General features: G+C 40.2%; 6 protein-coding genes and 1 long non-coding RNA gene across 7 annotated transcripts; 1 reads left to right on the forward strand and 6 right to left on the reverse strand.

Annotated features, from left to right (window-relative positions):
- Positions 1-4,939: 4,939 nt before the first annotated feature.
- cdc73 (cell division cycle 73, Paf1/RNA polymerase II complex component, homolog (S. cerevisiae)) lies at positions 4,940-26,863 on the reverse strand. Its single transcript, XM_069719494.1, has 17 exons — positions 26,695-26,863; positions 25,976-26,081; positions 25,803-25,872; positions 25,578-25,640; positions 25,258-25,310; positions 24,497-24,585; positions 24,117-24,330; positions 21,986-22,084; positions 21,650-21,728; positions 20,788-20,852; positions 12,793-12,850; positions 9,817-9,852; positions 9,533-9,620; positions 8,483-8,644; positions 7,573-7,673; positions 5,915-6,056; positions 4,940-5,786 (listed from the first exon to the last, which is right to left on the reverse strand). The coding sequence occupies exons 1-17, from the start codon at positions 26,823-26,825 to the stop codon at positions 5,750-5,752; spliced, it is 1,593 nt and encodes a 530-aa protein (XP_069575595.1). The 5' UTR covers positions 26,826-26,863; the 3' UTR covers positions 4,940-5,749.
- Positions 17,459-20,871, forward strand: LOC138633328 (beta-1,3-galactosyltransferase 2-like). Its single transcript, XM_069719495.1, has 2 exons — positions 17,459-17,672; positions 18,546-20,871. Exon 2 carries the CDS (start codon positions 18,719-18,721, stop codon positions 19,979-19,981), a length of 1,263 nt encoding a protein of 420 aa, XP_069575596.1. The 5' UTR covers positions 17,459-17,672; positions 18,546-18,718; the 3' UTR covers positions 19,982-20,871.
- An 869-nt stretch (positions 26,864-27,732) lies between the features above and the next one.
- Positions 27,733-35,014, reverse strand: ro60 (Ro60, Y RNA binding protein). The gene is made up of 9 exons (XM_069719473.1): positions 34,917-35,014; positions 32,860-33,446; positions 32,038-32,258; positions 31,281-31,427; positions 31,042-31,179; positions 30,832-30,948; positions 30,365-30,481; positions 29,533-29,679; positions 27,733-28,991 (listed from the first exon to the last, which is right to left on the reverse strand). The coding sequence occupies exons 2-9, from the start codon at positions 33,431-33,433 to the stop codon at positions 28,839-28,841; spliced, it is 1,614 nt and encodes a 537-aa protein (XP_069575574.1). The 5' UTR covers positions 33,434-33,446; positions 34,917-35,014; the 3' UTR covers positions 27,733-28,838.
- Positions 35,015-36,041: 1,027 nt separating this feature from the next.
- On the reverse strand, positions 36,042-37,465 carry LOC138633313 (uncharacterized). The gene is made up of 4 exons (XR_011311873.1): positions 37,378-37,465; positions 37,214-37,275; positions 36,957-37,121; positions 36,042-36,720 (listed from the first exon to the last, which is right to left on the reverse strand). It is a non-coding gene; the product is annotated as an uncharacterized lncRNA (long non-coding RNA).
- A 5,229-nt stretch (positions 37,466-42,694) lies between these two features.
- On the reverse strand, positions 42,695-45,161 carry LOC138633324 (regulator of G-protein signaling 13-like). Its single transcript, XM_069719491.1, has 5 exons — positions 44,991-45,161; positions 44,817-44,876; positions 44,661-44,722; positions 44,399-44,565; positions 42,695-44,303 (listed from the first exon to the last, which is right to left on the reverse strand). Exons 1-5 carry the CDS (start codon positions 45,071-45,073, stop codon positions 44,118-44,120), a joined length of 558 nt encoding a protein of 185 aa, XP_069575592.1. The 5' UTR covers positions 45,074-45,161; the 3' UTR covers positions 42,695-44,117.
- A 5,411-nt stretch (positions 45,162-50,572) lies between these two features.
- LOC138633312 (regulator of G-protein signaling 21-like) lies at positions 50,573-51,526 on the reverse strand. Its single transcript, XM_069719475.1, has 4 exons — positions 51,494-51,526; positions 51,205-51,289; positions 50,958-51,124; positions 50,573-50,749 (listed from the first exon to the last, which is right to left on the reverse strand). The coding sequence occupies exons 1-4, from the start codon at positions 51,524-51,526 to the stop codon at positions 50,573-50,575; spliced, it is 462 nt and encodes a 153-aa protein (XP_069575576.1).
- A 4,544-nt stretch (positions 51,527-56,070) lies between these two features.
- rgs18 (regulator of G protein signaling 18) lies at positions 56,071-61,252 on the reverse strand. Its single transcript, XM_069719496.1, has 5 exons — positions 60,942-61,252; positions 60,364-60,468; positions 60,127-60,188; positions 59,389-59,555; positions 56,071-57,983 (listed from the first exon to the last, which is right to left on the reverse strand). Exons 1-5 carry the CDS (start codon positions 61,061-61,063, stop codon positions 57,723-57,725), a joined length of 717 nt encoding a protein of 238 aa, XP_069575597.1. The 5' UTR covers positions 61,064-61,252; the 3' UTR covers positions 56,071-57,722.
- Positions 61,253-70,237: the final 8,985 nt, after the last annotated feature.

Here is a 70,237-nt window from a genome sequence, read left to right on the forward strand (position 1 = left end):
GTTAACCGAGACGTTTTGGGATTCTTTTAAGGCTTTAAATGTGTTTCCTTCACTGGCTTTGAGCAGCAGAGTGGGAAAATCTGGGTTCGTGAGATTAATATTTATTCTAATAAGTAAGTATTACACTCTCCTCAGGCCCCTCTCTCGCACAGAGAGACGGTGACGGAGTCTTTCAGAAGTGTGTTGATGCCTCTGGTCGCGTAGCGTGGACTGTGGAAATCTGGGACCACCAGCTGATGTGGCAGAGTCAGGAGGGGTGGAGTGGGCGGAGCCGGTCGATGCGCCCCCTCTGGGACAGACGCAGTGCATCCTCACGCCTCTGCTCGGAGCCTGAGAAGCTGAGGAGCCACGGGAAGTGCTTTCCTGCCTGGAGAGAATAATTAATGAGCAGAGCCCACAACGAAGGCTGCCTGGCAAAGAACTGATACAACTTGGGTCCAAAATACATTCTGTGAAACTCACACAGCTGCGTGATAAACACCTGAGAGTTTGACTATTTACTATTATACTATTTGTGTATTCATTTATAATCATGGGAAATAGCTGGTCAAATTAAGTAAGGAAATTGTTGGCTTTTCCGAGCAAACAGATGTTAGATGTAATATTCTCTGTTGGAAAAAGTATCTACAGCTGTGGCCTCAGAAGCTAGTGTGCAAACCTTCCTGCTGCGAGGCAACAGTGCTGACCACTGCATCACCGTTACGCCGCAGAAAAGACACGTTCTTCATAACAGTTCACCGGTTTCTGACATCACCTTGCAGAAATCTTTTACCATTCTGCCATTTTACTAGAATTCACATCTGGGCTTTGAGTTGGACATGCCATCGCCCTGCATTTCTTCTTTATGAGTCAGTCCTTAGGTTTGCCAATGGCATCCTATGTATATTCTATTCTCTTTATTTTATTTATTGTAGTTTTTATGGCTTTAACCCTTCAAGACCAACGACAGACCAGTCTGTCTTTTAAAGGGGGAGGGGGGGTGAAGGGTCTTTCATAGGAGACAGCAGGCCAACAGAATATGCCACACGGAGGTGAAAACAACATCTGAAAGCTGGAACCTTGAGATTATTTTTAAATGCAGCTCCGCACTGTGTCAAGTTATTTTGCCTCCTTCCTGACAAGCTGCCATGACCTGGTTGAAACCAGTGGATGCCTCTAGTTTCATATGATACCAGCATCTCCATTCTAGCTTTAACACTGAGCCACTACAGCCTCTAAAAGACAGTGATGTCGACCACGGCTCTAATGGTTAAATGTCCCACGTTGCCTTCTGTACAGAACCTCGCATCGCTGTTGCGAACGAAATGTGCGACACAAATAAACTTACTTTGCCTTGTTAGTGATAGCTTCATCCTCTCCTTGTTGCACTCGGATGCCGTTGACTTCGGATAACCGTTAGTTTCCTCTCTGCTCTCTTACTGCCGTTGATGTACTTGTCTATCGTGGTGTCTGCTACGGATGCTGTTGTCCAGTGCCAATTCTGATCCCCTATGTTTCGCTCTTGTTGATGGCTTCATGAAGGAATCAGACATTTGCTGTTGTTTTGCAACTTTTTTATTTTTTTATTTTCAATTTTAATTTTGAAATTAAAGTTGTGCGGATGCGCACCATCTGCCACCTTTACTTCACAAACAGCCTTGGTCTTTGCCGTCATTTGCAAACTGTAGTTTTGCTCGAGTGAATTCCTTTTGAACAGCAAAGGCTTTGAAAAGCAAACGCTCCTAAAGAGGTCAAATTTGTCTAACCTCTTTCTGATTGTATAACGTGGACTTTGACAACCACAGCTGCAAGAGTTACCTGCCGATCCTGTGATGAAATTGTTTATTTTTTGGAGACTTCTGTTTGCATCAAACGGTCTGCTCATTGGCTGAATCTTGCTGGGTGGGCCTGTCCTGGACAATTAGGCAATCATTTGAAAGTGACACCACCTGTAGAAAGTCAACACCAAACCGTATGTCACGAGGTTTAAACAAGAGAGAATAAGCATGTCACTCTATAAGGAGATTTTTATAAATTGCCACCTGATCTGGAATATGGATTTAAGGACGTGAAAAAAAAAAATGCTGTGTTTACTTACTTTTTACATGTGCATTTTTAAAATGTATCATATTTATCTTTAACCACTGTTTCAAAAAGGATCAAGTGTTTGTTTGTTCAGTTATGATTATTGCTTCTTCACATGGCTGGAAGTTTATCCATCTAGGAAGCTGGTTTTAGAACATTTTCACACTTTGGCACTTTGTTGTTACTTCGAGCACAATCCTAAACTGTAAATTGCTGAATGTTTTCAGTATCTCTGGAGCACATCAGCACATACACACCTCTGGAGGTTTGTTATCTGTTGGTGAGGCTGAAAGTCAGCGCAGATGAATTTCTGCTCTTTCGTTACTGCCAGGAAACAAGCAGCTTTCAGAATCAATAAAGACTTTCAGATGTTTCAGGCAACATGCTGTGAGTTTATAGATTTTCTTTCTTTCACCGATCATCAAAGCTTAGAATACGGTTTGTTTATGAGTGGTGATGCTATTAATTAATCATTGATAGGATCCTTATTGATTATGTGTGGCATTTTTAAAGAGCCAAAATCATTCGTCAGAAAATAAATTAAACCTGCATTGACTGATTTACGGGCCATTTTGTGGCAACAAGAACAAGCAGTACTAACTAAATGGATGTACTGAAGTTGGGTAAAGTGCAGCTACAGGACATCCTGTGAGTCCCTTCCACCATTCACATAGTGTCACATTAAAGCAATTGGAAGGCAGAGAAAAACAGAAAACTAAGGTTCGTGACCAGAGAAAGAAAACTGGAAGGCAAAGAGAGGCGGAGCCACAAACTAAAGAGTTGAAGCTTCTGTTTTTCATTAGCAGGATTTTCTTTTTCATATTTAAACTAAGCAAAGTCACATTTGCGGAACTATTTTCTTATTAACAGAAGTCGCAACTTTTACCACACTATATTGTGCTTATGACACCTCTAATATCACTCACAGTACTACAGTGTCAAGCAAATGCCCGAGAAGAGGAAGTAAGATGTTTTTCTCTTTTTTTTTTTTGAACTGATGGGAACCCATTTTTCATCTTGAGATTCGCAGCTTTGTTTTATGCTGAACAGAATAACAAACACCTATGTCTGCTCTTTATATAAATGTGGTGGTTTCAGGGATGACTATCACACTGGGAAATTATTATGCAAATGTGTTTTTTTGCCGATTGCTTTTACAGAGCTCCTGTTGCAGAACTAAACCATCTCTGAAGAAGTGACTGTGCAGTTATTCTGCTCCTCATCTATAAAACCTCCCATCTCACCATGTGAACTTGTGCTGGCGAACATCTGCTCGAAAAGCCATTGAGGGAGGACTTCAGGCATGGAAGCATCAACATCTCGGTTTCTCTGCTGATTATTTCCGTCTGCATCAGTCCTAATGCTCTCCTGTCTATTTTCCAGAGGTGTGTTTTTTTTTTTTGTGTGAGTGAAGTCTTGAAGCTGTAAAGAGGTCGAAAAGCTGGAAAAGTAAATGCAGTAAGTCCACACAGGACGTCCAACATTTCGAGCCTCATCCTGTGACGCAGCAGTGCACCCATGAGTGCACCATCGAGCCGTGTAACGGCACTAACGGTGCACACACAGTTCCTTCAGTCATGACTGGATCAAACTTCATGTTACATTTTCCCTAAATTACACGCAGAACACAATAAACAGCAGCTTTATAAAGTTTTGCACGGGCACCTCAACGGTTCTCTTTTAGTGGAATATCTAGCACCAGATTATTTGTTTTCGATATTTGGCCAACTTCCTATTTTTACATGAAGTTGCGAGCAGATTTTACAAACCAGGTGTTAGAATTGGATTTTGACAGAAGACAGGTCGTCAACATTATGCAATAATGATGGAGACATTTAGTGATGCAAATGAATCCACACATTTGTTACTTCCAGGTTAAGACTAGTGGGACTCGGTTGTTAAGATGTCCCAGCGGCTCTCTGCAAAGCCTTCAACTGATTCTGAATGCTGCTGCCGGAGCGCTGATGGGATTTGGCAAGAGAGAGCATATTTCTCCCGTTTCAACTTCCCTACAAAGGCTTCCTGTTAAATTAAAAACTTAAAATTCTGCTCCTGACACACAAAGCTCTCCATAACCAGGCCCCATGTTATATTCAAGACCTCTCGGCCCCTTATCGTCCCGACAGAACGCTTCGCTCTCCGAGTGCAGGCTCAGTTACGGTTCTGAGAGTTTCCAGCAGACTGACGGGCAGATCCTTTAGATATCGGGCTCCTCTCCGGGGGAAGCAGCTGCTAGTTTGGCTTCGGGAGGCAGATGCGCTCTCTGCTTTCAAGATAAAAGCTTAAAACTTGCCTTTTTGATTAAAGCTCACAGTGAGTGCAGGTTACAGTGACCTTAAACCATCCTCTTGCTATGTTCTTCCTTGTATATTGTACAAATATTTGATATTTTAGCATTGCTAATTTAGGGCGGTTGTGCTTTGAGACCACCAAGGAGACCATTTCCCATTATCCTATATTGACTGCAAGTGTAAAGTACATAAGTAGGTCTCCTAGCTGTACAATTTTTTTTGTTTTGTTCTCATATTTCCTTGACAGTCATATTTTAATGCGTTTGATTTTTGTTTTAACACGTCTTTGATATTTTAATGTGGTTGTTCTTTTTAAGTGTATCAGAGCCATGTTCAAAAGAGATTTTGCAGTGTAAATAAAATGCATTTAAATTTAAAAGTAGCCAAATGGCTCAAGAGCACTTGACACAGTAAAGCCGAGACTTTTTGGTGCCCTTGTGGCCCTGTTGGTAATCCAGACTTGTTTCCTGTCACTTAAATGAGGGAAAGCGCTGTCCTGGTGAAAACACTTACACCGAGCTACGGAGAGGAAAACGTTAATAAACAAGAACACCAACCTCCAACAACAGGCAGCACAAAGGTGATCGTTTCTCACAGGCTTTATTGTTTATTTTCAGGTGACTTAAAAGCAACACTTTCCATCATTTCTCTCGTCTAGCACAATACCAACAAAGAAGAAAAAGAAGACCTTAACGAGGTCATTGCATGACCGAGAGTTGTGCTGATCCGTCGAACTGAACTAGGAACTGGCTGCTTGACTGAGACCGTTTTACTGAACCGGAGCAGAGAAGGTTTCTAACGTATTAACAAAACACTTACCTGCATCTTCCTCTCTGCTCTAAGAGCTTTGTCTCTCACAGGCTTTTATCATATATGTACATTCAGACCACAAACACCCCGAAATAAACAAAGTGTAGAGACGTCTCTTCCCTCGAACTCAGTGGCCGCTTTGTTTGAGTGAATTTCACGTTTCCCTCAAATCGAAACGGCTCCGAGCTGAAACCACAACTTTCCTCTTTACCACTGACAAACTCTTTATGGTGCTGAATATCTTATTTAAATTGTTTCCACAGTATGTTGCCTTTTCATATAAAACATATTTTGGTTTTTCTGTTTAACTACATGAAAACATTAGAAAACAATTACAACAAGAACACAAAAAAAAAAAAAAGAAAATCCCCTAAATCTCCGCTCTGATGTCCAGAGAAACAAATCCAGCACATTGCGTTAGGAGGAAGTCCACTGGGTGATCTGCTCCTCCTTTCCCCTCTTCCTCCTCCAGCCAAAAAGGCGATCAGGTTGGAGGGCGGGATGACAAAAGGCGGACCGAGCAGAGCTGGGAGGCTGAAGAATTCATTTGTGGGAATTTCGGAGATGGACGCTGCGATTGGTGCTCAGAACCTGAGGTGAGATTTGTGTTTCACCATGTATCTGATGAAGGAGAAGAGAGGAAAGGTGAGTTGGGCCCAAAAACGGTGGGATCACTTGTGTACATCTAAAGAAGAATAATGTGCACAGAGGACAAACAAACAAAAGATGGGTATATTCACAAGAAATACCTGTCAAGGGTTTCCCAGAAGCGCAGAAAGACGGGCCGGTCGAGGTGGCGTCTGTGGCGGCTCAGCTCCAGGACGGTCACATCCCACTTCTGCACGTTGGGGTCCGTCTTTGCCTCATCGTACTTCAAATGAAAGGCTCGAACTGGAGGTGGAAACGTGCACAGGGTTCAATGCAACATTTTTCCTCACTTGGCCAGAAGGTCAGAGTATTACTGGCCCCTTGTATATTTTCACCAGAGACAAAAAAACAAAAACAAAAAAAACGTTCTCCCTAATTTTTGCCGATTTATCATTTATAACACAATAGTGACGTTCCCTTTAGATTTGGTTGTTTAGTGCAGATGACTAGATGTTCCCTGAATTCCTCAAGTTCTCGGTAGATTCTAACTAAGCATCCTGTTACCACTCTGCTACTGCTGTAGGATATATATATATATATATATATATATATATATATATATATATATATACAGTGAACCCTCGCTATAACGCGGTTCACCTTTCACGGTCTCGCTGCTTCACGGATTTGCATCGTGCATTGTGTTCTGCATTCTGATTGGCTGAACAGTCTCTCCGCTTCTTCTCTACCTGTTTGTCAATAACGTTGCGGTTTAATATGTACACGTACGTAAAACAGCTTGCCAAATTATAAATAATCGATGGTGGCGTGTCGGTTTATAAGAATCTTTTTGCCCAGAAGAAAAAAGAGCGACAACAACTACCGATAACTATGTTCTTCTCTCGAAAAACCACACCTGCACCGCCGGCTTTAGAAGAAAGAACCGCTGCAGAGCGGAGTCAGGATGCAGCGGCTCAGTCAGAAGAGCAGTGAAATACACGAGTCACTATTTGTCCTACTGTACTTTGTATTTGTTTTCATAATCATTTTTCATTTCCTCCCGTTCTAATCCAATGACTCGGGTCGCAGTGGGGCGGTGCCGATCTCAGCAATTTGAAGCCTTCAGTTCGTATTGATGATTAAAATTATTATTTTACAGTACAGTAGTTATTTGTAAAAAAAAACATTTATACAGTACTTTTATTTGTTAAACAAATGCTTGGGCCTGTAAAAAGGTTTTGTTCTTTGGTTTCAATGTATTATGGAGTATTTCATTGTATAATAATTGTAAAAAAAATAAAGGTTACTACTTCACGGATTTCACCTATCACGGTCTCTATTTGGAACGTAACCCCCGCGATAAACGAGGGTTCACTGTATATGATATTCAGTTTGATATAAATTGGCGGTTTGAGAACATTTGTTTTCAAGTTTGCTTAAAAAAACCACAAAAAAAACCCCCACACCAACTCAGTTTCAGCTCTGCTTTCATCAGTCAGAGAGCGACTAACCACGAGCAACCAAAACGTCCGTCTTCACTGTCGGTAAACATGTTTGATTCAGCCTCCTTTATGTTCACGAAAGGCACCGAGTTTTTAAAATCCTGTTCAAGCGCTTCCTTCTAATCTCAATGCGACTTTAAACGAGTGGAAGACAAGACATTCGCGCAGTTATTACAGGGCGTAACTACATCAGGTCGACCTTTACAAACCATTCAAATACGCTTGCATTTGGTGAACATTAGCGACCACGATCTGGCGACTTGCTATAAGGGCGCTCATACTGATCCATAATTTACTTCACCGTCCGGATCACTCACTTTTGGCGAAAATGTCGACAGGAGATCCGTCAGGCAGCAGCCACGGCCAGCCTTTGAACTGCCAGGCAGGACCCTGCACGAACACGGCCACGACTCGATCCCTGCGGGGGACAAACAGTTTACTAACAATTTACTAACGGAGCTGCTTTGATGCGCTGCCAATGTCGCATAATCAAATGTGAAATCATGCGCTTTTCTTTGCGCTGTGCTTCTGTAAACTTATAGAATTGTGTAAAGTGTAGTTCGTGCATCGAGTGTTAACAGATCACTTTTCTAATACTGTGAGGTGAAAATGAAGCGTTGGACACGAGGAGGATGTAAAGACTTGTCCCTTGTAGCCGATGTGGAAACGTAATTGGAAAAACAACCAAGAGAAAATAAAAAAAAAGAGAAAAGAAACTGCTCAGAAAACATCTTCAAATTCTGAACTGAATAAAACGACTACAAAGAGGCCAGTATTTTGTACCAGTGAGATTATAACTCGTATTGGGAAATGTACTCGGAGACGGCAGCTGTGCTTCGAGCACAGGCTGCATGCATCATTCTGAATCATATCTGTCCAATGACTCAGATGTTGGCGTGAACATTTGAACCGCCCGAGGAGCGGTCTGACTGGTGGCCGTTTCATGGTGTGACTCAGCAGCCAACGTGTACTGTTCAAACTGTTCAAACTGTTCAAACTGTTCGTCCTCGGAGATGCAGTTTTAGGTTGAAACGGTTTCTGTTGAGGATCAAACCTTTTCTGACCAGACTACAGAGAATATTTCATCCGACAGTAAAAATTCATTTTCACATGAACCCGACTGAGAAACGTTTGCTTGCTGCTCCACAGAAGGTTTCGTGTGTGTGTGTGTGTGTGTGGTGGGGAAATGTCAATCAAACTCGAAGCAAATAGTAAAGAGATGCTCACCAGTCCTGTGGAGCCAGTTTGAGCGGCTGATCGATGACACGGTACGGCACGGTGACGCTCAGCGTTGCGCCGCCGGGCTGGATCTGGTCCTTGCGCCTCTGAAGCAGAACCTCATTGTCGCGTGGGATGCCCTGCTTCTTCTTATCTTCTGATGTCAAAAACCTGGTACGGTCCAAACAAACCTTAGTCCCTTTCATTTCCATTTATTTTGAGTTTCTACTTTTCACTCACTCACATTTTTTTGTTGTTGTTGTCACACATTTTTACATAAGTGCAAACACTAGTCTTAATGGACCATTAAACCCCCTCGACCCGAAAAGTCATTGTCCAATCGTACTCTAGCAACTGGAGAGGCACAGCTGGTCTGTCCAGCTTTGGGTTTCTCCACATGATGAAGTGTGTATCGGACTGTAGAAAGACTGAATCTCTCTGCTGTAAAAAAAAATAATTTGTGAATTCTTTTTTTTTTTTTTTTTACACTGTCCAAAGCTGAAAGAGCAAAATTACAGGGACTGGATGTTCGACTGCTCTTCTGGAAGCTGCATGTCGAGCTAACTGGATGACTATCGACAGTAGTAAAACAGCATTAAATACAAGGCCAGTGGCGTTTCATACTACAAGATTTTGTGTTTCTACAGATAATGCAAACAAAAACAAAAAAACCATCCCATCCATGATTACCACATCCACGGTGTATTATTGTGTATTACTGTGTGGAAGGCCAAGGTTAGCAGCTCTGTCCTTCTCTATTAGAATTGGCTGAGTTTCCGGTCCCGCAGCCTCAGCAGCCACTAAAGACAGCCTTGCTTCAGCCTGCCTTGCTTTTTTATTCCTCTTCTCCTGGCTGCTGTATATTTCCACAGCTTCTCATGGAGCACTACTAAATCAATATATGAATAAAAGAAGCGAATTGCAAATTTAATGATAATAAAAAAAAAAAAAAAAAGGCCTTCGGTTCATGAAAGAGTAACAGTGACCACATTTCAAAAAGAAAAAAGAAAAGAAGGTGACTCATTGCTTTCTAGAAGGGCAGTAAGGATGTATATGTACTTCAGATCCTGCAGGAGATCCTTCGCATTGAGCATTGTGATGAGCGATGTGGTGGCGGCAGGAATGATGATGATGGGTGTCCTGGATCCTGCAGACGAAGTCACAATAAAAGGTCTTAGAAACAGATTAAGAGTCAGATAGACAGTCAAGTAAAGGCCCTAATCACAGAACAGGAAGTCAGGACTAAGACATACGTAGGTTCTTTAAATTCACATGACATAACATTGTGTACGGTATGTTGTATTTCATATCAACGCCAAAAACACTGACTAAAAGTGATGTACCTTTCTTCTGATTCGGTGGTGGTCTGGCTTGTGAAACTAGAAAAAAAAAAAAAAAAAAAAGACAAGAAAAATACATTTATGGATTAATACAAAGAGGATTACAATATTAAATGCTCCCTAAGAGACAAAAAACAAAACACTTATCCTCAGTGAAATTAAAGAAATGTATTTTCCCAACATCTATTCACGTTAATATTAATAGGATTGTACAGCTGCAATTAATGATTATTTTCTTGATTTATTGATTAGTTGTGTAGTCTTTAAAATGTTGGAAAATAATGACAAATGTCAACCAGTGTTTCCTAAAGTCCAAAGCGCAGCTTAACACGTCTCTCTGGCCCGACCAGCAGCCTTCAACCAAATATTCAGTTTATTATCACGGATAAACTAAAGTAATCAGAAAATATGCACAATAAGAAGTTGGAATCAAAGGATTTTTGTATTTTTACATAACAGAAATGATCCAAAATGACTATTAAAATGATTGGCAATTAGTTTTCTTTTAATTAAGTATTCAATCAATCGATTATTTGTTGCAGCTCTACAATGTTGGACTGAATTGTTCTGTTGAACACTAAGTTTCTGAAGCAACTGGACGTAAAACTGAATGATTGCTCAAAAATCATTTAAAGCAAAAGTCTCATTAGGAACACTTAAATAAATAATTTAAAAAAATTAAATAAATAAAAGTATTTACTTCACATGTGAAATAGTGATGTGGGGCCTCTGGCTGCGTTGGAGGCTGCAAATAGTTTGTTTGATGTGCAAAACATGAACCTGTGCATTCTTCTCTTTAGCCTATTATCCTCTTTGTCTATGAAGTTGAGCTCCTCTACAAGTCGATATTGCTGCTGAAGGACAAATGTGTCACACACTGATGCTGCTTTGATGTTCTGTCACATTAAAAAAAAAAAAAAAAGAAGGAGGAAAAAGCTGTGGGAGCATCTTGGGTCGGGTGTTGTTCGGAGACTGAAACAGACGTGTGATTCTTCTGTCCAGACAGACGTCCATTCACTGATGCGGCCTCGTCCATAAATCATGTGCATATTTCCTTGGTTTAGTCACGTGTCAATATGCCATGACAGTAAGTATCACAGAAACTGCGGCCTGGTCATTACTTGTACATTCCTTGTAATATTTTTCTGTGGATGAGTGAAAGTGAAAGTAGTATTGCTGGGTCAAGGAGCCAAAAGTAACAGACAGGACGAGCTTTGTAAGTTCCCCCCCCCCCACCCCCACCCCTTCCTCTTGAACAGTTACACCGCCAGTTAATTACACCACCCGCACCGTATCTAATTCTACGTGGACATTTTATAGCCGCTACCAATGTGCGGACATGCCGTCGTACGACACAAAGCTGGGATGTTGTCGATGCGGAGCGTGACTGACTGGTCGGTAGGTAATGCAGTGTTTTCGCCTTTCATTGTCTCCGTAGAAACTGCGAGTGGGAGGGATGGCGATGGTGTCCAAATGACTGACACAAGCCGAGAGCCGCGCACGATTTGCCGACAGGAAGCGTTCAGAGGGAACAAAAAAAACAACAACAAAAAAAAGACCCAAAAAGCCGCAACACATCGGGCCGAGACACTTGGAGAAGCAGCCTCATGTCAGTCAGGTCAGAGTTACAGAGGACGAGGACAGGTAGGGAGTGTAAACAGAGATGTATTATGAGCCCAGAGAAATGTAGGGGGAAAAAAAAAGAACAGCTCCAGCTGCTTTGCTGCAGTTTTTTTTTTTTTTTTTTTAAACTTTAAATGGAGTGGAGGGATTTTCCCTGCTCATCAAATCTGATTTGGAAAGCATGAAAAAGATAACGGCGTAGGAGTGAACAATGCAAGAAAATTAGCACATAAAAAAAATAAAATAAAAAAAAAGTTGTGTTACGTGCTGTACAGTAATCCGATTTTTGAGTCATGTCAACACAAAACCCCGTCTTCTTAAGACTAATCCAGGTAAAGATGGGTATCTGGAGAAAGCTGCATATTACAGTGCCGTGAATGTTCTTGGTTTTCATTCCCGTCGTTGAATGTTCTCACACGTTTAACATTAAAAGCGACAGCGCAGGACTATTACATAGATATGAATGTCTGTTACAATCAATCCCTTGTCAAACGAGTTGAAACACTTGACAGATTCATGAATGAGGATAAAATAATTCAATCATTCAGCTCTTCAAGACTTTCTAAATGTTAACAGATCAAATTCTGATTGTGAGACGAGGCATTTTATGGCGCATCACAAATGCTCAAAACGGTTTGACCACCATTTTACTGCAGCAACAGTGGCGATGGAGCGGCCTCTGGCGAAGCCTGCAACATTAGCGCGGCGAGTGTTTTTTACCGTCACTGGTAGAAGATGGTAGGTAGGTAGGTAGGTAGGTATATACTTTATTAATCCCCGAGGGGACATTTTTTGGAGATGGAGACAAAGGCTAAAGTTTAGCACTGCAGGTTTAAGATTTATTCTGATGACATTAGCTGTAATTCTGTCAGAAGAGTTTGTTAGATTTGTGCATCTTTTGTTGCATTTAAGCAAAACTACAGTCTGCCTGTACTATCCAGTAATATCGACCAATGAAAACCGAATCAGAAATACAAGTGTTCATTTCTAAACGTCTTTCACTATCTTGGTCTTTTCAAAGACTCCTAAACGCCAACTTTCAGACTCGCCTGTTGTTCCAAAAAGTCTCATCTGAACTGCGATTTATTTTTTCTGGCTTTTCTTAAGTTTATCCTTGGTTCAGTGTTCGGACTCTCGTCGGCACTCAGTAGTTACTGAAGATACCTTATAGGATGCTATCAATACATTTTTATAAAAAAAACAAAAAACAAAACAATTTTGCACAAAAATTCTTCCCATTGACTCTTTCTTTTACAAAATAAAAGCATGTCCACTCAATGCAGGACATGAAAAACTGTTAAACAACTGAACATGGTTAGCATGGTTAGACATGAATATTTTGCCTTCAACACTAACCTGGACGAGGGACAGGCTGCAGCGCTGGGGTCTGGGCCTTCCGAGCAGATGCTCCTTCCTGGAAAATAACAGAAACACCCCAAGGTCACATCCATGAACCGAAAACATAATCGAAGAAAAAAAAAAAAAAGAAGTTAAATGAAACGGTTGCAACAACATCGGAAAAGCTATTTTTTTTTTGTTTTGTTGTTAATTTCCGCTATTTGTATTGGTGTGAATGCGAATCCAAAATCCTAACACACTACTCATAAGAGTCGAGTACAGTCGGAGAAGAAAATGAAGACTACAAGTTATGGGAAAACAGCAAGAGCTCTATTTTCCTTTATCAGCTCTGCTGATTGCTGGTTGATAGCTCGCTACTGAGTCCCTTAGAGAAAAAAGAATGTGTGTGTGTGTGTGTGTGTGTGTGTGTGTGTGTGTGTGTGTGTGTGTGTGTGTGTTAGAGGAGGCGGGTGCTTTACAGGGGGCCACACTAGGGGGTCACAGTCGAGCAGTAATCCATCATGCAGTGACATTCCCACAGGCTGGAGCTCCAAACCGTCTGATTTCTCAGATGGTTTAAACAGGATTGAAAAACAGTTTGGGGCAAAACAAATTCTTTCATCAAAACGACACAAGAGTAGCTCCTCCGATTAACGTACAGTGAGAACTGTGTCCTGAAGACATCGCAAATGTTACAAGAATACAGACATTTGTTTATGAAACTGGCTCGACAGGAAAAAAATATGTGCTCTGTTTTGATGGAGATCGAATTTAAAACTGTACTCATGGTGTTTATGTGCAAGGGGCAAAATTCACGTCTGCTAGCGACATCATCTCTCTTAGGTTCTCTAGAATCAAACAATAGACTCAGGATAGTCTTGAACCAAACGTGGAGTATATCATTTATTGGTACAGGATTTCTCCAGATGAATCCAGCAGATCTGTCTGAGCGGCAGAAACATCAAATCCTTCAGAAAATGCCGGTTGTTAAAACATGAAACTATTTCTCCAACATGTTGAATTGGAATATTGAATTTAAATTGAATTGGCTCACTTTAGGTAAGAATTTCAACAGTTTGCGTGTTGATTTTCAGGAAGCAATTAACATTAAATATATTTTTTTAAATCCACTAATCTGCAACATTTTGTATGTATTCATTTATTGTTTGGTCCATAACTTGTCAGAAGTTAATAAAAACTGACCATAAAAATTGACTGTAGTTGTAAGAATCTTTTGTATTTCTATTGTTGTCCGACCCTAAAGACATTCCATTTCCTTTTGTTCCATGAATGACAGAAAATAATCAAAATCTTATCAAAGGCTGTTGGATTCATTTTCTCCCAAAAAGCTTCAAATCCAGAGATTTTCAACACCTGGGCTTGCGACTTCTGATCGGTGCACGCTGGGTTGGCGATAAAGCTCAGCGTCGAGCCTCCGTCTATTAGCAGTAAAAACATCAGCCCACATGCCAGCGAGTGAACTCTTTGCTTGCATGCTGGATTTAATAAAATAAAAAAAAAAGGTTGAGAATCTCTGGACTAATCGATTCAAAACTTTTACAGAGAAGAAGAGAAAAATGAGAGCCGCAAAAGCTGCTGTGCCGTTGGCAAAAGACTCCGCGGCTGACTTATTGCTCTTGTTCCGGTGAAATCAACAGGCATTGAGAAACTGGTTGCTGCAGTCTTGCAAAACATCACTTCTTTTGAAAGACCGCAAGCTAACGCCATCAGAGAGAAAGCAGAAGTTTCCAGTTTCTGATGAAAATAATAATAAAAGTCTCTCTTGCGTTTACCATTTAATCTGCATAAGCTTGAATTCTAAAGTGTACAACATGTCAGTTTGTCCTTATGTAATCAACATGAATTATATTTAAAAAAAAAATTCCTCTCTATAACATTTAAAAAGTCATGTGATACACAATTTTCACCAATTCTCCTGGTATAGCTAATTGATTACAGTCAACATCCTTTGGTGTGTTTTTGAAAGGGGAATAAAAAACACAACGGGGTCGTTATGATATTTTACAGGGGTAATTAAAAGATCATATTTACGGTTTTGTGTGATCGTTCGTTCACAAACATTTGTGAAGCTCTCGTGATGAAACTGTTGCGCATGGAAGAAATCCACGTGCAGCTTCTATTATTGTGCTCGAGGGGCCTTTTGGAATAAATTAGCCAAATGCATGTTTTATCAGTAGAAATTATGAACAGTGTGTGAATATTTTATGGGTTTAATTTTCACGGTCTTCTTGCATCTTAGCGATTAAACTTCCTCAGAAGGAGCCAGTAGTCACCCACATCCTGTCTGCTTAATCCAGCACCGAGTGTCCAAGCAATCCTGATGTTAAAACCACCGAGCATTCAGAAACCAGCTGTTTTAATGCTGAGGATAACAGCTGCACTTTTAAAGCAGTATAAATTCATTATATACAGTGCATTGTTAACTATTAGTGGACCTTGGCTTTTAATTGGGGCACTATTGTTTTGTTGTTTTATTGTTCGTTTGGTTTCTATTCGTTATATCGTTTTAAAATTTCCTCCCTGTTTTTATTGTATTTTCAAGCTTCTTTCCTGTTGTTCTGTGAGGCCCTTTGGGATGCGTCGGTGTATGAAAGGTGCGTATCATGACAATATTGTGATGTACGGTGTCATAATCCCCGATCTGGCAAAAACAACCCACAGATTGAGCCACGGGCCTGACAAGTCAGACATTAGCTACTGCTCGTTTTCACTGGATCTCTCTCGGGCTACATCCACACTAATACGTTTATGATCTCTGTCCACAGGAGCGTTTTTAGCACCGTTTTTAGAGCCATTTTCCATCCACACCAACACGCCTGACAACGCGTGGAATTTGACGGCAGCCTCCATGAAACAGTGCGTGTAGTCAAACAACGCTTTGTACGTTCAAAGAATGTTTCCCCTTCCTGTTAACGTAGCCAGCGGATTTACTTTGGGGCAATTTGATTTCGATGTATGCACAGCCTATTGCTCCAAAGCATCGCGGTATGCTGCGTGTTTGGTAGAACTTGACGACGAGATCTTTCCCTTTATGCGCTGTACTCGGTGTAGATGTCAATGTAGACAAGTTCTGGCCTTATAAACTTTTCAGATGATGACTGAATTCAAAGAAGTTGTCCGGAGTGCTCTCTTGTCATTCAATGAGGATGCTACTCTGCTGGACGCAGGAATTGTTGCAAATTGCTCGCATAGTAACTTGTCCTCTGCACGTGTACGTGGTAGTGTTCAAATGTAAAGAATTTAACCGTGTAACAGCCGTGAGCAGAGACAACAAGGTCAGCAATGCATGTAATTCGTTGTCCATGAGGAATTAACCTCTGGTAGTCACGGATGATGTCGTTACTTTTCTTCTGAAAAGGGTCACATGATTGAGACATGACAAACCAGGGATACTATATAAATTGTATTTAAAAGTCTCCGTCTTGCCCCGTTCAGACTGAAACGGTGGCGTTTTCAAACTAAAACGAGGTCAGTAAGCGTTTTAAAATAGTCTCTATTTTGTTCTGATCCTGCCCGCATTGTGAACTCACACTTCCTAGCTTGAGTACAAGTATTGTGAATACATTCAAAAAAAACAAGGGCCCCTCTTCTCCTGCCCTCCCAGGAACAGACATATTGTGGTTGAATTAAAAAAGACAATGGCTGAATAGGAAAATTCGGGCGCTGCAGACCAACAGCTGAATGAGCACAGCGGAAACATTGTTTTAAATTAACAGCGTTACAATCATTATCCAAAATAGGAGGCCAAACTGAGACACATTAAAAGACTTTTGCAGTTTTGCACTGCAATCTTTCAATCAGATTAAACAATCAGGACCCCTCTGAGACTTGTGGAAGTGAAAACACAAAAGCTCCTCTCCCCCCCTCCTCTTACCTCACAGCATGCCAAATTGAGATAATACATTATTCCTCTTTCTGGAGAGTGGGTGTGAATACAAATAGGTCAGTAGCCCAGCCCCTCCTCCCCTTTAACAGAGCAGGCAGCAACAGCAGCAGAGGCGGCGTGACGTGGTGGGAAGGCGTGATGCCACCAAGCCCGGAGCTGCCTTTCAGTAGGCAACACGCTGCTCGCAGCGCTACCTCACGATCATCTTCCTCCTCCCCCGCTGCTTTCACCCCTGCGGCCCTCTCGCAGACAACACGTCGACCGAGCCGAGCGGAGCTCGAGAGGCTGTCGACCGAGCAGGGGTGAGAACAGGGAAACCAAAACAACTAAAAAAAAAAAGGAAAAAAGAAAAAGGGAAGAGCTGCTCACTGGAGGGAGGGAAGTTAACATGCGAGCATGTGCATCACAGAGGAAGACGAGAGAGGAACCGGGCACGGAAATTGGAAGAAGAGCTGAGAGATGTGAAGCTCGTGCATCATTCAGATACGAAACCCAGCGACCCACTGGTGCTTTGATACACTCAGTATGACGACGAGGACGGCGAAAGGACCCGGGTCTGCAGCTAACTGTCAGCTACCGTCTCTCCTCACCCTTTGGCCGGAGGAGGAAGCAGCAGCAGCAGCAGCGGAGCAGCGTTAGACCCTCTGGGGACGATGCGCCAAGGCAGATGGAGCGACTGCAACACGGGAGCTCTGACACATGTTCTGCATACGCACGCACACACACACAGGCGCACTTGTGCATGCCGGGAACACATCTCTCGGTGGTAAAAAAAAAATAAAAAAATTTTGGTTTCCGAGTAACGCCCGAAGAGAGGGAGGATTTGTCACACGCTGCAGAGGAAATGAAGAGGACTTGAGTCTGACTGTGATTTGGCCGAGAGCGCCGAAAGGAGCAGAGAGCAAGAGGGCGGTCAGCGTGTGAAGACTGTAATTCATCACGCCTGGGAATGACGGATACCAGCGGGAGACGAGCACTTGGATTCAAATGGGTGAGTTTATGTTGCGAGGGCTTCAAAAGGCAGACGCACATCAGTCATTCGTTTTAATGTCTACCCGGCAGGATGTGAAGGGTGTGCCTTTTTTATTTTATTTATTTAAAAGGAAACACCTGTTTAACTCTCCTCTGATGAATGTCAACATGAGATGAACAATGAGAGCCAACATAAGTATTTTCAGTTCAAACAGACCGCTCTTTGTCTCGTTGCAGTCCTTTGAGAGGGTGGTGTTTAGTTCAGTAAAAAAAACAAGGAACAAACTCCACTTCAGGGTGCAAAGGAGTCGAAAACTGAGAAAGCAAAACATACTGTGCGACAGAAGAGATTTCTTTCACGAATGCCAGAAGATTGCATGTCTTACACCAAATTTTCTGTAAAAAAACAAAACAAAAAAAAGATGGAAAAGAGAAGCATCCACGGTTTTTTTTTTTTTTTGCTTCTACATTATCTTGCTGCGGAAACAACAGCTGTTATGAGGTTTCTTAGTTGATAGTTTGTAACAAGACTTGATATCGAACTGCTTTGCTACAACAAGGATTTTATGGACATTATTAATCTGTAGAGCAACATGAGAACAGTGCAAAAAGGATTTTATGTCAATATTCAAGCTTTATCACTGCATTAAATGTGCAATATAAAATGTATACATCAAACTACAATAAAACAAAATAACAGGAGGGTTGATCAAACTGGTCAGACTGAACCCAAACAGTAAAACCAGAACAATAAGCTGAAAGAGTTTGGCTGTAATTCTCTTTTTAATGTCAATATAAAAATATTGATTGCAGCAGCATTATTGGGACTGCTGTGAGATGCTGCGTCTGTCTTACTGCTCAACTATATACCGTCCTGTCCTCTGTCTCTTAGGTGATACCTGGACGTCAACAGAGTGATTTACATATGTGGAACGAAGATATTAACACAGGGCCAAAGACCCTTAAGTGACTCAAGACATACTCTTCACTTCATCTCCAGCGATCAATACCTGGTCAGAAGCTGCTGACGATTGGCCTCAACTGTGACAACGGCCCGAGTGAATCATGCAGTGGAGACGACGCCACTGCTGCACACACACAGCCAAACTTCTGTACCTCCTGTCCCTGCTGGGCGTACTGATCTTCCTGGTCCACCAGGTGTGGCTGCCCAGGCTCACCGGTATGCCGTGGTGGAGAGGCCATCCTGTGGTGTACAGCGGCGGGGGACTTCACACCACCAAAGCCAAATTAAACACGAGTGCTCAACATTCAGCGTGGAGGTTTGTGATTGTTCCTCAGCCGACTTTCAAGGCCGACGCCAACATCAGCTCCCACGAGAAGCCCGATGTTTTCTCCCCAACTTTTGGGAACACTGTGGCAGCGAACACGAGCCAAATTGAAGAAGGACACCTCAGTGGTACGATAACCCATGGACCTTTCCCTTATATCATCAATGAACCAGACAAATGTGCAGAGAACAGACCGGCTCTATTTCTAGTGTTGCTGATTGCCACCGAGGCGCGGCAAGTGGAGGCAAGGAACGCCATACGGCAGACGTGGGGGAACGAGAGCGTCGCCCCAGCTCTGGGACTGATTCGGCTCTTTCTGCTGGGGAAGAAAGAAGGAGAGCTGGGGCTGCTGCAACAAAAGATGCTACAGGCGGAGAGCCGGAGGCATCACGATATCATTCAGCAGGACTTTCTGGATTCCTACAAAAACCTGACCATAAAGACGTTGATGGGAATGAACTGGGTCGCGATGCACTGCCCGCAGGCCAGCTACGTCATGAAGACTGATAGCGACATGTTCGTCAACACGGAGTACCTCATTTACAAGCTGCTCAGGCCAGAACTGAAGCCCAAGAAGAACTACTTCACAGGAAATAACATGAGAGGCTTTGCACCCAACCGGAATAAGAACAGCAAGTGGTACATGCCTCCAGAGCTGTACCCAAGTGAAAAGTATCCCACCTTCTGCTCTGGGACCGGTTACGTCTTCTCCGGAGACGTAGCGGGGAAAATCTATCTAGCATCTCTAAGTATCCAACACCTGCATCTGGAGGACGTGTACGTGGGAATATGCCTGGCCAAGCTCCGGATCGAGCCCACGCCTCCACCCAACGAGTTCCTGTTCAACCACTGGCGCGTGTCTTACTCGAGCTGCAAGTACAGCCATCTGATAACGTCGCACGGGTTTCACCCCAACGAACTGCTTAAATACTGGCATCACCTTCAGAGCAACAAACACAACGCCTGCATCAACACGTTCAAAGAGAGAACGGCCAGGATGCACTCAAACAGAATGAACGGAGAGAAACCTGCTCAGTAACTTAAACTAAAGCTACAGCTACACGCACAAAGACCTTGTTCGATACAAATAATGATTCATATCTCAGCACATTCTCATCCTCACTCAATATCAAGGGAGTAATCCACATTTGATCTGTGTGCGAGCTCAATAGAAACTCGGGAGTAAATGTTGTGTAAATTTGATGATGTGTTTGAGGGTATTTGCCCATTTTTTTTGTACAAGAAGAGTTGAAAACTGTTTCTATGTCTGAGTCAAAGCACTGGAGAGTTTATGTACACAGTTCTATTTTATGAAAGAAGGAGCTGCGATTCAATGTGGTGCAGAAGATCCTTTCTTTGTAATAATTAGATCGACTGTATGTGTTTTATAAAACTAGAGTAGGCAGGGCACAGCACAAATAAAAATTTCCATGTGTAAAGAACAATTAATGAAGTAATCTGTTAAAGGAGATTTAGTTTCAATGTAAAGTCAGCAGCAAGAGATTGCTGCAGATTTGCATTATTAAAAAGTACATGAGAACTTAAGTAATGTGACCCAATTTCCTGTCTTTAGTTTATGCTGATTCAGTTCGAAACAGTAAAACATAATCAGAACGACCAGCAGAAATTTATTTTTAAGAGACGGTTTAACATTTAAAACTTGGTATTTTTAAATGGCCCTTTTGAACTACTTGAAAAACAGAGTATGTGAACGGCGACTGATCACGAATTACATCAAACTTTTTTCTGCTTCCAAACCAGACATTCTTGGTAAATGTGTGACATTGAGGGTGGGGTTAGTCACTTCTCTGAGCTCTTACGCTATCAGCAGAGTTTTATTCTTACCGTCACGGACTTCAGGGTCATGCCGTGGTAGGTGCCCATGGTATCGATCTTGAAACCCTCCGTTTCTAAGAAAAAAACCAAAAACCCACTGAGTTGCAGAATACTGGCAGAACGTAAAGGCCTATTTTCTAAAGAGATAAATATTATGTAACATTTTGACACCTTTCAATTCTTATCAGCACACAAAATTCTCATGCAAGGAAAGTTTGCAAAATGCACCCTTATCTATTCAGGTTTGTGCAGCTGACACAACATATGATTTCAATGGAGAAATGAGGTGAGAGGATATAAAAAAGTCTGTGTGACGAATAATCTACACATGCAGCAAAGCGATAAACCACACATGGCTGTATTTTTGTTCCTAATACACCATAGTGGGGCCATGCTGCAAAGACAGCTGCAGGTAATCTATGCTTGAAGATAATAGTTTGATATTATGTAAAACAAAGTTTCTTTTGCTTGATTTTATTCCCTAAAAAAAAAATGAGTTTACAGCCTCACGGTTTTTCTAACACTGAAGATTGTAATTGTCTAAGTATTGCTCCAATCAGCAGCTGCAGGGTTTGTGGCGAAGCACACAGTCTGCTTCGAAACCATGTGAGACTATAAAGGAGCACGTCTTTGTAGTACCAAGACGGGAAATCAAACGTGTTACTTTTAAATAAGTGCCCCTGTGATCCAGTGGAAGGGCTGAATGGTCGACCAAAACAATAATCTCTGTGTGCATTTATAGATGTTTACTGATGCAGGGAGTTGAAGCAGGAACTGTCATGGGGTATCAATGACCCATAGACCAATGTACAGGTAACTATGTACTGTTCTTTGTACTAAAATTAGCTTTAGAAGCGTAAATGAAACTCACCTTCTTTTCCCTTGAATCGCTCCTGATCGTATCTGTTGTAGGCAGCTGGGACAGGCTGCTTGTTTCTTAGGGACGGGTCCTGGAAACAACATGAAACACAAACAATGAATACCTTAACAATGTCAATACATTATAATACATAAAGTCCACTTTGGACACAGTCGTCTGCCGAGGGAATCTCATGTGTGAATGGTGACAGGCGGCTAGTTGAAGCCGTGTCGTAAACTTACTCTTCAACCACACAATGAGTTTAATTTCAACATTAACAAATGTCAAATTTAAATAAGCTTTAAAGTAGGACTACGTAATAAAATAGAAAGTGGGTGCCATTTTTACCACTTGAGTAGTGTTCTGTGCTTGTCTCTGCTCTGGTGCTCGTCCTTCTTCTCTGGCTTTCACTGATTGAAGGATGGCAAAGATGTTCTTCGAGAAGTTCTGCAGAGAATCAATACAGATACGTACATGATGAGTTCAGCAGCCTTGTATAAACAACATATGTAGCCAAAGGTTTAATGCAAAAGACAAATAACATCAAATTATTACACATTTACAGGGGTGTTAATTACTACGTGCTCTAAAGTGCTCTACTGAGTGTAACAGAAATTTGGCATCTTGTTCAGAAACCGTCTGTCTAAAAAGGTCACTATGTGACAGCTGTGTCACAGTTGCTCCTGCATTGATTTAACAGTTTACGTCTGAGGAACAGACTACACAAATTGATAAAATGTGGTACAATAGAAACAGTTAAGTTGAGATTTCTGACCACACAATCATAAATACACATCAATACTAAACACATTAGGTGCTTCGAGACTACAGGAACTTTTTCAAAGTATGAAGAGCAGCAAGAGGAAGTACCCCCTTGTTGTGTGTCTGTCCTGCAGGAGCTGAGGACAATCAGCAGTTTTGAGAGGCTACTTCAGGATAGACACTTTGCCAACATAAGACCATTTTATCTTGCCGCCGCCTTCCACAGGGGAACTAAAGCAGGTATAGCGGTCTCTTTAAAGCTACCAGACTCCTTTGACATTTTATCTCAATGAACACAGAGTTGCTGGTCCACCACTGCCTCAATCGGTCAGTTTGTTTGTATTATTGTGTGCCTTTCTAGTGTTTCAACGTGTGCATAGATGGATATAACAGTGCAGTTCCTTGTCAAAAAGGGCTGTAAGACAGCAAGATGAAGCGCTGAAAATACTTTGGGTATAACAGAACTTACACATGAACTGATATTGCATTTTTTTTTTTTTTTGTATTATTAAATTGTGATTAAAATACATTTTACTGCTGACCTCATCCACAGCAGGTCATTGCTTGGCTTTCATGTCGGTACAGCTACCTGCTTCTCCAAACGAGAGATGTGTTGACTCCCATCTACTGCAGGCACATACACTGACTGTGGATAAGTACCTCATATAACAACACTTCTAACATCTGTTGACTCAACAAAATTGAGCAAAAGACAGGCAAATTGACTGTTGTTGTTGTTGCATAAGAGACATTGTTCCACCGACTGCCTGTCAGCTTACGTCAACTCAGCGTTTCTATTGGCAGATGGACCAGAAAAAGAAAAAAGCGCTAGAAGGGAGGTAGTTCGCGTGGAGTTCCCATGAACTGTTTGGTCTGAAAGTGCCTCTTGTCAGCAAAAATGTGTTTCATAACAGCTCTTTATCATATTTGTAATAACACATAATGCTATTTTATTTAAAAGGGTCAAAGAAGAGACATTTGAGTACACAGCCAAATCAACACATAGCTTTGAGATGAGCTTGTCGTCATGTCAAGTTCATCAGCGGCTCAGTGAAAACCATGAATAGAAATCGTGCTTTGGCGCCATCTAGTGCTTGAAATGTTCCTTTTGCCATGTTCAGCCGGTTTGGTAAAACAAGGAAGTTGCTTCTAAACTCAAATATGCACAATAAAGGGGCTCAAGTACAGCTCCAAATGGTAAAGTTCCTTTCCTTTCCTTTTCTTTTGGTAGCACGACAAACGCAATACAATTCAAAGAAATGTTCTCAATGTTTACAAAATGTAATGTAATTGTTCGTTCGAGCGAATTTTTGCAGTAACGACTCCCACTACTGAACAAATATGGATTTGAATCAATCTGAAAACACCTTTACATCCTAAATCAAAAGTAATTCAACAGCAGTTACTACATTATTGCCGTGTGTGATCAGAATTGCAACAAAACCAACACTTTGACCCCACACAAGACAAACAACACTTCCCTGATATAAAATACTGTTTGTAGACTTCAACATGTAAAGACCCAGAATATAAACCAAGGTCCAATATTGAAAACCTTATTGGACACGGGTCAAGTCACAGGCTACTCTGACACACGTGTATTTGAAGGAAAGATCCAGTACTTTGAGAAAGATGCTTGTTTATGGAGAGAGAATGAAGAGTGTTTGCAGAGAAAAGCACTGTGACTGGATGTCACCAGCTGAAAGAGGACTCTGACCTTTCCAGTGCTCTGGAGAATAGTTGTCCTGGTCCTCCAGACTCTCTCTCTGCTGACAATATCCCTGGTGACATCCACTTCTGCATCCACAAAGCTCCTCTGCTTCAGGGTTATGTCGTCATCCAGATCTGTTTTAATGGTCGAACGTTTCTTGGCCATGATCTTGGCTTTGATGGCTGCGATTTTCTCCACTGACATGGCCTCGGACAGCGATCTGGCAAAAGAGGACAGTTTTGATCATTTCAGCAGCTCACTACTGAAGGACAAATATTTGTAATACAATATGACTTAATCTTGATCAATTCACACCGACTGATTTACATAACTTCATATAGTGATCTCATCATGTATAAATTCCCCTGATCTATGATCCGTTATACCTGATCTGGTCAGTCTGTACGATGCCCTCTTTGTGGCCCTCCAGACGAGCAGCCAGACGCTCTTTGTCCAGACGCACTCGTTCCTCATCCTTAAGTTGAAAGCAACACAATATTAGCCAACAACAGACTAAAACACACTGTCGAATCAAGCATGTAGGATTTACCAGGTCAGTTCTGAACTAATAAAAGCTGAAATAGTACATTTTTTGTCACCTGCCCCGATTGTCAATTAGTTAGAAAAAGAAGTGGGATTGAGCAAGTGTTGTTGTTGATGAACTTTAGGAGTTCTCCATTTTATTTTGGAAAATTTAAGAGTTCCACCACATTGAAGGTGGCTAACTATTATTCTGCTGTTCTGTTTGCTTTGCATGTGAGGAACTTGATTAGCTTGTTAGTCAGTTCAAAGGACACTTAAGTTTTGTAACGGCAAACAATTGTTTTGTTTATATTATCATTATTTTGGAGGAATATACCTTGACTTTAAATTAAAAAGACTAATTATGCTTTACAAGTGAAAATAAAAAAATGTTTACTAAATAAAATGTAATAAAAACAAAATTAACATTTACAATTAATTGGTTCAGTTGCATACATTGTTGTTAATACTTTGGTCTCATGCTATTTTAATGCATTTGACCCAAATATCTCAGCTGTTATGAATGTCGGTAATAAAATATACCATGTGATCACTAAGTCCCCTGCTCTCTTCTTCATTAACACTTTGTTTGCGTTTGGTCTGAAGAAGCATCCTGTCAGTTTACCTCAATCCTTGGCTTTTTCGCTTCAGAAGATACCTCATCAGCTGCTCTTTTGACTAAAACAAAACAGAAGAAAATAAAACAACTGTATTAGTCACCATGAAAAATGCACACGGCAGTTACAGCAGCTTCTCTCTATCAAACAGCACAAACCCAATAGAAAGCATCCGTAAAACATTTTGAGTTGTAGAAAGGAGCAACGAACCCGAGTACTAACCGGTAATCTTAGGTTTAAGTAATAATTATTTATCTATCTTTACACAAATGAAACGCCACCGTCCAGTCCACATCACATCACGTAAATAAAGTTGGTGTGAACTTACCTTGCGTTGCTCTTTGCAAACCTATTTCTATAGGTGCGCTTCTGTCGATGCTCGTTGACGTAGCTGCACATAGACAAAGGAAACGTTTCTTATTAGACAATGGTCTAAATAATGCACATATCGTACACACACACACACACACACACACACACACAGGGGAACAACAAACACGTGTTTACAGCATCACAACGTAAGATGGCCACAGGCCTCCGAGGTGCTACTTACAGCTATCGCCGTTGAGATATGACAGCAAACCCTTTCGATCAGGTCGTCTGACAACAGGGATGTTTTCCGTCTACAAACAACACACAACAATCAGAGACAACTCGCAGGGCAGCTGCGCATAACATGGAAACGATCTCGCGTCCGAAGAGACTCGAGCAGGTGTTGAAACTTACTGCAGCTCTCCGCACGTAGGAAGGATGCGGCAGGTGCACATTGTTGAGCAGGAACAAGATCGAGTCCAAGGTGTAGTACTCTTTGGGCTGCCCCTCTTTACCGGTGCTGAAGGCAGAGGAAGCATTTAACAAGAAAAGAAGAAGAAGAAGAAGAAGCACTTAAGTTAAACGTGAACTATGACGTCGATACGGTTAAAACTACAAGATCAAACAAAAACGGAAGACGGATTCTGACGTCACAAACACGGAACTATCAACAGTCAGCCTTGCGAGCTGGTCGACTCTTCAACTTTTGTTTTCTGCGTCGTGTGCAGAAAGTTTGCTTTGAGCACGGTGATGTAAGGTGTTCGTGGTAGTGACTGCGGGTTGTACGACACAAGTGAATCTCTTGACTCCGTGACAACGTCGCTCGTTAAGTTAGCATCACATCACCGCTGCAAGTTCGGCTTTACAATTTCTCCATAAATACCGAGCATGTTTAAACGAAGATGAATCGACATGCACGAAGGCTACCACAAACAACAACAACAACAACAACAACAAAATGGCGACGTGGTCTCCGACACAACGAAGTCACCGAAGAGCGTTTAAAGTTTGAAGCTCAGCATCGACGAGCGGAGTTCAGTTAGCATCTCGTAGCTAACGAGCCGCTAGCACAAGGCACCGATGAGCTGCGGGCCCGCAGAAGCGATTTAGACGCAGTTTTAACACCGACTTACCCCCAGATTATGTAGTTGGTCTTGACGTTTTTCGGCCAGGAGAACTCTCCGAATATAACTTCATCTCCTTTCGCGACGATTTCCTTTTTCTGGATGTTATACTGACGGAGAACACTCAACACATCCGCCATCTTCAATCCTCTTGATGTAGTGTGTTTGCAAGGCCCCCGGTTATCAACACCAGGCGGCCTCGCAGGATGCCTGATCTCAATTCAACTTTTTTTTTTCCCCCCAACCAATTTTTTTTTTTTCTTAAAGATGTGTCACAGCTGGACATTTAAGCCACGCTTGCTTGGTTTGAATACATCCTGGTGCCTTGCTCCAGGATACTTCCACGGGACGAACAATTTGGTCACAGTGACTCACCAAAAAAAACAGAAAAGGTGATTTTCAAGAGGTGGTAGTTATTTGTAAAATGGAAAACAGCATTTCAAGAGCAGCAAAAATGTTTATTAGTGAGGGATTTACATTGCCAAGTACTTACATGTTAAGCAAAATCGATACATCAGACAACATGATATAAAGGTAAACCAAGGTGGTGCATAATTTCCCCTCGGGGATTAATAAAGTGTATAAAATAAAATAAAAAAAAATTTGTGAACTACCATACCTCATAACTATTGCCCCTGTCAGACTACAAATATTTATACAAATATCTTAGCTGTATAACCTTTTGACCCTTGGCCAAAAAGACAGTGGACATTGTCTCCATGTTGAAAAATAAAGTATGGGCATGTCAGGATAGACATGCTTCACAGTTACACGGTCAGGTGTTTAAAGACTCAATTACGCCAGAATGGAGGATAAGTCGAAGGTTTAGTGAGTGCTGTCAATAATTACAGCTATGGTTATTGACTAACACCAGAAGTACCACCACTATATTCAGTCTCTTGTACCCCCCCCCCCCCCCCTCCCACACACAAAATAAAGTCTTGGCCCCTAACTCTAAAACACTATTAGGTATGTGCATTTATTCTGGGTGTAAACAAATGTAAATCACTGCACTTTAAATCTCTACTGTTACATGTCTGACGAACGTACATTCAATTCATTTTATTCTGGGAAGGTAACAATAATCTGCTAGTTTTTGCATAACAAAACATTCTTACATACAGGTACAGAAACATAACTGTGGCAGGTTCAGTCATGATAAACAGTTGTTACATATCTGTGATGTGTCCCTCCTGGACATAATAATAATAATAATACAGTGAAATTGTGATCTTGATGCATAGATTTCAGACTAAAATATGAGAGTTTGTCCATCTAATCAATTTAGTTACTTGACTTAAAATCCCAAACATTGGCATTAATGTTTTAACAAAATTCCAATAATAATAATTCAAAACCTAAATAATCCCCCCCAAAAATGTATCATCACATTTAAGAGCACCAAGGGTATTTTGTTTTAGAATAAATCTGACAAGAGCAGAACAGACAACTCAACTTTACAATGAAATTGGCTTCGGGGAAAACAAATGTTAATACAACTAAAAAAATACAGCTAAGAATTTAACAGAATAACAAGAAAAAAATGCAAGGTATTCTGTTGACTTTTGGTGCTTTGTTTTAATTATCTCTCCTCTATATATTAATAATTTAAAATAATGCAACATAAAATAGAGGCACTGCCTAAAATGCCTCTAGTTGTTACATTAAACCTGCTAACTCGTACCACAGATACATATTAAACGACAGGAAATTCCCCTTCAAACAAACCTACACTTGCACTAAGCTTCTAACCGTCTGACTCTTAACACTGCTGTTGCCAACTTCCTTCTATAAATGAATGGAATTTATTGTTGAATGGATTAGTGTCTCATCAAGAACCATCAAGCCCTCGACAGCCCGTCATATAGACTCTTGACAGCATGATGTGCTATCACGTATCACGTCTTATCACTGCCTTTTCAAATTTCACAAAAAATATATGAACATAACATTTCCAGTGTGTTGTCCAGCCCGCTGGACACTTTGTCAATTGTAAGCGACATCGTACAAAAATTGGAATTGTAACCGTCAGCATCTTTTGGATTAGTGCTGTTTTAGGGCACTCCGCATGCTAAGTGAGCCACATTGGTCCACTTTGTGCCTTCTTTTTCTACTTTCACGACACGATTCAAACACAGTCCCGATATACTTTCTCAGATCAGATCCTGGGCCAAGTTACGAATGACCGTCAGAGCTCCCGGGTCGAAGCCACAGATGCTCAGTAAACCCCTGTCTTCTGTGTCCGCGATGGCGTGTCCGATGGAGGTCAGCCCGCACATCACCAACTTGGAATTGGCTCCTGATGTCTGTTGAGAATACACACATACAACTATTTGTTCCTGCAAAACGCATGTGGATACATGTATGCAATTACATGTCAGTTAAGTTTTCAGTTTTGATAAAAATGTTACACTTTGTTTAATGTGATAAAGACATTTTAAATGGGAGGCAGACAGCCTTGTTGTGAATATTTTGATAGATCCCAGTTTTTGTTTAGCAGTGCAATAACTACCATATAATTGCAGGCAATTAATTGTGTCCCATCTATTTATCATTATAAATATCTATTGAATCTATTACATGAACTAAAATTTAGCATTACAAAATATACACTAGTCAGACGCCAAGCCATTCTCTACATAAGCTACACAGGATTGGCTTTAAATCAGCTTGAATATAAATGTGAAAAAGAAAATCATCCGTTTTTCCCTGGTTATGTCTGCATGCTTAACAATATATTTTTCCTCCTGTGGTATGATTTTATTTTCAAAAACAATCTTTACCGTAGGAGGACATTATTGATTAAATCTCTTCCCCAGGCAGAAATGAATGAATGAATAAATATACTTGTCTGTGCTTCTTTAGAGACTCCAGTGGGCTGGCAGTGAACACCCACAAAGGGTTGTTGGTCAGAAGGATGAACACGTCTACAGCTTTCCCATTCTCTGAGGCCCATGTGATGGGAAGGGTGCAATCGGTGCTCCCACTCGGGATCTGGAACGTAAAAGGTCAAAGTTCAAGTGAAACACATGTTCAGTGCGATCAGTGTGAACATGAGAGACTGTCTGCTACAGCAGTCACTTATATTTTTTAGACAAGACTTTCCAAAACTTTTCAGACCATGTACAAAACCAAGTAATACTGATTTAACCATGCAGTAGCTGCAGAAATGTAAAATAACAGCAACATAAGGCCACTGTTTCAAAATCATAAATTACATTTATATCTCTTTCTAGAAGTGGCGCCACCCTACGGCTCAACTTCCAACTCTTTTTTACTCTTAAAAGGTTTATCTGACCTGTCAGGCGTGACATCACGTTACCCTACGTCGCTAAGGACAGGCAAACGTCTAAATATTCATAATGATCAACAACTTATTTTCACATCATGTGGATATGTGATAACTATTGTTGAAAATACAATTAAATTAATTGACCAGTATTTGGAGGTGGGCCAGTTAGGATGCAATTTTTAGGCCTTTTCAGTAAAGGTGCTGTGTACCAGCAGGTGGAGCCTCATGTACCACCGGTGGAACAACAGTTTGGGAATCACTGCGAGACTATTTGTAATAGATATCATGTAGTGATGGATGTTTGTGAAAATTCCCTTATCACTGAAGAAAACTATGACCAGCATCTGTTATTAATTATGTCCACTTTGATGCTATGACATGCCTCACCTTAACCAGTTCAACTGTTGCTTCTGCCAGAGTCATGTCAGCAGTAACAGAGCATGGAACCACAGCTCCTTCAGAGTAGGCCAGCACTTGTGTGTCTGCCTCTGTCCTTGCAAAAACCTGTGCCGAACATAGAGATCACAAGAAAAGCATCAAGGGAGCATTACAAAACAAACAAAAAAAAAAATCCTCTCTCGTACACTCAAAGGTATTCTTGTAGATTACAATTTCCCTGACAAATCTGAGAATCACGGCTGTGAACAACTACTGGAGGGCCGGTGGACGAAGATTCTGCAGAAGGAATTTCCCAGGAATCCACAGTACGTGTCAACAGACCGATTCCCTTCACGCAGGCTTCCTCCAAAGATGCGGCGGCCTGAGCTCTGCTTACAGACGCAGCTGTTCCGACTGAAACGACAATTACCCACGCAGACACGCCATGGGGTCATCAGGCTGCGCTACAGCCTCACCATGGTAATAGCGGCAGCAGCGACAGCAGTGCTGATTGAGGTTCCTGGGACAACGCTGCTCAAAGACGTGCTCACATCGACTGCCACGACGAAGCGTTTACCGACAGGCTCCACGTTCTGAGGACAGAGTTGCACCAGAGATTATTTGTGTTATCTTCTCGCCGTCTTCTCCGACGGTCTGCGAGAAAACTGAAAATAAAAATAACGTACCATAAAACTCTTGTAAAAAGCGGCGTCCATTGCTTTGAGGATGTTGCTGTCTGCTTCCCATTTTGTTTTACCCTGATAGCCTTGGCCTCTTTTGTAGTTTTCTGAAGCCAGGAGTATGCTGAATGGGTGGATCTTAGCCTGGTGATTTGAAGATATGTTAAATTCTTAAATACTGATTCAGGCTTAACTTTAAAAACACAACTGTAAATCAATTAGGACAAACATTATGGGTGTCTTACCTTCTTTAGTGCTGTCTCGCTCTGAATTCTGTCACACACAGTTTGTGTTTCTGAGCTTCCTGGTTCGAGAATTTTGTTTGACGTCATCTTTCCCAGGATCCTGAGCACCGAGTGGAGCGGCATTTCCTTCAACAAAGCTCTCCATACCTCCAGAAAAAAACAACCACATATCCGCTTATCAGAGTCATGCCAGATGGGGAAAATAACACATTTGCATAGCATCTCCACCTGAAATCATCTAGTGTTTCCCATGTTGAAGATTTATTTATACAATTCATCCAAAGACGTGACCCTAACAACATTTATTATTCCTTTCTTTGAAGAGTTTATCTGTGATTGAAATTACACAGATATGAAATAAGATTAGGTCAAAACCAAGTACATGGCTGGACTGTGTATAACCTGCTAGAGGGCTTTTAATTTGAAACTATTTTAAGGAGGTTGCATCAATCGACCATCCAACGGTGTAACTTTATCACTCTCTTAGTAACGCTGTGGTGGTCGACTCAAAAAGACTTTCCACAGGACAAAAACCCTGAAAACCATTCTGAAGTGTTCTCACAAGCATGAACCACCATACTGCAGCAAATAAATGTTTAACCTGTGGGAAACACTGCCAGTTACATTCACCTTCATTCGTTCACAGTATCTGCTGATGACAAAGGAAGCTCTTAAAAACAACAACTTCCAGTCTGAATATTGATTTCAATGATAATGATTTAAAAAACAACAACAACAACAACTAAAACCCACTCACCTGTTTGGATTTCAGATGGTCCGTCAGCAGCTGTTCCCTCTCCAGATTGTGCTCCTCTATCAAATTGATGACTTCCGTTTCATCACAACTGTGCTTGACCTTCTCTACCACTTCAAGATATGAAAGCACTTTGACAACCTCCTCCGAGTTCTCTCTGTCTGCATAAGCAACCTGGACCGCTTTCCATCCTTTTGTTACATATTTGCTGATCAAGGCAATTGCTGAAAACACACAGAGACGGACATCACTATCTCAATGTCCAACAAAGTCAAGTGAAACAAAACGACTAAATCATGACAAAAGGTTAAAATTGCATTAATTCAGTACAGTCAGATCCCGGATGGATATAAATTTAAGCACAATTGTATTACAGGAAGAAATGAGCTGTTTAACCATGTTTATACATTATTAATGGGGTTATTCTCTTCATGATAATGATTTTTGGAGGATTTATTTTTCGCCATATTGCTTACATTTGTCGTATTTCCCTTGTAGAAATAATACGTTTCAAACTTCTATTAAAGCTGAACATGGTAGACAACATGTTGAAAGCGAAGTCTCCTAAAATATAATGATAAATAAGTAGAAGGCCACGGGTGGGGTCCTCACTCAAACACCCTAAGCATCACAGCTCCTCAGAAATTCCACAAAAACCTTAAAAACGTCATTTTAAAACCCTGGCTTTCCAAAGAAATCTGGAAAAAGTTAAGATCCACTCAAATTATTTACTGCAAGGCATAGATATTGTGATTTTAGGTAGATGATATTGTTTACCCGTCTCATGTAAACTGCTTTGTATGATGTGGGTCTGTGTAAACTCACCATCTTTAGCTGGTTTAGTATGGGATAGTCTGAACAGATCCTGGTGTGACCATCCCTCTCTCTGTTTACATTTGGTCACAGCCGCAGCGAGACTCATGGCATCTTGCTCATTGTACCAGTCGGACACTGCTGTCCTCACAGCGCGCCCCCATATCCCACATTGCATGCACTCTTTCAGCTCCTTCTTGTATTGGATGAAAGAAAACAGATGGGCAGGGTCCCGACAAACTTCCCTGACGGCTTTGAGCGCCGCCTTCCTGGTCTTCTGGTCCGAGTGCTGGGAGCACAAAGCCAAGGCAAAAAAGGAGGGACCCAGTCTGACAGCACGGCCATCCTGAGTGAACCGTTTTATCTCCTCCACCACCTCAGCACCTCGGCCCTCCTGAAGTATGGACAGCAGGGCTCCTGCATTCTCCACGCTGGCACGACCCTCCTCTCTGGCAGTGTATATGTCCGCCTCAGAGCCGTAGCAGAGGAAGCGACACAGCCTGGCCTTATCGCTGACCTCCCATTGACAACCACCCCCTGTTGAGTTGAGGGTGTGGTTGCTCGTAGTGCTTCCTGATGGCTCCATTGTAACAGAAGGCCTGAAACAGAAATTTGACGAGCTTTAATATTCAGTGATCACAGTGACTGCATGATATGAATTAGAAGAACGCTTCTTGTTTTACCACACATCAGATCAAACTGACACTATGCTAAATGTAATACTAACCACAACTCATATTTAATAATCTGGAGTTATTTTCACATTCGTGGGGCTGGTGTGGAGCAGGATGAAGCAGCACAGGAAGTTATGAATGGTGCAACTTAGTGAATCCCTAATTTTACCAAAATGCTGTGATGGAGTAACACTAAGCACATTTAATCAATCCTGTACTTAAGTACAAATTTGAGGTATTTGTACTTTACTTGGGTATATCCAGTTTATGCAACTTTATACTTCTACTCCACTAAATCTCAGGGGTAAATATTGTACTCATACGATGGTACATTTGTAACTTGATTCTTTTAAGATTTGAGTTTTCATCTCCTGTCTGCTGAAATCTATGTATCTACAGATTTGGTGATTCTGAATGTTACTTTTTCTGATCAACTGCAGGATGAGATATTCCTTTATAGGTTGATGAAATTATCTTGCCGTTTTAAGCAAAATCAAATATTTTAAGACAATTGGGATTAGCTGGAAAGTGCATAGTCAGAAACCATACAAACATACGACGATCTAAAGGAATGTGATGCATTACTGTAGATTACACTAACAGTACAGTTAAGTTGATCCAGAAACATCATATATAATAATAAAACACTGTATTTTTTTTTTTTGGACAGTATTTACATGCACTTAAGCAATGTTTTGAATGCAACACCTTCCCATGGAGTGGATTTTGTTTTCACAGTGTGGTATTAGTACTTGTACTAACGTAAAGGACGTGAATACTTCATCCACTACAACCATAATATCATATTTTTTTTTAGCTGCAGTAAACTAATGTCGGGATCGAGGGCCACACTGGACACCCTCCGTGTACACAGCGTTACTCAGCGCACTGACAGAAATAGTTGAAAGCCGATTACAGGACGTGATGACACGGAGACAGAGGCACCACTGAGCTGTTAGTAGAAGATAGGACGTAACTGAACTACACACAATGTCAAAGTTGGGCTTCGGCTCACCAGCTGGTCAACCTACGGGATGCTAACGCTGTTTGTGAACGTAACTTTAGTTTAGTTTAGGTTCAGTCTGGACATTAGTTAACATGAGCGGTTATATTAGTGAACGTGATCGGAGCTCGTTTGTGCAGCAAGCCGCACCCAACCTGAGGTTTCTGACTTGTACCGTCGGGACTGAGTAGTCGTGTTGGTGAGCCACCGAGCCTCCGGTCCGAGCTCGGCTCCTCTCGCCGGACACCGAGCAGCCGGACTCGGCGCCTTGGAGCACCGTGGCCGGGATGGGCAGCTGGCTACTTACGTACGTAAACCGTGCTGGGTTTACCGCAAACACTCCATGTTTACAAATTACAACATGGCTGTAAACACCATAAACACGCACTTACCACAATATATATGACCGGTGCTGAAGTTTGTGATGTGGGCGAGCTGGATGCAGAAAGGCCTCCCCTCTGTCGGACCGTCAGTGAGCTAACCAAAGGGGCTGGTGCCGCAAAGGATGCCGGGAAACAGAGTCTCTCTCTCTCTCTCTCTCTCTCTCTCTCTCTCTCTCTCTCTCTCTCTCTCATACACACAAACACACCCACCCTTGTTTTTGTTTACCTCCAGATTTGCCTATTTTAGATGAGTCCCAGAGAGAGCTGTCGTTGAACAGTGTTTATCCACTCAGCACAATCATTTAATGTTTCTTTGTCAGACTTTCTGTGGTTGACACCCAAATCATCTGGTTGTCAGGATGTAGTCAGGATTTGACCCAGCAACATCCCTCTACTCCAGTGTTTTGAACGCCTCTCTGTCTTCTCCTTGTACTCTGGTAATTCATCTGATCATTTCCTCTATTCAGCTCCACTGTCTCCTTTTCATGCTGCCGTTATTTAACCACCATTTCTGGTCGCAGTCAAATTAGAAATGCAACAGATTGGCAACAGATCTCAGAGGGAGGCACAGAGAAGATGATGACGCTGAGTGCTGAAACACTGCTAAAAAGGATGACGACTGGTTAGTCTTTACTCTTGGAAGTCTTTCGGACAGTAGCCATTCTGTAAATCTCTGAAATAGTAATTTTGATGTAACCTGGTTGTGTCCACCAATAAGGTTTTGTTAATAAACTCCTGCAACACTTAACCTTTAGCCTAACAGGTTTTGATTTTGAAGCCTTCATCAGGACCACTTAAAACGTTTTTACAATTCACGGGAGGTAACACACAGCTGTAAATAATAAAATTAATTCTAGTCAAGTTTTATTTTATGTGAAACAGTAATCTGTAGTTGAGGTAAAGCCTCTAATAAATCAGTAATTTAGCTGATTCCTGGTTTCTGGTTCGATATCAAAACCAGCAGCTTAATATTTAATTGTGCTTGTAAGACTTCCCAGTCACCACTGGGTGGCAATAGCATATCAACTGCTTTTATACACTCTATGGTCAGGGAGCAGGATGCACATTCATTACACTCGTGACAACACAAAAAATTGCAGTGAATTGAGTACAAAATAAATTTTAATAGCCTATTGCAATGCCTCATGATGGATAGATACCACGATCATTCAAATTTCCATAAATACCATTTTAACTCACAAAATACATAAAGCAGTCCCGCGGTCATGTGCATTCCATTTGTAAAGATACATACATATTAATGTTTAGACTGAAGACACTGTCTGTCTCAGTGAGAAGCATCACAACATTAAAACCCACAGTTTTACTTCGTGGTGATGTCCAGTGTTCGCTGTGCAGCAGATTGGACTCCCTGCAGTATGCTATGTCCAAATCGATGACACCGTTTTCAGTCCTATCTGACATTGCGCTGTTGAGATAATTTGAGAGAAGGAGAAGTGTCTGCACAGCGTCTGCGAACATCAGTCTGTCCGTGAACCATTTTACACCTTCAACAACGATATCAGTTCTTGTCCCAGAGACAGAGGTCACTCCGCAGGCCGACTGGTTTTGAATCATGCTGTATTATGTCCCCGGCGCTCTTTATCCTCAAGGCCTTGCGGTGCTTGCCATGGCCCCTCTGTTTTAATGCTGCATCAAACAGGACTTTGTATTGCTCAGATTGATTGAAGCGTGGGAAGGAGCCATTCTCCATCAGGCTGTAGATCTTCTTCTGTGCCACAGCAAAGGATGATGGACTTGGTTGCTGGAGGCTCTGGCTGATGATTTCTCTTGTGCAGAAATCCAAGTTTACCTGCAAAATTAGACACTAGTATTGCATAATGCACATCCACTGAAAATGCAACCCCCTGCATCAATACCACAGTTTTTCAAAATGTATTTCCTTAAATATTGTAGGCTGGTGCTGTTTTTAAGACCATTTTCTAGAAAAGATTGCACTTTAAATTATCTTTTTTTTTCCATGCTTACTTTTGGCAGTACAAAATGTCGCCCCTTATAATATGGCCATCTTAGAGACACTATTCTTACCTGTTTGGGAAACTCAGCCCTGATAAACTCCTCATAAATACACGCTGCCCTGTGTTAGCTCATCTGGACTGTCAAACGTTTTAAACTCCTGACAGGCGAGCCAGAAGTCCAGGTTTTCCTCACAGAACTCTGACTTCAGAAATTCCCGAAATGCTATTTGTCCACCTTTTACACAAGGGAAGATAACGTCATTAGAAAGAAAACAGTGACCAGCCGTGACATTGGTTTTGTACTGGTTGAGGGGAGATGAAAATGACTTTTCTTGGAGAGGAGTGTCTCCAGAGATTCTCCCAATAGGTTTGCTTCATTTTTTTCCTGTCTGCAGAAAAGAGAAAACAGACGTTTTTGTATTAGTTTGCTATTTGAAGGAAAAATCACCATATTAATATGCAACATGATCAAAACAACAAAGACAAATTACCTGTTCATTTTCCTCCATGATAACTGACTCTGTATTAAGATATGCAGTCTGGATTTCCATGCAATATTTCTACGAGAGGATTTTGGATATTTAAAACGTGTAACCGGTACATAAAATAAAAAGCTTTTATTCTATTGCAAATCAAACGTATACTTGCATTCTCTTTGAGTCCATGTATGATGTCGCAGAGAGCCCATTCATTGAAGAATTTGAATTTCACAACCTCAGCTGTATATAGTTTTCTGACAGTATCTCTCAGTGTGCATGGTGCAGCCGAATCCTCATAAAAATCTTTGCTCAGATATCAGCAGGATGTCCACCGCAGCTCCGCCACTGGATCCTGACGCTCCCTGCTCGCTGATGAGGGTCAGGGTCAGCATGGAATCTGACTGTGCTGTCAACACATGACATTTCTCCTTGAATAACAGGTTCCAGATGCACACACACACACACACACACACACACACACACACACACACACACACACACACACACACACACACACACACACACACACACACACACACACACACACACACACACACACACACACACACACACACACACATTCCACCCCTTGTGTCTTGTATTGTTATATAATTAGAAGAAGCCACAAGAATTCTCAAAGTACGTCATACTTTGTGCCCATCCATACTGTTTAATTATAGAACAAAACTTTGCTGTGTGTCACAGCCTCCATTACATTCTCCACACTTTACTGTTACATGGTCTGTTTAAAGTTCTTCTATCTCTATAAATCACTTAACTCACCATTCAAGTCTGGGCTATTCTTAGTTGCAGTTCAATTGGTCACACGTTTTTTGTAGAAGGTTTTCCTTTTCTTTGGCAATTCTTTCTGCCTTTCTTACACCAGTAGGGGATTATCTTTCATTCACTAGTGTTATTTCTTTCTACTTAGCATTTAAAAATATTGTAGTTGCTTTAAAATGCTGTTAGTTTTATGATGTTACATAAAATGAACAGCAATTGAGAGGAGCTTTCCATGAAGAAATTATTTGTTTGGATCATATGAATGCATTTTTGTGTTTGAAACTGATGAAAGAAGTGATATAACTTCCAGTAAAACATCTGATGTTGCCATTAATAGTAAATGTTGGTTTCTATTTCCAGTTTTCTGGAGGGGAAAACTCAACAGAAGCAACTTTGGGGGAATTCACATTTTGAATTTTTGGTTTGTTCAGCTATGGAGATAAAAAAATGTTTCGCCTGGTTTTATATTGTATTCTTTCAAATGACTTGAAGTACAGTAAATGTTTAACTTAAATTTAACAGTTGTTTTAATCAGTGTGTGTTTATAACTAACAAGAAACAGAAGAAAGGTAAATTATGGATGTTGTATGTCCTCTAAATTAGATTCTAAACTTATTGGGGACGTACTTGGGGATTTCTGTGTATTTTTTTTGCCCCTGTAGCAGGAATGAGCTTTCATTTGATCATCATACAATGCAAATCATACGTCTTTATTCCTCTACTTAAAAAAAAAAAATACACTTTTGGTTTCATTAAAGAATGTGAAGCCTGAAAGAAGTGCATTGGAAACTTATTAAATTATCTCTTTAGGTACTGAGGTTTGACATCAAAATTAAGAATGGGACCAAATGACTAAATAAGGATGCTTTGTAGCGCATATGATTCATTATTAAGGTCATTACTGAGAAAGTATGTAAATACAGAGCAGAAACCATAACAGAATATCTAGGTCTGCTCTTGCATTAGAGTTACACTATTACCTACATAAAACTAGTGTATTCGTGCGTATTTAGGCCACAAGATACCTGAATATGCAAAACACCTGTTCCTGTCTGATGCATCAATAAAACTGAGACTGGGTCAGCGTCCTCTTTCTCTTGTAATGTGCCTGACTTTGACAGATCATTTAGTAAAATTAGCAGCATGTAAAACTATGTTGTTCTCAAATAAGAAGTTATATAACTCCTAATAAAGTGTAATCATATACCCTAAATTTGCATGACAGACTCAGAGGATAATAGTCACCAGGGTATAATTTTAATCACATATTAAGTTTTACATAACACAGCAGCAGAAAAAAAGGAAGAGTTTTTTTCAGGGCACTGTGGTGGCCTACAGGTTGTATCTTTAAGTGACTGGTATGAGGCACATCAAGCAGATTTTCTCTTACCCTGTTTCCACCTTGTATCAGTGTCCTGACGTGATCGGTTCACAAGTGGCCAGCAAAGTACAGGTGGAAACGTACCCAGAACACACTGAGATCCGATCTGCTCAGGCCACATTCGGAGTTGGTCTGTGACACTCGTGGCCACATTCGCTTTGCAGTAGAAACTCAATGTGTCCTCACACTGGAAGATTGCCTAATCAGCTGGCATCCTCTGAATAAGGAATAAAAATAGATGGAGCTTGCGTTTGTTCTGACATGTTACCAGTATGTTACAGCAGGTTTGTTAGTTTTGAATTTTGTTTTTGAAGATCTCTGTCTGCTCCTCTTTTATTTTTTTGTTACCAGAAAAAACAATCTCCTGCATGAACGGCACAGAAAGTGACAATATTTACAGTAAACTCTGGCTATAAAGCAGCTTTTTAGTGATTTAAAACCAGCTGCTACATGAAGCTTGTTTCATCAGAGCCTTCTCTGGGTTTAGTTTTTTTCATTAAGTTTATCTTGTGTAATTTCAAACACACGAGACCTGTGAGAAAACCACCGCCCCCTTGATCGACAGCAGCAGAAAAGCACTGAAACAATGAATTAGTCTCTTTGGGGTTCTGACGTTCAGGTTCCTGTTCTTGTGCTTATGTACTTGTATATTTCCATTACGTATCTTACGTGTTAATTTGCATATAGAGCGGGATGTGAGATTCGATCTCAAGTGGTCATTCAGGACGCATGTTGAGACGCATGAAATGGCAGGTGGGAACAGATGGCTTTAGAGGTGGCCCAATTAAAGCATTCATCAATACAATTTGATTTCTCAAAACACACATCACAAACATCACACGCATCAACAAACACAGGTAGGCTAATGATATTTCAGTTCTAACAGAAAATAACATTATGAAAAATATACTTCTGTTTTTCAGCATCGTGGCTAGAAGGAGGTCTGAATTGGACGGTCCATCACTTATTGTAGGTCCAGACTAAAATATCTCAACATTCATTAAATTAATTGCAGTGAAATACTAAACACAAATTCCTGGTCCCCGGCGGATAAACACGATAAACGTTGGTGTTCCTTTGACTTTTGGTACCATGAGAATCATGTTTGTGCATCTGAAATATTTCAAAAACGACTGCATGAGTTGTCGTAAAATTTAATACATTCATGTTCCCCTCAGCTCCCCTTCATCTACCATCACCATCAGGTCAAATACGTTATCATTAATTACCTTCAAAACATTCCCATCAGCGAGATGGTGAACATAAACTGGGCACCTGCTAACCATCAGTGTGTTGTATGTCAGTATACTAATGTTAGCATTTAGCTTGAAGCGCTGCAGTTCTGAAGTACAGTTCATCATCATACAGCCTCACAGAGCTGCTGTTAGCCTCTGGCTGTCTTCTCTGTGCTGTTGTGCTATATAACACTCTTTGTGAACACAGCTGTCCTGCTATTTGTTCCTTGAGATTATTTTTGTAATAAAGTCCTTGACCTGATGAATCACATACTAAACATCATGTTCTCGTTTAATTCTAATCTAATTGTTGCACAATTAATAATTATTTTCAACCCTGATTGAAGAAGATTTTTATCTGGCTGTAAATTTACGCATTGGAAGATTTTCAGTCGTCCCTGAAATAGACCTGAAACAAAGCCGGCTTTGTTGGACTGGTCGAGCAGTTTCAGTGACCTTCAGGATCATGTGTTTCAAAAATGAATCTTAGTTTCGATCACTGGGTCGCATCTGTTGCAGATAGAGGACATCCTCAAAGTTTTGCATCAGGGGTTTCTAAATACTTGTCATGGATTGCGTGGTAACTTCAGCATCCTGTCGCTCGCTGTTTTTATATATTCTCATATAACTAATCTATCACAGGATCATCCTGTTACGAATAAACAGAGCAGTGCAAATAAGGAAATGATGACAAGTCAGGCAGTGGTCCATCCATGTTACTCAAAGCCTCAGCTGCATCTGAGTAGGAAAACATTGTTAAGGACCAATGTGACTAATAAAAATGATAAAAGGATGTTCTAATGCAGCTAAAAGCAATTTTGGCAAAAACATAAGGTGACTTTGGAGTTTTAATATTAATAATTTGTTGTCTATTACCATCTGAAAGCACCAATGGTGTTTCATGGATATTGTTACTTGTGTATGTGTGTGTGCTTACGCAAACACAAACGTACACAGGTGAGATTAAAAGAGGATGTGGTGGAGTAGCGGGTCTAAACACTTGTTCCTAATTTTTGTGACCTTTAATAGGGTGATATCTGTTGGTTTCTCACAGACATACTTCCTCTCTGGTGCTTTCTTTGTCACACATTTTCAGTTTCAGTTTTAAGGCCTGTCTGTTTTATAAAACAATTCAAGGAGGTGAACTCTCTTTGCTCTTTGCTGCACTGATAAGTGAAAAACGGAAGCGTAAATTGAAGGCTGAATGACTTGAACAATAGAGGGAAGAAAACCCATTCAAAAGTATGAAAGGCCAATGACACATAAAAAGCTGATTTAAGAACAGATGCTGCGTAGGTGGGAGCATTATGTGACAACCTGTCTTATTCATGTGGCAAATACTGTTTAAAAGCATTCCAAAAGAATCAAATCATTGTGTTCAAGGGCTATTACCATCACCCACCAACTTACTGAAACTCTCATTGATTTGCATTGCGGAACCTGTTTGTACAATACTCCCAAAGACATGACCATGTTATACTGTAGCTTGAATAAGAGGCAGAAACAAGCAGATACAAAACATAAAGTTCATGTTAGTGGCAGACAGACGGAAATATTACAATTTTCTAACCTTTCCTTTATGGGTTTAATGTAGGAAACTATGTTCAGGACTTAAAGGAATTTTTTTTTAATCAATTAATCGTATTCCCGTATCATATAATCGTATGAAAGATTAATATCACTAAAAGAAAACATAGAGTTTTCACACACTGGAACACAGCGCCGAAATGAATTCTATGGACTTAAAAAAAGGCAACTTTTCAACCCTACAAGGTCTTCATTAGTCTGTAATTTGATCAACCTTTAAAAAGAGAAAAATCTTCAACCAAGGCTCAGAGGTTTCTTAAAATTAAGTTGTTGTACAGATAAAATAATAACGATACCAATGATAAACCCCTCATAATAATTAATATACTTTAGAGGGGTTTGAATGTGAATTTTGATAGCTTGGATTGACCCAGGCCTGCGGTTTTCAGTGTTTGTGTATGAAGCCAGCTGTAGCTTCATATTTACAGCACACACATGAGAGGGGTATTGATCTTCTCATCTATAATCGATAAGCATATTTTTTATTTGTGGTATATTTTGGATTGTATAACCAAGAAGGTTCTGGGTTCGAACCTCTGAAGTGTTTGCATACGACTCTGTGGGTTTGACGTCCTCCTAGACATGCAAATTCGATGAACTGGTGATTCTAAATTGGCTGTAGGTGTGAATGCGAGTGTGAGTGGTTGTTTTGGTGGCCCTGTGATAGCCTGGTGACCTGTCCAGGGTCTACTCCAACTACACCTAGCGTCAGCTGGAAGAGACTCTAGCCCTGCTGGGACACTCTGCAGGATAAAGCGGGTACAGAGAGTGGATCAACAAACAAGGACAATGACACATAGTGACAGACGTGTTCGGCACTGTATCCTGTTAAGTATTGCAGAAAACAAATTATCCCGGTACATTTCTAAGTAGAAACTCATACAAACCTCTTGGTAGAAAATATTGTAACTGTGAGTAAGAACATGATTGAATGAAAGCATAAATGAATGAACTGGTGACTAAGTTGCTTCCTGGGTTCTTAAGATGATGTGTATCTTAGATTCATGGGAGCCTGGCCTCATTTATGAGAGCAGATTCTAGTCAGTGCCCATTTAAAAACATTTATCTATCAGATTTAGGTGTGAATATATATATTTTTTTATTATTATTCATTTTAATTATTCACATTGACAATGTTTTCATAAAGTGAAATACATTTCTAACATATAGCTAATAACATATTAGATTAGTTCAATGTGTCAGCAATGATGTCAGAATGAATTTTAAATGCAAAAGGCTGTGAAGAGAATATCCAGATCTAGATAGAGACTACTTACTGTATCTATTGCTTTAATGAGAAAACCACAAGCTTAAGATGATGTGCAAACACCAGCTCATGCACTTTCATCTTGAGTGGAAGGTGTTGTTTGCACCACATCCACTTCCTGGTGTCTCACACAGAAAGTCCCGAGCATTTTCATTGTATAATCTTTGGGAAAGTCTTATGCTTTACATCGGCTATCAGAGCAGCTGCTCTTGATTAAGTAGACTCATTTCTGACATGGACACATCATTTCCCATCAGACTATCTGGTTCGGAGCACAACTTCCTTCAACTTTCTTCACTACAGAGAAAACTCTGCTTCTCTGTGAAAGTTATAGGAGGGCATGGCCAACCCCAAAGTGTTCTCCAACTCAGGAGGAAAGTATGAATGCTTTGGAAATGTTTTGGGTTTAGTCTGGTGTTCATCATCACCGGTCCAAGGACAGGCAAACACAGCTTTTCTCAGGTAGTCCAGCATTGGGCGTGCAAGTTCTCTGCTGTCTTTACATCTTCACTGATTCGGATGTGGAGTCCAGCAAAGTCCTGTATATGTCAGACTTGAGGAAACGTGGGTACGAGTCCCTCTCCATCAACCCGTAGACAATCTTTTGGGCATCATCGAAACACACCACGGAGGGCGCCTTTAAGTTCCGCCTGATCAGCTCCCTGGTCTTGTGGTCGATGTTGATCTGGAAGCAGAGGAAGCATAATGAGGACCAGTAAAAACTAAAAGTAGCAGCAGCAGGAACACTGTTGTCTGTGTTATAAAAAGCTCTGTGTATACCTCTCTGGGAGCCTCAGCTTGAATGTAGCGTTTGAAGATCTTGTTGGCCCTGGAGGGCATCCTGAAGGAAGACTTGATTTTCTTATAATCCTCACACATCATCCAAAACTCAATGTTTTCATCACTGAACTCTGACTTCAAGAAGGCCTGGAATATGTTTATGCCATCTAAAGAGATTGGAAAAATTAGCAGGGATTAGCCCTCATTTAGGAGGAATACTTTCTACGTGAATTATTGTGGGACTGCAACTTGATTAACTTACATTTGGAAGATAGAAGTCTCTCTAATGATTGTGCCCACTGGGACATCTCCTCGAAACAAAGCCTATAAAAGAAAGAGTGCACCGTTACTCACACATGAAACAAATATGTGTCCGTATGGATGTTTGGTTTCTAGTGGAGAGTTTTTCTTTACTTACCCTTCAGAGTTAGTGGCCTGAGATAATCCACACTGCAGTCGAGTCTTCAGGTTCCCTCCCCTGGTTAACCAAACAACAAAATCCCAACAAGACATATTTTACTTATAAGAAAAAGACTGATCAGCAATAATTTAAACAGCAGGAGTTATGCATAGATTAGAATAACGTATTTACCTGTATTTTCCTGTCTTCTTATTGTCAGTGTCCATGCTGAGGTGCTGAAGCTCCCTTGGTGGTGACGTGACTAGACCTGGCATGGCAACAATGCTTTGTACATGTGTGACTATATGTTGGGCTGCTCTCAGAGGGTTATGAGATCTCCAGCTACGTCTGTTTGATGAACCACCTCAGTGCTACCTTATATATGTGGAGCAGAAGTCAGTGAGTGGCGTCACAGCATCACTCTGAGCTAACCACAGACAAAGAGGAAGTTAGGATTGACGCAAACAGCTGTCTCTCCACACTTTACATAAACGTGCATCGTTACTTATTTGGGTTAAAGTTTGAGGATGCAAATAGGGCAGTGGAAAATTCAGCAGCAGATAAGCAAATGCTTTACTCGATGTTCTATTTTGCCTTGAGAACTAACGCCAATGTTTCGGCTTTTAAAAACACTCTGTGACCCCGATGCTGAATCTTTTTCAGCCCTCACAAATTTAAATGAAAGGTCTTCTTCCTCCTTAACCTTCTGGAACATTTTATTGGGTAGGTCATGAACCCATGAAGCTGAAGAATCAGTAGCATCCAGATAATGGAAACTTTTGCTCTTAAATTTTCTTTAAAAAAATATAACATATTTCTGCATTTGCACATGAAAAGTTGAACTATTACCCAATGAAATGCATCCTCCCTTAGTTTAATACAGCCTGGGACTTTGCTGCGTCGGCTTTGCATAGCCTGGTATGACCTTTAGCCATTAGTTGCTAAATGTTGGCTAATCTCCTTATCCTGTAATTTTCACCTTTGACTGTGGCAGCTCTTTAACAAAAGGTGGTCACTCTGAAGGTGTTTGCACGTTATGTGCAATCGAATTAAACTCAGTTTGTTGTTTAGTTTCATAAATCTCCCAGGATGTTACCATAGACTGTACTGTAATATAAAAATGGATGTAGCTTTCACAGTTGAAAAATAAGGCCAGTGCCTTGAAGTGCAATACCACTGTAGGCTGCTCAGGGTTGATTTGCATTCAATTTCTGTCATGAAAAAACAAAGTCAATACATTTTTGGAGTCATTTCATAAAGTCACTCCTTCTTATGTTTTTTTTTGCAGTCCATTTGAAAATAATTCTGTTGTTAATCAGATATTACGCCTCAAAAAAACGGTATGTTTGGGGGCGTGTTTGTTTGATTGACAGGCTCCCGGTATAGCTTCCGGTATAGGCGGGCGAGTGTAGTGTCCTCGTAGGTCAAATGAGATTCATTGCTCGCATCAAGGTTGATTGCCTCTTAAGAGTCACTCCCAGTCACTTAACATGTCTTCAAATGACCGTTGACACAGAGTATTTTTTAATATCCATGTTTGTTGCTCATGCTACTTTAGCATGTGAGTTTCTAAACTTGATTCATTTCATCAATTTGCTCTGTGGGAAATACTAAAGACTTGTCGTGTTTTACAAGAACAGCTGACATGTAAATCTGACACACATATACAGAGTATTTATTTATTTTTTCCTCTGTTACATCTAAGATCCAAGATCCTGTTGTTCTGGGTTTTGTACCCTCATGGTTGAAATGCACTTATTGTAAGTCGCTTTGGATAAAAGTGTCAGCTAAATGAAATGTAATGTAATCTAGTTTTACCTCTGGTAAAAACACAGCAAACAGCTATTTCTGTTACTTTATAGCTTTGACCATATCTTAGTTTCCATCTTACAGCTTCTTGCCATTATTTAACCTTTGACTGTGGGGGCAGACAGGAAACATGGGGGGAAACATTGGGGGATGACATGCAACTAAAATTGCTCGCAGAAACCAAACCAGAAACACTGGTTATGTGGTATAAGTCTCAGACCACCAAGCTGCCTCAGTGTTTCCATTTTAGACAACATTCAAGCTTGGAGACACAGAAAGTATAATACAATCTCTGTGGTATATACTTTAAATAAGATATATCTGGTGTCATATGAGGAAATTATTTTATCAAAAGTCTGACCGATTTGTCAATATCATTGAACATAACTGCAAACACCTTCAGTTCTTCCTCAGCATTGTGAGATGTGTCACCATAGCTGCTCCTCATACAGTAAAAGCCTTTAGATGGGTAATACGTTTTTAGACTGTTTTAATTTTTACTTCCTGCTTCTTTGTTGACAGGCTGCTTTCAACTGTCATCTGGACATTTTTCTGGACTGGAGTTTTTAAAATTCCAGAGGAACATGATCAGTCCTTTGTTTTCTTTCATTTGTTTACATCTCAGTTGTAGTTCCTCTGTTTGTTTGGTTTTTTTATTCAGTGATGAAAGTAACGTGAAACTCGTCAGAACTTTCCAGTTTTTTTTGGCGGAAATTGCTCCAGGTCAAGTTCTGTTTTTTTTATGACTATCAACTTTATGTTGAATCCCCTTTCAGTTTGGTTTTACAGCCATGGGAACTTCATCATGTCTTATGAATTGCTACATGGCATTCTTTTGTTTTTAATTTGCGCAATTCTTTCTTATGCAATTCTTTTTTTTATTGTGAATTAAACACACTGTGGCAGTCAACAATGAATACCATTGTCGTTACTGAATTTCTATAGGCATTATGCATCATTCACGTTCCTGATCTTCATACATGAAAACTGAACAATGTTTTGTTCATGATGGTCCACTTTCCAAATAAAGTTGAAATGTGTTATTTGTAAAAGCATCTTAGCATCTACAAAGATCAAACATTTAGAAAATCGTCTTCTTTAAAGAGGAGGATTATTCATATTTCCTTACATCTCTCGTGGATTGATTTACTGCAGTTCTCCATAAACCACTAAAATGCCCCACTGATGGTTGAAGACGCATTTGTTAGAGGTCATTAACTAGAATGAAAATGACTCTCGTGGCTTTGTGGCATCATCAGTCACTGCCTCCCTGATTTGAGCAGGCCACTCTGAGGAGCAAAGGTGATGGAGACTTAGCCATCACTACCCGGAGTCTGGACCAAGGCTGCTGTGACACTATAATTATCTAAATGCTAAGATCAGCATGCTAACATGACTGTGTGTAGTAAGTGGTAAAATATTTACCAGTTTACTGTCTTAGTCTTGCAAGTTAGCGAATTTCATAACAACCATTATCCAACAGGTGATGATGACATTTGACTAGAAAAATCACGAATCTTTTTGCATCACTTGCAGATAGTCAATCACCACAGTTGGAAGGAGTTGTCCTCTGGGAACCTGAAATATACATGAAATGTTGAGATATTTCTGTCTGGAACACTGTAAGGAAAGATCAACCAACAAAAAGAGTAACTTTGCCTGCTTCAGAGTAAACACACTTCAGAGAACTTATTCTTACAGGGTTGCCTGAATTTTCATGTTGCCTTTAATTGACCATATCCTGATTTATTTGAACTCTCTCCAATTTAGTTTAATGCCTTCCTGCTTTTGCAGCTAAATCAGCCATTGTATTTAGTTTAATGTTTTCAGTCAATCACAACTAAAAAATTGAAACATTTTAAGGTAACTTTGACAATAGATGGAGGTATGATGTTTACTGTGATGCACACTGCTATTTAAAAGAGCTTAAATCTCATTTTCATACTGTTGTGAAACAACTGAAAACCATGAAAACTTTTAAGAACATGATATAAATGCATGGACTTAAACATGGGAAAATATTAATTGGATTCATAAATATTAACTATATGAATAAACTATTCAAAGTGCCTTTGAATCAGTACATCTTAATAAAGTTTAGACATTTATGTACAGCTTGAATGGTTAAGAAGCTGCATGATTGATTCAATTATGTATTAAAAAAAACCTTAAAGACATACAAGTGTTTTTTTGTAGACATAATGAGTTGCTCTGCAGATACTGCTTTGTGACATTGTCTACATTCTTAAGCATGTCTGACAGGAAATGCTTTCGTTAGGACGCAGATGTTGATGACTTGCTGTGATGACTCGAATTGTTATCTCATTTTCTTTATCAGTTGCAACACCCATCTGTGAAGTTCCTCCATCAACTGTTATTACTCTGAGAACCATAACTTTGCTCAGTTTCTGTCATTTTGATGTCTTCTTTACTTTCTGCATGCCACATCCTGCAGTTTTGCTAGGCCACACATTGCTATAATTCATAAATAAAGTGTACATTAAACACATGGATTGTCAAACACAATTTTTGCTTTCAGTACCCAACGGACTTAACCTTCCTCCCTCTGATGAGTGCAACCAGGATGGTTTCAACGAGAGGAAGTTGTGGTGACGTATCTGCATAACACAAGCGCAGCTTCTGACAAACTTATGCCTCTTAAAATAAATCCCCAGTACGTTCAGTGTCACCAACACAAACTAAGCAAAATGTTTGTCTAACGGTGGGCGGTCACATGGGGACACCATGTCGCGCCTACTTCCACTTTCCAAACACAAAAAAACACATCAGACAAGAAATACATTCAGGATGAAGTGTTTCACATTATTGTAATTAAAATCATGGTGTGGTAAGATGAATATTGTCTGTGTCTGTCTCTTTAGTGGATCTGAAAATTCTGTCCAAAACAAATGGAAAGCTTGCTTCATTGTGCTCTTTTAGATTTGCATCTTTTTGCATGGACTATTACACAAGCTTGTAAAATGCACCCAACTACAAAAACAAACGAAAGGTCACACAATAGTGCACCATCTTATACTATCTACTAGTGCCTATAACTCTACTCTCTAATTTTATTTTCAAGGGATAATGGGTGTAGTTAGACAGGATTTTTCACATCAGAGTCAGACTTTTTCATGATGAATGATGTCGCCTGGCAACATGAAACTAACTAAAGTGTTACAGAAAGTACAAACCCACAGACCTGCATCTGCCATTTAACTTGAGCCACAGTTGATTCATGCAGTTCCTCAGTGCACAAACATCTTCTGACTGCAGCTGAGACGTTGCGGAAATACAAAGTGAGAGGAAGTTTCACCTTAGTTGTACCTTGTCTATGTGGCGTAAAGGACTCTGTTGCCATCTGCTGTCAGTGTGACTGATGGCCGTATTACACTTTAAGGACAGTCTTCCCTGACAACAACAAAGCTGATTTGCATTACATTCAAAAGGACCACACCCAAGTGTCACTCCACTAAATATATTTTGTTTTAGTTAAGATATCGTGAAAGTAATGTAAGAACACAAAACCGAGACAGAAATGTAACAATATTTATTTGCATATGAAAGTTGGATTTTTCAGAACATATTAGTATTTATATTTCCATAATCAATTAGATGACGTGTTGATAATACTTTACAACAAAGGGATTCTGTTTATTGTTAACCTTATGCATTGGATGAGAGAAAATAGCTAATTATAGAAGAATTATGTGCACAATCTTTTTAAGGAGTTTTTTTTTTTTTTTACTTTAACATAATTAAAGAAATAAATTATAATACAAGCTGCAAATTGTCTTGAGCTGTCTACTGAGTCACACAGGTTGGGAAAAGCTACTATACTTAGGATCTGGATTTTATGGCATAAACCTGTTATCCACACTGAAATCAAAGAGTACTACAGCAGATCAGAGTTGGACAGAAGATTTCACAAGCATCTGTCTGAGAGGCTGTCAGTTTTAATACAGTCACCTTGAATTGGTTCTCCTCAGGAGTCCCTGATAGATGTCAGATTTTAGGAACCGTGGGTAACAATCCCTGGCCATCAGACTGTAGATGAGCTTCTGCGCTGTATCAAACGAAGTCAGGGTCGGCTGGGAGATGTTCTTTGTAATGTTTTCTCTGGTACCGCAGTCTATGTTGATCTGGAATCAAACAATATTGCCCAAGGACGCATTACAGCAGTTCTTTTCATCATCATTCACTGTAATGTTCAGCAGGAAAACAATGTGCGTGCACAAGCAAATGTCTGCAGTTTTACTTCCATAAAATGCATACATTTATAGCAGCTACTTTATTACTTAATTCAGATTTGAATCAACGACTCGTGTTTTATGGCCTGCAGTCGTTTACCTGTCGGGGTGCTTCTGAGAAAACAAACTCTGAGTAGATCCTGTTGGCAGAGGAGATCATCTCTGGGACCGCCTTGATTTTTTTGTACTCCTCACAGGCAAGCCAAAACAGTATGTTCTCCTCGCTGTACTCGGACTTCAGGAACTCCCGGAAAGCTATCTGTCCAGCTGTAAATCACAAGTGACAGTCAGCAGTAAGCCTGCACATACAGTGAAATATGTACACGAGCAGAAGAAGACACTCTCACCTTTACAACTGAGGACTTTGTCCACAGACTCACTCCAAGTCTCAACATCCCCCAGTGGATCCTTGGGAAAGCAACACAATCTACCCTTGAAAAGAGCATCAAGATCTATGACTAGCCCAGTTATCTGTGAACTCCACATCACTTGCAAACCAAATTGCCAGTTCACATGTATATCGTGTGAAATGTTTGGACCTGTAAACATCCAATTTAATGCACTGAGCACCTGAGAGGAAGCTCCCATCAAAACAAGCACCTTTCAGAAATAGACACAATCCAAAATGAGACTTACAGTGAGTGAAAAGCTCTCTGGTATTTTCCACATGGCTGCAGTAAGCTGTTGTCTGCTGAAAATGGTAAAGGCCCAATAATCAAATATGCAGTAACTCACTTTATCGCCATCTCCTCGTCCTCTACAAAGGGAGACAGAGATAAGATCCTGCCAGACTGAAGATTGGGTTGTGATTGTTGGGAAATGAGAGAGTCAAGTGACTGAACACATCTAAATGACCGCCTAACATGAATGGAATATATGGAAATCTGTATGCAAAGTGTTGTTGTTGGGTGAGACAGGGCATCCTTCGATGTTCAAGGAAGAGAGAGCCTGACTGTGATTTAAGTTGACCTCATCTGTTGATCAAAGCGGGGATCATTGTGCACGTGAATATGAGAGAGAGTTTATAGAATAAATAGATAGATAAATAAGGGATCAAAATTATTTAACAAGTGAATTTATGAGGATCAAAACATTATTTTGATCCTCATAAATTATAATAAATAGTAAATAACTATTTACATAACAGTAAATAATGTTCAAGAACAATAATTCAGTTTTTTTTAATGAGTGTGATTGGGAATTAGGACCTTAGAGTACCAAGTATCAAATTCAGAAAAGATTTAACCAAAGCAACAAGCGATGGTCAGGAAACTCCCAGATCAGAGACTGACCATAAGCAAATAGCCATAAACAAATTCACCATTAAGGAAAAGGCCCATCATCCTTCCATTTGCATATTAGGAGAATTACTTATGTGACAAAACCATAAACAGGCACTGATTTATTAATATGGCTCATACAGAAGTGCGCTATGTTCGTGGAGTCAATCTCTGGTCAAAATCTGTGCTGAAAATGAGAAAATTAAAGCTAAATGCTAACACTTACATCGCATGCGCTTAATGATAACCTTATACATCTACTCCACTACAGTTATTCAAAACTAAATTCTCATGTATTGTTATAAATTAAGCTACCCAGTTTATAAAGAAGCTAGAATTAGCCCTCACCTTTCCAGCTGCCACATTAAAGTAATTATATAATATAAATAATAATGAAGCTGCTGATTCTACATGAGTACTTTTACTTTTTGTACTTTGTCTTTGTATTCATGTAAAAAGTAAATAGAGAATATTTATACACTGTTGTGTGGTTCTGAATGCTCTGTTAAGGCTGGTGGGAACTATAAGAAAAGATGCTGTACAAAAGTTCAGCAAAAATATCAGTATGAGTACAGTTCATTTTATTCGGGGTGTCAATGCGCAAAATTTCATAGCCACCCAACCAACAGCTGTCAAGACATGCCACACTGAGGAAACCTCATCCATAGCATGTGCCAAGACATCCATTCATATTTTACAAGATAAGCGCTGGTACCAGAGGGCCAAGGTGGAAGAAGTTGATTCTGTGAAGATGACAAAACTAAAAAAAATTCCCAATTTCTTCCCATACATCCAAAAGTTGAGGTGTTTCAGTTTGGAAGTGGCAGCCCAGGAGCGTTGCTGAAAACACACAGGTTTTTTTTTACATAAACGCTGCATGTATGTAATTTGATCAACCCTGAGGACAATTTCACATTGCCTTTTCTATTACGGAAAAAGTCTTGAAAAATGACCGTTGCACAAATTGGTTAAACAATTAAATTAGTTTTTCATCCCACACATTCAGCATGCGATGAACTACTGCTGGAGTCAGCAGCAGTTTTCATATTAAGTCTATTTCAGTTTTCATAAATGGACGTTTGTTACATTTTAAATATTTACTCTGTAGATTCTGCTGAAAGCAGAATGTGTGGCATACTTTACTTTTCCACAGTACATTTGACTTAATGTTTATAATAACATTTACAAACAGTATGACTATATATTCCTTAGACTTAACAGAGCTCAACACCAGGGAGATATGTTTTTTCTACCACAAAGCAGAGCACCAAAGAAAAGATCACGAGCTATATATGGAGAACTGTGTATGCATGTATCATTATAAGGACGATTTTACCTGTCCTGACTTACTTCATCAATTGGTTGGGATGTGATGGAGGCCAAACAAACCGAGAATGTAAATCACAACAGGTGATGGAAAACACCAGGGCTGCCCCTATTTGCATGTGTGGAGACGCAGCAGGTCGAAGAATTTGTTTGTCAAAAAAGGCACAGCCATGAAAGATTTGAGGGCTGTACTGAGGTGTGCAGTCTCTATGCATGCACTGCAGAGGATCAGGGAGGTTTTGTCTTGTTGAGATTTAGCCTTTCGTATTATTATGTCAAAAGTTATCCATGCACACTTGAGCGATCTCAGTTAATAACATCCAAGGACAAAGCCTGAAAAGGCTCATTTTGTAAAAAAGCTTGTTTTCATACTCAACACTCATCTACAATAAAATACGTGACGTCTCAGTGGTGATACAGCAAGTCGAGCTGCAGTTTCTCCAGCACACACAGGGTGGCACTCCAGCCCTCTACAGGCCTCCTCCCTCTACTTCTGTGTCCACTATTCTCTGTGACAGCCCTGAATTTGTCTCTCTTTGTCGGTGGTCCTGCTTACTCTATTCATTTGAACTTGAATGGGGTTTTAACTCTTCAGCTGAAGCTGCGTAAATCCCCGACGGCAGGGTGGAGATTAGTGCAGAGTGAAGATGTAGCAGAAAAACCCATTTCAAATAGATTTCAAACCTCTGAAAGTAATTCGGTACGCATGCTTTTGTTTATATCTCTTTCTCCTCCCTTATATCGTGGAAACATAAAGCAGCAGGGATCTGGAGAGGCAGCAAGTGACCCTCCTTTGTTTTAACCCAATGTCATGCCCTCAGCAGTGCATCTAAATTTAAATATCTGCTAATCCTTAAATCAATAATAGCAAAACTCTCAACGAAGAGTTAATAATAGCAAAACTCTCAACCAAGCATCTGGTTGATTTTATTGAAAAATACAATGAGAATCAGTTTGACTTTTTCTTTTTAAAACCTAAACTGTTGAAAATATAATTTGATAAACCTTTTTAAATGGTGCCACTAATGTGCAGTTGCTTTTAAAATCATAAGCAGATGTAGCAGTGATTGTTTATGGTGCATAGTTGAGGAAAAGTAGTTGATTTTCAGGTCGCCTCGGCAGATCAAGTCTAACTGTCAAGCTATTTCTTTACAGAAACGGTTTCAATGATATTTAGCCTTCAGCCTGCAGAGACTGTTCTTCAGCGTTATTTACTTCCCCTGGAAACCTGCCATGTGCTGTCTGATAAACATGCATCCACTTTAGGAATCAGGGGAAGTTGCCATTCTGCTGACATTTAACTGTCTCCTCTTTTTCCCTCTAAATATGCTACTTCAGTGGAGATTTCGTGTTTTAAGGGAAGACACAAACTCTCACCTTGATACTTCGAAACCGAACGTCGCCCTCTGTTTGCAGCTGCACTGAAATTTATTTTGGTCTGTCAATATTGTTGCAGGCCAAACGCATCAAGTGCAAATGGATTTATAAAGGGGAAAATTTCATAACTCAATATCTGAGCCTGCGAGTCAGCAAATCTCCTGCTAAATTTGGCTCACGTAGAGTCAGATAAAAGAACTTCTGAGATGGGACGAGAAGGTTCCCAAAATGGAACCTGTGGTATAAAAGTTTGGAGATCAGAGCCCAGGGCTACAAAACTACTGACAGACTTTGGCTTCGATTGAGCAGTGTATTAAAAATAACCTCGTTTGTTTGAGCAAATCTGTGTAAAACCCACTATTAGACACCTTACAACAAATCCCTTTTGTTTCCAACTCCTCTTAGACTGGCATTCATCTTGTTTTACGAACCTCATATCTCCCAGCAAACTGCTTTCTTACGCTATTGTTTCCCTTCAGAGGCGCCACAATACACCTTTAACTTGTGTATGATTTCAGAGGCTTTTTAGCTCAGACTGAGTTACAAATTTAAATACCAATGGGAGAGAAACACAAAATCTGCCAGCAAAGTCTTAGCGGGTGACTAATCTTATGCTGTGATGTATTTGGTCGGCCAGCTGAGCTTCTACTTTGTTAACAGACCATTACAATAAATCCTACACACACACACACACACACACACAATGCTTCTCTGACGTTTTGTGTGAGAAGACAGCAGGAACTGCAGTATTGCATGCTGCTGCCGTCTACATGGATGCATAATTAATGTGAATTGTGAGGTATTCACATTCACTGGAATGACAGTAACTTGGGGTAAGACGGACTTTAGCCCTTTGAAGGCTACTAGAAACCCTGACATCTTTGTTAATGAGCCAAAGCAGCCGTGTATATATACACCTCTACAGACTGGGATGTATGTTTTTCTGTATACATATTCAAGAGTTTGGGGGCGACAGTTTGGAATTAATATGTTTTGTCTTTGTAAGAAGTATAGCTTGTGCATACATATACAGTACTATGAATAATTCTACAGTAGTGGGAGTTGATAAGGTCTATTCATTTTTCAGTGATTTGGAATAGGGAGCTACACACAATCATAATATCCCCCACTGGTGTAATATGTACACATTGTGGCTCCATTTGTCACATTTACACGTGGTCCTTCAAACTAATTAACGTCACTAGAGAATTCATTGAAGCTGCTTTTATAATAAAGTGTTTATTATTGTACATTTACAACAGCAAGTCAACACATGATCACAGTAATACATAAATTATATTAGATGGTAGGAAACTGAAAAACAGCAATCATAATTAATTTAATGTGATATTAGTATTCAAATAAGATATATGCATTTTCTGTGTGTGAAAATGGGATGTTTTAATTCATAACAGAAATGAGAGATCTACAGTACATCCCTTGTTGAAGAGGTTTCAGTGCTTTCTCTATGGTCAGAGGCTGTCACTAAGTTAGTCTGGAGAGGTTTGGAAGGCAAAAGGGACAAAATCATGAATTCATTTTAATGAGATATGGCCCAATTATCTTAAGCGCCATATCAACTGCATCAATGTTGTATAAGGTGCTATGGCCGGACTGGAAGACAAAGGAATTGAAGTGTAACATGTCTGAAGTCGGTAGAGAGGCCTCAGTGTGGCTGCCTGTACGGCTGGCTGGATACTGTCAGTAGTGCCGCGGCACTTCAGCTGAGATCCGTCTGCAACTATCCCACTGTCATTCAAGTTTTGCAAGATTTGATAAAAAAAAAAAAAAAAAACACCAATAAAGGTTGAATCCACAAGCAGTGCAATGCCTCTGAGAAAAAGACCAAAGAGACAATGCTGCAGAGTAACCTGGTTTATATATGATAGTTAGAGAGAAATTTTTATTGTGATTATTTCAACACGACAGAATTTATTAAATGTATTCTTACACCTGACGGTTATCGGTGTCAGCTGTAATCCAGCTGTTTTGTATCATACATAAAGAACTTGTGTAAAATTTTGTCAAATATGCGTCTGAACTCTTGTCAAGAGTTAGATGAAAAGATTGATGTCACTCTGCATGCAGCTAATTTATCGCTAAACTGTATGATACATCCATCAGTCTACCAGAGGATAGTGTGTCAATGTCACGTTTTGCCTCCCTTAGGCGTGCAAAGTATACGCACGTATAACCGGGGTCAAAGAAAGAGGTCATGTGACAAAGTACAAAGATTTATAAAGTCCGAATAGGGATGAAGTCGGGGACGGTTGGCCGGAACAAACACTGAAATTTCATCTGAACAACCGGTGCTTGGGATCGTAAAAAAGCAAAAGTCAATGTAGATTTCTTTTAAGTATCATAATGTACATAATGTAACATGTTCATATAATGTATGTTAAGTAACTTAGATGACATACATACCGTTACTAGCATATCATACTTATTTTAACCCAAACCATGATCTTTTTGTTGACCGTGTAGTTTTGGTACCCAACTCCAACCAAAAGAGCCAGGGTTGCTGTTTTCCCTTGCTGCTAGTCTTAACGCTAAGCTAAGCTAACCAAAAACTAGCTACACACATACCACATGACAGGGGCAACAATCTTTTCACTTAACTATTGACAAAAAGCAAATAAATATGTTCCCCAAAATGATCCTTTGAATGATTATTGCATGTCAATTATTGTGGTGCTGTGCATGTGGCGTAATCCACTGTGACCACCGTGGTAATAAAAAACATAATGCACTCTGCAGAAGCAAACCTGTGGATAATGGATCTCTGCACCACACATTACGTTTCAATAATTGTGCGGCAAATCTCGGATCATCTCCTGCATAATAATCCATTTCACAGAGTTAAAGCTAATACGCCTGCAATGTTACAACTGCCAGCCTGAGGGATCAGTTGTGGCCTCTCCCCTCTCGTTGAACACACAGGAGCGTGACCTTCTGCGAAACATGGTGGCTCCGGGGCCTTTCCTCCTGGTGAGACGCAGATAAATGTCAGAGTGCAGGAACCTGGCGTAGGAGTCCTTTTTCATCAGGCTGTAGACTTTCATCTGGGCTGCTTCAAAACAGCTTTTTGTGGGCTTAGCTATGTTCTTCTGGATGGCCATCTTGGTGTTATAATCAATGTTGACCTGAGTGAAAGGAAATGAGGACATAATGAAAAGACACACTTACATTTATTCTTAAACAAACATGTAGATGTGATTTTGCCCACTTTCATCTCAACCTGAATGCATGAGTTTGCTATTCTTATGCCTTCTATGGTGAATTTGAACAACCCAATAGAAAATAGGTTGGAGGAAGGCCCTTGTTACTGACTGAGAAAACATCAATCAGCTATGAGAAGAGAGGGGAAACCCTGGAATCCACAGTGAGAACAGTGTCAAGTAGAGTCATTTGAAACATGACACCAAATATAAGTCCATTTCAGACTGTTAATATGCTTATTCTTTGCTCTCTTTTGAAATTAGTATTCCTCAACCTGCTTCAGAGGATCTCTCCATAACGACACAAACATTGACTAAAGATTCTTGGATTTAATAGTTGTTTTTAAAGGTGAGTCAGGTGAATCAAAGCAAAAATCGGCCTTATTTATAACCCTGCTTTCTTGATGATGATAAATAATGAGACTTGCGGGACTCGGTGTTATTAACAACACCATGTGAACTTAAGATAGTTTGAGTCACTGACGTACATCAGCTTATATACGATCACAGATTCAGGTCTTAATTTTTTGGCTCCGAGTTTTTGAATAAGTAAACAAAAACAAAAAAATGCATTGTCATATTTATGGGGATTACAGATTGTGAATTCTTTTTCCACAATATTTTTCCCCTTCAAAGACAAACAGTGGTGAACTTTGTAATTTACTAACAACTCTAATAATATTCATGTATATGAAGCTGTGTATCTTTCACCATACATTCATTTACATTAATATCTCCCTGCATATCACTCAAGATGTTCTATGCAATAATGCCACTGCAGCATGTGCAAAAAAAAAGCCTCTCTCATATTTACATATGCATTCATCTTTGACTGAGAGTGTGTGGGAGATGCTCTCTCCACTTCTGCAGTGGAATTTCGAAACCTCAAACCAGACACCAAACTCTGTGACGGTCAGGTGTGCTGCAGGCCCTGGAAGTATATCAGATGGTGCTGGTCGCACGGTCGCATGGTTGCAAAGTTAGTGGAAACCTTTTAAAACCGCAACTGTCTCGCACAGAAATAACCCTAACTGCTTTGCAGGGGTGCATGCACTACATGCATGACCTCAGCTTGAGCTGCTGCTCCTAACGGTTGTTCACAAAGGTCAGCCTGCTGCCGGCTCATGACTATGCAGAGCTTTGGAGTTTGCCCACCGTTATTTTTATTACAATAACATAAATATTTCAAACCTCCAGCAGCCCTCAGTGGCAAATAGGTGGCCAAGAAAAATGTTAAACTGCAGGGGTTATTTGAGCATTTGCGGCTCCACTGTACAGAATTACATCCAAATACATCCATTTTGTGATGAATAAACATGCTATGTCATACCTCTTTCGGGCTCTCCGATTCAATAAAAACTGCATAAATATATTTGGCTTTGGACAGCAGCTTTGTTTCCGAATCGATGGTCTTGTATTCTTCACAGGCCAACCAGAACTCAATGTTTTCCTCGCTGAACTCTGTCCTGAGGAACTGAGAGAAGGTTTGCACCCCATCTGACGTAGACACAGAGACACACTGTTAGTTACTACCGTGACATTATAGCTGTTAAAGGACAGCTAACTTTGGATAAAATGACTCACATTCGAATGTGGTATGGGGAAATAGACTTTCTACAACTTTATAATCCCAAAGTCTGTAAAAATGGGACACTTGTATTGTCTAAACAGTTTAATCATATAGAAACATTTAATAGCTTAACTATAACTTTACAGAACTGTATGAACAGTATTATAATCTTCATTACATACTGTAGCGTTGGAGATTTTAACCATCCCCAAATGAGCACACATGGTGGTTTACAGTGTTTCAATGTGGCACTAAAATGCAACTTCTGTGAATAGGGAGGAAGTTGCACAGTTTCTGTATTACTCCCTGAGCTAACAAACATTAAAAGATGTAGTGAAACGCTCAGGACTCTGTTCATTAACTATTTATTGCTTCGGGCACTCCCTTGCTGTTTACAATTCAAATAGAATTCAAATAAAATTGTTTGACAGCAGAAGAAACTGTTTTGGACAGAAAATCCACGCAACATTTTGGAAAAGTTTGGAGCATTAATCTGACCTGAGTGCTTTAGCAGTTCTTCAAAGGAGTCACTCCATTGCAACGCTGCCTCTGGTGAGATGCTGCAAAGTAAAATCAGAGATGCGGTCAGCTCTTTCCTAATGATGCAGCAAAAAAATATTCTGGATTCTCAGACGTCTGGATGCCATGTTTCTGTAAGTGTGTAATGAGTCAAGGAAATAGAGGTTAAAAATGAATAATATGGCCTGTATGTGTAATTAATGGGTTCTTCCTCACTTGCTTGATGTCGTATTTGTCTTTTTATGGGGACTGACGTTTTCATGAGAGCCTGACTTGGTGAGAAAAAGGCTTAGTCGACTCTTCCTCTCCTTGTCTTTCTGTCTGCAAACGAGGGAGAAAATACATCAAGTTCCTCAGACTGTCTGTATTTGCAGCCGTGGCACTATTCACCAAATCAGCAACTTATCACAGACTTTTCTCCTTAAATATACGTTTCTAAAGAGGTTTACACGATGCACAATCACTTACACAACATCTTTGCGGTACAGTACGAATTGCAAGAAGTCATGTACACTGACGTTTTAACAAAAAGCCAGCAGAAACTCATCAGGAAAGACAGCAGCTTTTTCAACTTCAACAACTTAATATAGTGTCAGCTGTGGTGGCATAGAGACATCACATATCCTTTATAATGGTGCTGATTAAAAGCAGACTTCTTGGTACAGAACCTGTTGCCTAATCTTCCTCTGGTGATTAAAGATGTACAGCTTAGATTTCTGAAACAATCCGCAACACTTGCTAAAAAATATGAAATTACTCATCATGTAAACATTTTAAATGGTTTAAACACCAACCTGCTGCTCTCGTCCTTCATCTTTGGTGGCTGCAAGTGTTCAGGACCAAGCATTTTGAAATATGCTTCCTCCTTTGGGGCCATGTAGTTGAATTGAGGAAATAGAAAAAGCAGCGTCTCCATGCTGTTCTGTCTGTATTTAGTGTGCAAAGCAGCAGGCCACAAATAGCTCTCTGAAAATATTTTAACCCATCATTCGACGAGCCCCCTCATCTTTTATAAACCCCGCTCTCATTTCATTTCCCATACCTGCTCCACTTCCTGTAATGGTGTAACTGCTTACTGCTAACAGCTCCATCGTCAGTGACACAGAAACCCCTACTGTGTTCAACATCCTGTCTGCTGTTTACTTCGAAATTTGAAAAAGACTGCTGGTTACGCTCGTTCATTGATTGGGTTTTGTAGCTTGTTTATTTTCACTTGAGTCAGTTTTGTGTCTTGATTATCAGAACACAGTTTTAGCCACTTCTGGCACATTGTAGGGGGATTTCTAAATGAATAATTCAGGCATAAAACAAACATAAAAGTGGTGCTGTTGTCTGAGTTTTTAGGGACCCTGTGGAGTTAGAATATCTGTAAAATATTATATTTATAATGTCTCTGCCAATGCAATTATGTGCTTGGTGTTGTATTAATAATATCAAGTTTGCTGATACACGTCTCCTCTAAGTTTGTTATCCCAGGCAATATAAGAGAGGTCACTTATTCTGCAATTTCACTTGTGTGGTACAAGTACAGCAAGGCCAGACACTGCAGAGATGGAAAGAATGAAATGTAATGAATAATAAACTGTGTCTGCGCTGAGTCGGGGCTCAGCTCTTTCCACAACATCAGAGCCTTAATGGAGAAAGACAAACTCATTGTGACACAGTCGAAAGCAACAGGGAATAGGTGCCTTTCTGGGGCAGATGGAGACAAATGTGATGTCTGTGTTAGAGAGAAGCTGTCTTTAAAGATACCAGCAGAGGACCCTCACCATGTTGCTCTCCTCCTGAGACCAAATAAATAAATGGATGACTTCCTAATTGACCTTAATTATCTCGTTAGACCTTGAAAGGGAAGTCAAGACATGCCATTAGGCGTTTTCAGTTTGGAGCCGATAAACTCTCTGACTCCTCACACCTTGTGGTATCAACCAACAATCATGAGATCAGAAATTCAGCTAATTGGTGCCTCCAAAGCAGGTGAAGGTTATAAAAAGATATCAAAGTGCTTCCAGCTTGCAATTTCTACAGTTGGAAATGTCATTAAGAACTGTCATTAAGGAGAAGTGTGGTAGCCTATATTGCTCACAGCTCCACTTGTTGCTATATGCCACCATTAAGGGCGGATCAATCAGCGACCAGTGGGGATGGTAAAGTGCCACGGTGTTAAAGTCAGACATTTGTTTCCAAATGTAGTTCTACCAAGAATGGCAGCAGTAGAGTTAGATGAAGCGATACAACCAGTTTTAGCAACACTAGCAAATAGCAAGGAATTGATACAGGAGCGAGAACAATGCTGCTTGTATCCTTAAATTTACTTTACAAAGTCTGCGGTGGTCATTTACCGGCATGGCATTGCATCTTGCTCACATTGGGTTAAGAGTCTCTGTTGTTTACAGCTCTGTGAGTTCCGGTGCACAACATACTAAATGGAGAAAGTATGCTCCAATAGTTTAAAAATTAACCAGAGGTCTGCGCCCATTAGGATGCAAGACAGGAAACGATCCCCAATGCAGCGTTTATTCATGCAGTGTATTTGGGTCTGATAATACCAGGCTACAGAAGACCAAGGACAATGGCAGATATAACTCCACACCCAACTCTGCAGCAAACACTGTTTAGAGTAGACCAGAGAAAACTCAAAAGTATTTAAAAATACGATGATTTTATTTAATACAATGCTAATGGTGACCAGCTATTGTCCTTTTTTTGATTTGAATAATATGAGAAAGGCTATGTAAGAACACAACACAACAAAACACAACAAGTTAGAAGTGGTAAAGGTGTCATATTGTTAGTTTACATCCATCTGGTCTCAACCATAATGTCTGCTAAGAACTAAAAGCTTATTTTTAAAGTGCAATAGCATAGAGATTGAATAGCGTATCAAGTAAATAGCACACAAAGTAAATTTAAAGACATGAGTGGATATGTACGGTGGAAAACAGTGGTGGTGCAAATTGAGGTGACGGTGTCCATAAGAGTTGAAAATATTTTAGATGGAGTGAGAATAGTTATCTCAAACTTCCAGTTCATTAGCTATGTAGAGGAGAAAAGAGGCCGGAGGACAAGTATGGAAAGAACTGAATTTCTGGTTAGATTGGAGCTGTGTTACAAACAACACAGACACACTCTGCACACATATGGTTGGTGCTTCGGGTGCTGGCTGGCAGCTAGCTTGAACCTGTATGCCTTAAAGTCTAGCTCTCCAGCATAGACTGCAGTCGAGCAGTCAAAACCACACAAATACTGCAAATTGAAAATTCTCTTTTCTTGTCGGAGATTCTTGTAATTCGTAACAAGCTGAATCAAAGACTTTTTCCTAGCCTAACATTCGAAAACAATATAAATTGATTAAAAGCCACAAGTTGTGTAAAGGCATGCATCCAGCTGCAGCCCAATGGGCCGTTAAACTGGACCTGGGCTATCATTTCCCTTCAGGTAAACAGCAGACTGCTGACTCACTGCAACCAAATTAAATAGCAGTCATTTAGCTTTGCTGTATGTATTTGCTTCTTGTCAACATACCAGATGAGAAAACCAGCAAAATCAATACACACACGGAGCCAAGAAGTTTCCACTGCCAACTGGGCACAAAAGATTAGGCCTGTTTCATTTGATCATTTTGAAATAATAATTCCTATTTACAGTTTTAATTATGTAACCATTTCACCAGCACAGGAGCCTGGTTGGCTCTCCGTGCAATGATATTATATTGTTAGCAGAAGCAGAAGGAATAAATAGAGAGGAGCATGCATTCATTACCAGAGAAGAGGTTTGTCTGAAAGCAATTTAGCTCCAGGATAACCAGTTTGTCTGAAGTGTCCCTGAACTCAAGAATTAATATTATCAGCACACAGCAGTTTAATTTGAAACCACGTGATGTCTGGTTGAGCTATATTGGTTAATTTCATATATTTGATTCCAGAGCTGCAGCATCAATAAACAGAGCTGTAGCTTGCATCTGTGGATCGTGATAATATGCAAATAGACATTTACAAGTGCAACTTGAATGTCGCTTGGTGAAAGGGGAAGTGATGGAGTTGAAACTGTAAAGTGCTGACGTGGGTGAAGGGGGAAGGAGGGTGTTGTTACTTCCTGTCTGAAAACATCTGTTCAGGCAAGGTCTAGTCTGTTTTGTGTGTCTGTTAGACACTGGGTGAAAACAAATTCAAGTCCAGGAAATAAATCAATTGACATGTCAAAGCAATGCGGATTCCAGTGAACCAGCAGCATACCGAGCAGCCACATACACAAAGACACCTACAAACAAACACAACAGATGTAGAAATAGAGCAACAGTTTGAAATTTCTTGAAAAAGCACATAATTTGCAATATTCTCTTTGTGTTCATAACAATATACCTCAGAGGAATTGCTTTTATCTAAAATCAGGATACTGCAAATGTGAAGAGAAAGGCGTTTGGGATCTCAGCAGAGAGGCCGGGCATTGATAAGTCCTTGATCTGAGTGAATGTCAAACCAGGAATGATAACTGAAGAACTTCCACTTCTTTTCATCATCTACCATATTAGACATTCTATTTAATGACATCAGCTTTGAATTATTGTATGCTGCCATCGCAGAGAAAAAGTTTTAGTAGAGAAAATGTATTTCAGATTGGAACTCAAAAGTCAGTCAGTCTCATGTGATTTTTGCCGAAAGGGCTCCAAAATAGCATTATGGCAACTGACAAAATGCTAAACTTGAGGCATCTGAACAGTAGTTCACAAACCAGTGGGTGATGTCACTTGGTTGGTTGCCCCTTGTATCACATCTGACTTTAATGCGAGAGACCAGAATTTGTGTCATGGGCTGCCACATACGAGAGATTAATGATTTCCCCTTTTATCAGTTGTTATCACAATCTTTCCATAACATCACGAGTTTTTTAGTTGCCACACACTAGCCATATTTATTTTGCCATAACATTAACATCAACATTAACCATTCTGTCAGTGCCACATGCAGGTATTGTAGACAGGAAGAGTTTGACAGATTTCCAATACTAAAATCTTTGTCCGACAATTGAGTTGGGAACAGAGTTTTTTTTCTTTTGCCCATGAATAAAGCAAAGCCTCTGTGCTAGTTCAGGTCAACAACTTGACACCGCTGACACACACATTGGCAGCGTCCACATGTGGGCACTAAAAAAAAACCTTTTCCACTACTGGCAGCAGCTCAGCTTGACTTTACCTTTATAATTTTTTTTGCAGGGCTAAAGTTGTGAATATTATCTGGTAGGCCAACAGTTTTTGGTATCACAGGTTTTGAGATTCCAATTGAGCATGAGGTGATGTAAAAACCCTGCAGACTACTAATTGGTCAGTGAGTAATGGCCACTGCATGTGCAACACAGAAAATTCTGCACAAACCTGCCATTGTTAATGAGCCATGTAACAATAGTTGCTGCAATTTCTTTAATTCACAGGACTACTTGATATAAAATCACACCATCAATTGAGAAATTTTGTGTTTCCTTACAGGAAGTGACGAAATTGAATCCATTTCTACTCCATAAGTACCTATCTGTAACTTAATGCTAGAATAAAAACACGAATAAACACCCCAATGACAATGAACTGAAGATTTGTGCATATTAAAAATTACACATTAGGACAGAACAGTTGTATTAGATTGCATTAAACTGTACAGATAAAAGTGTGTTCTTGCCTATGTTGGCCACTAATGAGGAGCATTAAGTCTTATGGCAGAAGTGGGTCTTACGTGAGATTTCTCCTGGTTACCATGTGGGTTAAACATGTGTTCATGTACTGGTAAATCTAAATTGTAGATCAACCTTTATTTGCAATTCTCTACCACTCCCATCCAAGATGGTATTTCATATTTATTACTTGCACAAGTGCTCAGCTTACTTACGGTTGGTGCCTGTGTGGTGCAGATGAAGATGATTTGCCCACCACTGCAGCAAACTGAATTCAATGCCCAGATGTGGTGCTTTTCACCGTGGAGCTTACAGTTGTGCAGATGGCTTCGCTGCACTAATGACTCCTACTGGGTGCCTGGGTTGCTTGTGCAGTGAATGCAAAACAAAAAGTCACACGTTATATATAACCTGATGGGCAAAATTGGGGCCCTTCTTGTCTCATGAGATTAATTAAATTTCTGCATAAACAGCCCATGTGTGGCCGGGGGTCTATTCACATGGGCCCTACTTGAAAACTCTCCACAAACAACTTGTCCAGGCCATTATGGAGCCACTGTACAAATGGGACCAATCATACAGACAAGTTAGTTTAAGTTAACAGATACTACAGGGTCCCCCAGAGGTCTTGTTTAACTACAGTGACCTCCAAAAGCATGTTGATGAGCAAGTGAAAAGGAGGTTTTTGTTACTTTAGGCATTTGAATTTGAGATTAAAACAAGAGAAAATTAGAGACAGCTCATACATATTATGTACATGCATACATGATATGATTATATACATTTTATATTGCTTCATTTAAATCATATATATAGCAAAAACATCACTTCATTGAAAGGACACTGTTTATATTGTGAAATAAGGTTTTAAATACTATGTTATAACCTGTGATAAGTATTACTTTACATGCTGTTTTTCTGTTCAAGCAACGTATAAATGGATTTTTTTTTTGAATCCTCAACAACTCCTCAAATTTTTCTTTTCACAAAAATCGGTCCATATAAGATCACTGTTCACATCATGATAGTTGTTTTATCTGTTCTAAGTGACAATTAATATGTAGTCTGCTGGCTTAAAGGATTACATGTGTTCAAGTACATACTTTCTTTGAAATGGTGTTTTCATGCTTGCCTGGTTCACGGCTTTGCGATCATAGCATGGGATCTCCTCGTGATTAAACTTTACAAGAAGGCTGAGAGCTTCCAGGAAATGAGCTGCCCTGATTTTTGTTGATGTGTCTGAGAAGCAGAGACTATACACAGCAACATGGCTACAAACTGGTGACATCATTTCCCTGTTAGTGAGTCACACAGGTGCTCCCGCCACAGATGAAAGGCTGCATTTCGGTGCAAGTCGGTGGTTTGCAGCATCAAGAGAAAGGGGAATGTACACAAAAGAAAAAAAAGAAGTTTATACGTGGTTTAATGTGAAATGGCTGTGATAAGGGACATTTCTCATCAAGACACATTCAGATTGTGTTGACTTGTTGAAGAAACAACATGAAATTTAGGGACTTACACAGAGATATTTTTCTTAATTATTACTGTAAATGTTTTATAAAATTTGGTTGAACCAAGTTAGTGAGTTTTACAGCCTTACCTCATCCCCCTATCATTGACTCTGAAGTAATATCAAAACTGCAGTGTGGAACTTTTGTCTCCCCCTGAGAAGAATTAATTAAAAAAGCCTGTCAACATCTGCTGACATCACTCCACCCTAGCATGCACCATTATTGTTGCAGCTGTAAAACAGCAGATAAATTGTGGATATTTTAAATAAAAATGCATCACATGACTCATTTCCCGATCAGAATTTGATCCATTTACTCTGTTAGCTTTAGGAAAGTCTTGAAGATAAAGTAAATAAATTCAGCTCTAATTTTAACACCAGTATTGACGTTGGAATCCATTATCTATTCATCATTGTATGGACTTTTATTTCTAATGAAAAATCCTTCCAGCTGACCAAGACACGCTGAGCCTATGATGCTTTGACAGGCAAAGCAGACTCAATGCCGCCACCCAATGATGTGTTGAGGACTCAACAACCAAAAGCTGAACGTCATGACAACATGAAAAAGAAAGTTGGATTTTCTAATGAATAACCCGGTTATGGGTTTCAGTAGCAGCTGTGGGACATAAAAATGTATGTTTCTCAGTTGTGGTGTTCGGTGGAGACTCTGAATAGGATGAAGCATTTTTGTGTGCGTTAACTGTTGTCATGTGATGCATAAAAATATGTACTGTCTTTACTTGCTCTGTGAGCCAGGAGCTTAGTCAGACGGGGCTTTTTCTGCCTGCAGTTGCAAAATGCAAACTCCATCCTCATTATCATACATGCTGCCAGAAAGATAATTTTTCACATTTTATTTTATGCCTTTTGCCAGAACAATGTTTCAAATCAAAATGGACCACCACGCCTGCACTACTGCTACTGAACCTTAGTAACATTTCAAATAAGAATCAAATGCAAGTCAGATTCCACTATGAATATTACATGTTTTCACGTACAGTCCCACATTCAAAACTTTAAGGCTTTAATTTGATTTGAAATTTGGGTTTGTCCAATCAAAATATGCTTGCTTACTTAAAATATTCTGTATTCATCTTGTCTAAGGATGTTAAACATCGTCCTGCGGTCCAGACACAAGACTCTCTGCTTGAATAGAGCCGAGTTAAGGCGATTGTGCCAAGACGAGGCCTGCAATGGTATTTTTTTCTTCTTTTTTTTTCTTGCAATGCACTGTTCCTTTGTGCAGACACCCTGACTGATGTGGTTGTAAAGAGGCCTGGACAGAGTTCTTTATCATAGGTCTATGAGACTTTCGGAGTCTCTCCAGTAATCAGGTCCACATGCCAATAGTGATGGATTCTGCTCTGCAGCCACACTGCAGACAACACACACATACAAATCAGAATTTACATGCTTAAGTCTTTTTTGATCAATAAAAATTTACTCCTGAGGAGAGACTGCATCTGCGAGCCCGTCTTTGTAATCACATCAAACTTTTGCATTGATAAATGAGAAGATGTATAAACGGGATGACTTCGCAGTGTGTGTTTTCTGTCAATGCACATAAACATAAATGTAGTTTTCTCACATCAGCAAGTCTCGATTTTAATCCTGGTTCTAACTCTTACAAAGATGCTAATCAATCAATCAGACACGAAGCAAATGCAGGTAGACACCACTGCTACAGTTGCCAAAAATACAAGGATGCTAATGACTTTGCTGTACAAGACAGAGATCATTTAAATCAATTAGCTGAAAGCATTTGCGTGGCTGATTAAGCCGAAGAGAAGAGCAACAAATGGCTGCGCTACTCAGGTCGGATGAGGAGGAAGTTGCCCTCTTTCGGCCATGACAGATGTTGGAGCATGCCTGGACGCTGGTGGACTACTAAAAACTTTGCCGGCAGACGTCTGATATTTCATATGCGACCTCAGTGCATCTACATAGCAAGAAACGCAATACACGTTTGACTGACTGACTATGAGAGAACAGACTCATGCTGTGACACAGATGGGAGCTCGAATGTGAAGAGTCTTTCTGCAGGACCATCAGTTTGTGCAATTGTCTGCCATCTACTATTAGGTTTTTATGGAAAAATAACATATTCATACCCTGTCACTCTTCCTAGAATAATAATATAATGCCTCTAAGGTGAATGGGTTACAGCCAGAAATGGACTACATGATTATTTATTTTTTATTTTTCTATCATTATTATTTTAGGTGAATACTAATGTGTCAATTTAGCCTCCCCTGATAGAAAAAAACTTTAGCATCTCTTAAATGAATACTAATCTCCCCCATACTTAATTCTGACTGAGTGCTCCTGCGTCTCGCTGAATCAGTTTTCACCGCCGCTGCTATCTCGTCCATGCAGAGGCAAGAGTAGATAGTATATCATGCCCGAGAGCAGGGTAGATTTTTTTTTTATGCACTTGCTCCCCCTCTGCACGAAGGTCAGAGGTCAGAGGCAGCCACAGGCCAGCAGTCCTGGAGCTGGTGGGGATTCAGTGTCAAGCTCAAGGGCGTTTTGGTAAGAAGGTTTCTTGCCGAGTCGTCTGGCATAAAGGTCAGTAACCCTGCTCAATTTTCTACCCTGCAGTCCAAAAGTCAACTCTGGAACACTTCTTCTCCACATATAAAGCATGAATAAAAAAAAAACTTGCAAGTGATTGGGATATTTGCTTACTTGTATGTTAATAGTTTTAATAGTTTTACAGAGTGTCATAATCTAAATAAAATTTTTAAAAAAGAGGAGGTTTGGCTCATTCAGCAGTGTCCATTTTACATTCATCCCACTGCATGTTTTATTATCTGTATTTGTAATTACAGTCATCATCATATTTTAATTTAGTCTATTTATGGTAAATCATGACTCGCTGCCGTAGTGCCACCTGCTTTCTCTTCTTCCTCGCTC

Source organism: Brachyistius frenatus, unplaced genomic scaffold (assembly GCF_029030835.1).
Source record: "Brachyistius frenatus isolate BFR_SWC_R1_liver_20210118 unplaced genomic scaffold, ASM2903083v1 Contig_215, whole genome shotgun sequence".
Classification (NCBI taxonomy): domain Eukaryota; kingdom Metazoa; phylum Chordata; class Actinopteri; family Embiotocidae; genus Brachyistius; species Brachyistius frenatus.

What these genes read in the sequence shown, in the direction of transcription:
- cdc73 (XM_069719494.1), bottom strand. Translation starts at nt 26,825, where the DNA reads ATGGCGGATGTGTTGAGTGTTCTCCGTCAGTATAACATCCAGAAAAAG. An exon ending in GTACAGACTGACCAGATCAG is followed by an intron (nt 24,331 to 24,496) that starts GTATAACGGATC and finishes CTCTTTTGCCAG; the next exon opens with ATCGCTGTCCGAGGCCATGT. An exon ending in CACAGAACACTACTCAAGTG is followed by an intron (nt 21,729 to 21,985) that starts GTAAAAATGGCA and finishes TGTTGTTTCCAG; the next exon opens with GACCCGTCCCTAAGAAACAA.
- LOC138633312 (XM_069719475.1), bottom strand. Translation starts at nt 51,526, where the DNA reads ATGTGGAAAATACCAGAGAGCTTTTCACTCACT. An exon ending in CAAAGTCCTCAGTTGTAAAG is followed by an intron (nt 51,125 to 51,204) that starts GTGAGAGTGTCT and finishes TGTGATTTACAG; the next exon opens with CTGGACAGATAGCTTTCCGG. An exon ending in TCTCAGAAGCACCCCGACAG is followed by an intron (nt 50,750 to 50,957) that starts GTAAACGACTGC and finishes GTTTGATTCCAG; the next exon opens with ATCAACATAGACTGCGGTAC.
- LOC138633324 (XM_069719491.1), bottom strand. Translation starts at nt 45,073, where the DNA reads ATGCCAGGTCTAGTCACGTCACCACCAAGGGAGCTTCAGCACCTCAGC. An exon ending in AAGAAGACAGGAAAATACAG is followed by an intron (nt 44,877 to 44,990) that starts GTAAATACGTTA and finishes TTGGTTAACCAG; the next exon opens with GGGAGGGAACCTGAAGACTC. An exon ending in AAGCTGAGGCTCCCAGAGAG is followed by an intron (nt 44,304 to 44,398) that starts GTATACACAGAG and finishes CTCTGCTTCCAG; the next exon opens with ATCAACATCGACCACAAGAC.
- ro60 (XM_069719473.1), bottom strand. Translation starts at nt 33,433, where the DNA reads ATGGAGCCATCAGGAAGCACTACGAGCAACCACACCCTCAACTCAACA. An exon ending in TACTAAACCAGCTAAAGATG is followed by an intron (nt 32,259 to 32,859) that starts GTGAGTTTACAC and finishes GTGTGTTTTCAG; the next exon opens with CAATTGCCTTGATCAGCAAA. An exon ending in GCGAGACAGCACTAAAGAAG is followed by an intron (nt 31,180 to 31,280) that starts GTAAGACACCCA and finishes TCAAATCACCAG; the next exon opens with GCTAAGATCCACCCATTCAG.
- LOC138633328 (XM_069719495.1), top strand. Translation starts at nt 18,719, where the DNA reads ATGCAGTGGAGACGACGCCACTGCTGCACACACACAGCCAAACTTCTG.
- rgs18 (XM_069719496.1), bottom strand. Translation starts at nt 61,063, where the DNA reads ATGGAGACGCTGCTTTTTCTATTTCCTCAATTCAACTACATGGCCCCA. An exon ending in ACAAATACGACATCAAGCAA is followed by an intron (nt 60,189 to 60,363) that starts GTGAGGAAGAAC and finishes TTTACTTTGCAG; the next exon opens with CATCTCACCAGAGGCAGCGT. An exon ending in AGAACTGCTAAAGCACTCAG is followed by an intron (nt 59,556 to 60,126) that starts GTCAGATTAATG and finishes TGTCTACGTCAG; the next exon opens with ATGGGGTGCAAACCTTCTCT.